General features: G+C 38.7%; 2 long non-coding RNA genes across 3 annotated transcripts; both read right to left on the reverse strand.

Moving 5' to 3' along the window:
* Positions 1-2,741: 2,741 nt before the first annotated feature.
* On the reverse strand, positions 2,742-36,967 carry LOC109638436 (uncharacterized). 2 transcript variants are annotated; one of them, XR_002203333.2, is made up of 3 exons: positions 36,508-36,967; positions 23,034-23,140; positions 2,742-4,700 (listed from the first exon to the last, which is right to left on the reverse strand). It is a non-coding gene; the product is annotated as an uncharacterized lncRNA (long non-coding RNA). The 2 variants fall into 2 exon arrangements; XR_002203335.2 differs by lacking the exon at positions 2,742-4,700 and adding an exon at positions 16,765-17,187.
* Positions 36,968-59,913: 22,946 nt separating this feature from the next.
* On the reverse strand, positions 59,914-68,040 carry LOC109638425 (uncharacterized). The gene is made up of 3 exons (XR_002203332.2): positions 67,937-68,040; positions 65,708-65,860; positions 59,914-60,545 (listed from the first exon to the last, which is right to left on the reverse strand). It is a non-coding gene; the product is annotated as an uncharacterized lncRNA (long non-coding RNA).
* Between the last annotated feature and the right edge of the window lie 4,049 nt (positions 68,041-72,089).

Here is a 72,089-nt window from a genome sequence, read left to right on the forward strand (position 1 = left end):
CTAATTGAGGTGAGTGTTGAAATCAATTCAACCTGATTGAGCCATCTCTACTATTTGACTAAGGTATGTTATGCCACAAAAATCTATTAGATGTTACTGCATCTTAGCATTGTAGGCGTGTCCATTTCCCCTCGAACAAGGAGGTGAAAGGCGTGAAAATCACTGCATTTGATCAACTGTGTTCGGTGACATTTTGAAAGGTAAGCATATTTTTTTTGACATATACTGTCAGAGGCTTCAATGAGCAGAACTATTTTACTTATTGCCGCAAAACAAGTCTAACAAATGTGTAAGAATTTTTTGAAAATGACCTCAACCAAACGGTTGATTTGTCAGTTTATGGTAAAACTAGAAACATTAAGCTGATTTGATTAATGTTGACTATTTGCGATGAAACAAAAACTTTAGATTATTTATTTTTGTCAATATGAAAGATTTAATGTTATTCCATCATACATATGTTGAAATAGTTTCCTAAGTTTGGAGTTTTTCTCACTTTTCAAAGTAGATATGCTAAATATCCAGAACGTATATGTGAAAATGATTACAAACAAAAATTAAAATAACTAGATGGATGCTCAAACATTTTACGGTGCAAAACCAAACACTATTCTGGCTCTTGTACCAGAAAATCCTCAAGACTCTGATGGTGATCTGAGTGAGGATGATGACCAAATAAATAATCCTGATTATCGGCCCACACAAGCAGAGCTGAGTGGTGACAGCTCCTTTGAATCGTTGGATGAAGAAGACACTCCCTCCAGAGCTGCCTCGTGAAAAAAGGAAAAAAGGCAAACAAACCTTAAAAACTGTTTCCATGGAGGAGCCAAAGGACACCCCTGAGCCAAGTCCCCCCTCAGACTCAAACATACTCAAACGAATTATTTGTGCTGTTGCACCACCACACAGTTGAAATATGTTGAGACAAAAAAGACAGAAGTGCAATTTTTTTTCCTGTATATTGCAATATTTTTTCCGTTTTTGAGAATGTTTTGCACTGTAGGTTACAAATAGAAGTTGATCTATTTGAATAATTTTTGCTGTTGCATCTCAGCTTGCATGAGGTCAAGATAAAAAGTTCAAATTGAACGTTTTCTTGTTTTTACAATATTTTCCATTGTTAATGTGACGGCCTCCGTAGTTTTCCACCTTGACCAAAGGGATTTTGTTTCCAGCATCCATCCTGACTTGTTAGTACTGACTAATTCAATGAGTGATTTAGTACAATTGATTTATTCATTATATAAATGAATAGATATTCTATAGCAGTGATTATCAACTGGTGGTCTCAAAAGTAGGTCGCAGGCCTTTGCCCGGGGCAATAAAAAATGTAAAAAATAATAATAATAATCTGTGCTTTTATTTCGAAGAGGATTTTTTATGCAGCTGAGTGCCGTCTATTCACACTCCTTAACAGTAAGTGGCGATAATGCCCTGTAATGCTAATTGTCATTGTCATTATGGGGTGATGGTGGGTCCTGAAGCCAGACCAGTTGAGAACCACTGTTCTATAGCATGACATTTCTGGGAGAGAAGTTGAAATTAAATCAAAAGTAGTATTTTTGAACAAAACATTTTGAAGGCAAACTAACTTGGTCACAAACCTATCCACCTGATGGGTAACCTAATTAAAAGTAAATTATTTATTTCAAGAGTAAATGTTTGTAGAGTCTATATTCATTTGTTCCACCCTGCACATTATATTTTTTTATTAGCAAGGCTCAATCTTTCTAAATTCCGCTTCTTTTCTTCTCGCTTCTCATATCTTATATCAGAGAGATCTTCACAAATGTATTCCATTTGATTTGCTCTCAAAAGGGCTTTTAAAACCATATTTGGGATTTTTGACAGACATGAGAAGAACAATGTAGAAGGTTTCAAATCCCTGAGAGGATAATTAATTTTGAAGAACTCAGTTTTTTTTTCTTTTTCTTTTTTAATCGAGCCAGGTTAGTCATGCGAGTATGAAATCGATATGACGTGTAAATCAAAAATAAATTAGGTTTTCTTTTGTTCTCTGCGAACAATCATTTCAAATTAATTGCAGAGTAGACTCCATGCTTTAAAGTAATGGTCCAGCTCAGATTCAGGGCTGCTTTACATAATGCATACAGTGCAGGCTGGATTTAAAACAATTTACTTCTGGGGTTAACCAGGCTAATGACACATTCATTTTCTGCAAGGGGAAGCTACACAGTGCATAGGAATTAAATGAGCTATTCATTGTCCGTTGGCACCCACAGACCACTCTGAGCTCAGTCTCCGTACAACAAGGGCTGAGATTTCCATGATAATGGGATTGATCCCTCATCTTTGAAACTGTGGGGTGAAGCTCTAATTAATAACTGGTGCAATCTGGTTGATGCTTTTTAAAAATAGAATCACAAATATGGTAACACAGATGCCTCAACTTTAAAAAAAAAAAAAAGTGTACAAGAGCCCTGAAATCTGAGGGCAGACTTTATATTTTATATTCTGATCCTGAAGTGGGAATTCACTCCTCTGTTAACCTCTTGCTGAGGAGGGCACAGTCAGTACTCTGGGTCACTGACAGAGAAGCTCCTCTTGAGATGGGGAGGGTTCAGTGCACTGACAACACAGGGATGTCAGTCATGGGTTTCTGAGGCCATGTTGTAAAGCTTGCATGTCTCGCTGCCGTCTTATTCAGCCAATGGAACCACTTCAAATGTGGACTTATCTTTCTAAGAGACTTAACTCCTTAGTGCAATATTCTCAAAATATGAAAATAAACATTTGACCTTTATTTCTTTAAAAAAAAACATATGACAGAATTAAAAGCTTGCAAATTTTCCGTTTTTCCTCTTTTTCGAGAGAGGATGAATTATCCAGTTCAGTAAATACTCATTTGGCAATTTCTTGTTCGCCTTAAGTGCCATAAAAGAAATATAATTATTAAGACAGAGTTTATTTACAATAAAGCTAAACAGTGACCTTTAAAAGCAGAAATCTAGCAATCACAATTAATCACATGCATGACTGATCAGAGCCAAGGACTTTTAGAAAAAAATAAGATGATATTTTTCCTTTTTAATGCTCATTTTATTTGTGTGAGATTGGTAGAGAATACAGCCTATTTTAGCCTATAATTTAATGTAAAATTGTCAATCATCTTTATTAATAATGTAACACATACCTGAATAAAAGAGAGGAAAATGGCTAATTTAGAAATAAAACTAAACTGCTGCTGGCACATAAGTCGGCAACATCACCAATATCTCAATGAGGATGATGAGGAAATTTATTTACAGAGATAAAGCAAACAGCTGCATTGTTGTTGATGATAATGCAAAGGTGTATAAAAGAATGAAATGGCAAATTGGTTTTTAGGTTTGTTTATACTAGAATTTACTCTATCAAGCACATACTCCCAAGGTCCAACACTCCTCTTAAATGTAATACAGCTGCACCAAAGTGCACACATTCATAGAAGCCAGTCCCCTTAATATGCCTGATTTTGATTTTATTAGAATCCATAAAATATTTTCTGGGAAACCAGTGACAATGTCAAAAAAAAACAAAACAAAAAAATTCCCTTATCCCTGGATCTACCCACTGACATGGATCCACACAATAATTTAAGGGCTTTGGTGGTTCCCTTCCTCCAAGTGTTTGTGTAATCTTGCTGACAAACATACAAACCAACCTATAAAACAAACAGCCGGGGGTGAAAAGATAACCTCTGTTTCTGCCTTTGGCGCTTCAGACACCTAGGATATAGTTTTAGCTGCGTCAAGAGGAACCATGAACTCTTAAATTATATATCTTATCTTATTAATGTAGTAATTATGAGATGCAAGAAGTTTGATGAATACATTTATTGTTTCACTGTTTTGTGAGTGGGAGTAAATGCGATTTTTAAAGAAATATATTTTGCTAAATGTAAAAAAAAGTTTTATAAATACTTATGTGTGTCTTTTATGCTGAGTTTTAAGGAAAACCTGTATCAACATGATTTTTAGCAGAAAGGTTTGCTCTCTAATCTCCCTCAAAGAGCTCTCTGGCTTTTGTTGGGTCTTTGTGGTCTTGTCATTCTGAATCCTGCAAATTAAGCAAAGTGCTAATTTCCACTCTCAGTCTCTCTTTGAAGACTTTCATGGTGTGGCAGTTAGGTGCAAACACAAAAAAGTGACAGAAATAGGTGTAAAGAATGAAAGAAGGGGTCAGAGGTTTACACTCGACTTTTTTCACACATTACACACCCAGCAATGTTGTGATGTTGATTTTAGAAAGTCATTAAAGCTTGTCGGTAGTAGCCCTTTACAATGCCAATATAATAAGGATGTGCGTGTTTGGAATTTAACCATATTGACCCCTTCAGAGACAGGGCGGATAAAACAAAGGGCGCTTGGAATGCAAAGGTAGTGTTCAAAATCCTCCAAACCTGTTGGATTTCATTGGAAAGAAATACTATCTCATTCTAAAACTGCATAATGTAAATTGTTTCCACAGCCTAAGGCGATTCTGCATCGAATATGCCTTTCTGCCACAGTGATGGCAGCTTTATTCAGTGACTTGCTCAAGGACACTCTAGCAGAGCTCTCTTTGCCCACACAAGTGATTCTGTACCTTCGGTTGACGGACAGTCTCTTCACCTAGTCCACCAGCCTCACAGGAGTCCAACCTTGAGCTCCACATTGGTTTTAGTCATTCCTACTAATGAGGACCACAGGCATCAGAGGCTGGAAGATGGACAGATAAAAGAAGTACGTGAGGAAGGAGCTGAGACCAAGACAGATTATATATGCTGCTGATGAAAAATGAAACATGGAGCCTCTGTCTTCCTTTCTTCCAAACTTTTATTCTTTAAAGTTCAAAGGTGTTAGTGTGATGTCTTAATGCCACCAACATATGATCAGAGAAATAATGCAAGGAGCTTTATATGTACACGGCTACATGCCAATGTATTTTTCCCCCTGAAAAGTTTATCTTTCCACTCCCATGCCTCCCTCTGATTCCTGTTGCCACATCCAATTTTGACTGTCAAGGACGACTGCAGAGGCGGCATAATCACTGCGGGCTCCGTGCTATGCAATCTGACACAGGAACTGTCCAAGACGTTTACCCTCACCAGTGTGGCCCACACACAGAAACACATTCAACGCAGCAGAAATGGAAACAGTGCACAGTGTTGATGCTGACAAACTGGTCGTTTCAAGACACAAGTGCATAAGCTCAATTAATTTCAATTATATTTGGATTGTATTGTACCAAATAACAATCTGCATTATCTCAAGTTACTTTACATAGTAAGGTCAAAACTGTACAAAATTATAAAGTAGGGCAACAAGCAAGCATTTAGCAGGAAGAACCAGCAAGAAACCTCAGAACCAGTCTATATATACACGCACACACACGCACACACACACACGCACACATGCATGCACACATGCATGCACACATGCACGCACACAACCAAACACACACACACACACACACACTTGCAATCAGAAATATTCAACTCCCCAAATATTTTAAGGATTATCAATTAAAGTCTTTTCAAAGAGCAAGATTCTGCTTTGGATGACTTCTTTATGAGTTGAGTGATACATAAAATCAACACAGAAAATGCATGATGTAGTATTTGTGTGTAGCAGTATATTTTGACAAGATGGCTATCTCATAATTATTCAACCCCTATACAATATTGTTGTTTTTCAAGCTGTCTGACAGTTAGAAAGTGGAGTTGAAACATAATTAAGCCTTTGGGAACTCTATAATGATCCTTCATTTGCTTCAGCTGTGATGCATATATAAACCCCACCCATGAAGGTATTCAAGGTGAGTTGCAATCATGGAAAAGACAGGAGCTTCCACAAGAGCTGAGAGAGGAGATTATTTCATCACACCTGAAGGGCCTTGGGTATAAGAGGATTTCCCCAAAAAATTAATATTCAAAGAGACATCATTGGGAGCATTATAGGGAGGTTTAAAAAGTATGGAACAGGCAACCTGCCTGGCCGTGGAAGAAAGCCCAACATTTCATCGAGGGCCCTTGGCAACTTAGTCAGAATAACTAATATAAACCCCTGTCTGACCGTGTGCAACTATAAGACGTGCACTGAATAAACAAGGACTTCATGGCCGGACTCCAAGACGCATCCCACTCTTGACCACAAGGAACATCAAAGTTGACTAGAATATGCCAGGAGGAATTTGGGTAAGACTACAACGTTTTCGGAGACAGTTCTATGGACTGATGATACCAAACTGGACGGTTTGGACATATGACCCAGCGGTATGTCTGGCGAGCGAAAGGCCAGGCTTATGACCAGAAGAATACCATCACTAAGGTCAAGCATGGAGGTGGGTCATTGATGATGTGGGGCTGTTTTTCTGTGGCAGGGAACTGGCAATCATGATCGTGTACCTGGCATCATGGATTCCCAGAAATACCAGGCCATTTTAAAGAGGAACGTGATGCCTTCTGTTAAATTAAACCTTGGTGATCATTGGACTTTCCAGCAAGACAATGATCCCAAGCACACCTCCAAGTCAACCAAAGCTTGGTTGAGAAAAAGATCCTGGAACGTCCTGGAGTGGCCTTCTTAGTCACCAGATTTAAATCCGATTGAAAATCTTTGGTGGGATTTAAAGAAGGCAGTTGCATGGAAGCCATCAAACATCACTGAGCTTGAGGCTTTTGCACGTGAAGAATGGACAAAGATTCCGATCGAGAGGTGTAAGAAACTTGTCAGCACTTCATATATATATATATATATACATTTTACAATTCATTGCTCCATCAGTAGCAATCTGGCTTGTCTAAATAATATGTAGTCCCTAGAAAAAATGTTGATTCAAGCGTATCATATCAGTATGAAACCCAGGATAGATTTTATACTGTTTACAGCTACTACACTGTATGCACCTCTGCACACTCAACAGACTGCAGACCATCTAGGCTTTCCCAAGCTACGGGCAAATTAGTCTAGATTTGCCTCAAGGGCAGTGATAATGCACCTAAAGCACACAAAACAAATATTGTATACCAATATCAAGTACTGTTTGTCCATCCAAAGGCTGATATATCTTATTCCTCTGTGCAATAGAGCTCCATTGCTGTCCAAAAGCCATTAAAACACAATCAGTGTGCCACACTGCTGCATTAGATTGAAGGTTTCTTCATTACCATGAAAACAATCAATGTCATTTATTAATTTATTTTTAATTAAACTAATTTGTGAGATGTTTTTTATGTGTAGAGTAGGAACCAATGTGTGGTCAAAGTCTGAATAGGTTGTGTTGTTTTTGTTGGACCTGTTGGACTTGTATTGTATTGCATTGCTTGTAATTACTTCTTCATATAACTCAGATTTAAACTAATTTTTAGTCCTGCGCTTCATTGTGAATACTTTTCATTACTCCTTGCACAATCTCAACTCATTACAATTCCCACTAGCTACTAATTAACTATTTATAATCTGATTTTATGTCAGTGACTCATTACTATGGTGAATAATTGGTACATCTATCCTTTTGCAAATGAAAAATGCATAATTTCAGAGGACAAGTAATGGTTAACATGTTGTTCTCTAATTTCTGTTTTCCTACCTGCTTTTTCAATAAATGAATACACAGTATACCTCTTGTATATTTATTTTGTTTGCCAAGTGATTTACGGCTCACAACATCAAGGATGTATCACTGTCAGCTTTAAAACTAAGAAGAAGCTACTGTGCTGGATCTAGCTCAGGTGCTTCCGCTATATTACTGATGGACATTTAAGTTTGACATAGCTGCTGTGGAGGCACAATGCACACAGGCCTGAAGCAGTAGGAGGCTGGCAGGACGGAGGAACTAAAGGTAAAAAGGAAAATTCGGCAAACACAGCAAATGACATCTAAAAGTAAAGAGGACATACTAACTGCAGTCTATGTTTGTGAAAGTCTTGTGTCCCCCCTTCTAACTTAACTACATATCCTAATGTCCTCTGTCACATATCATCATAATGATTAGAAGTCACCTAACAATAAAATGTAACTATTAATTACAATAAGCTGTATTTTTCACAGGCTAGATATACTTTAACTTATTCAGATGTCCCTGATCTTGGATTCAGTTAATCTTTGTGTTGTCGAGTAGGTATGTAAAGATTTGCTAGTTGTGACATGAGCTCAAAGCAGCCAGCAATATTAGCTTCAGTCCTCAGGAAACCAAGGGGAAGGGCTCCTTCTTATTACAGGGCTATGGCAGAGAAAGCTGTGAAAAGATATCAATTTACCCACTGCAACAACCAAGGTTACTGCAGTCACGAATTAACCATCCTCTCTTCCTCCTGTGGTTAATTCCTGTCTTTGCCTTTTGCTATTTTATGTGGTTTTGTTTTTCTCTTTTTAATTTGTTATTTTCCTTCCCATTACTTTGTTTAATCTCTGAAGCTTTTAAATACCCTAATCTCCACATTGTCTTTTGTTAGATTTTACTTATATTTACATCTCTTGGATATATAGTTGTACTTAACACTATATTAACTATATTAACAATCAATAGCATCAATGTGATTAAAAGACTGAGATTAATGAATTAGAAAATGCTAAGGACATGAACTCTGATCTCCCGCATGGCGATCCTTCCACAAAGCCAATTGCATTACTGAACACTGGACATACATTTTGAAATAAATCCAACTGGGAGGAGACCCCAGGCAAACTCAGGACATGTTGAAAGGATCACATATCCAATTTGGCCTGGACATACCCTGGGGTATCCCTTTGGGCAACTGAAGTATGCAGCTAGAGAGAAGCAAGCCATATTTCTCTTCCTTATAAACTCCTTCAGACCTGGATAAATAGAATAATATATATATATATATGTGTGTGTGTGTGTGTGTGTGTGTTTTGTTGGTCTTAGATAAGAGGTAGGTATAGAACAACCTTTATTAGCTCTAAAGATAAATTAATCTTAAATCGTAAAGGTCTACTATACAATATGGGTTGAATCAATAAGTAGTTACTTCATCAAATGCGCTCCCTTGCTGTTGTAAAATTCCAGTATTCATTTCCTAATGCCAGCGCAAGATAAAAGCTGTCCTTTCCCTCTGTGAAGCCTTGATTGATTCTATGACACTACCTGTATAATGAGAAATGTCTGTGGGAGAATATCAATGCCCAGGCCAGAGGTGGCCAAGGAAACATCAGTGCTCAAGTCTTTTAACTTTGAGCAAAGGACAAGGCTGTCAACATTATTCCTTTCATACCCTGACAGTTGGTGTATGGTAATTTATCAGAGACTGGCTCATTCAAAGTCTAGCATATATTTTTTAAACTCAATTAGACTATTTTCTATTCAGTCAGCACATGTGTACGTTACATCTCCACTGACTCAACTTACAAAATATCTTTGAGATCTGTGTTCCCCTGCTCCTCATTGCACCCTCACATGAGTGTAGAGGAGTTCAAGTAATTGATATGTCTGGCCAAAGTGTTTTTTCTGTAATTCATGATAAGTCAGATGTAGATATTTCTTCAGATTCACCAGAGAATCAGAAGCGTTTCTCTTAATATTCACAGCTAAGATCTATGTTAGAAAACAGTTTTCATTGCATCCTAAGAACTGTAGAGATTAGGGGAATCAATTTTCCAATGACAGATACAAAACAATGTATATTTTTATCAAGCTGTAAAAGTCGAATACTCTGATCAGATAGATCCAGACTGTTAGGGGTACTGTAAGAGTTTCTGAACCATGGATTTTTACATTTTAAAAAATATATCATTAGGAAATCATGAGGTTACATCACATTTTCTCGGGAATGTCTCTGGACTAGCAAAATGTTAATGCTGCTTTGTCAAATGAATTGAGTTATGTAAATTAAGTTGTACCAGTCTAAGAAGTCTTGAGGAGAAGTTGAGGGGGGTGGTTGGACATGAAAGCATATGACTCCACATCAGCGATGAAAATATACAAAAGGTAAAAAAAAAAGTTTTTGTTAAATATATATTTTTAGAATGACTCAGTAATCCTGATTATGACATATTAATTCAATTGGGAAGTTGTGATTTGCCAGGTAAACTAGATGGAGACAATAGAAAGAACTGCAGTTTGAAGTGAGTTCTTCGGCTAAGCTAACACAAAGACACATTGTTCACATGGTCAAGGTGCCCGCCCAGGCTAACTAACTGGTTACATATGACAAGTTGCTGCTTGCTGATTTTGGAGTTGTATAACACGATAAGTCAACATTTCAACCGATGCCCCATAATTTGTGATTAAGAAAGAAAGTAGTTTTACAAGCATCCACCCCTTATCCAGAAATACATTGCATTGTATGTTGCAGCATTGTAAATGAGTGTAACTTGGGAACTAAAGGTGGCAGATGACTACCAGATAGCTGCGAAAGACTAATCATCATGAACTGCTGTATGTCTTTGTAACTGAGGGGGAACATATTTGTGAAATATTAAACATTGTTTCTTTAGTGTTGTAAGTGGTTTTATCCTAAACAACTCCTCATCTTTGGTAGGACCATGCATGGCTTGTAAAGACCGTCCCAACCTCGTATCAATCACACCCTATGCACAAAAAAAGGCACATGTCTCTTCTGCCATCACAGTCCAGAATGCTTTGTCTATTAATGTGTTTCCAATATCTTGGGCCGTATCAGTTACCTGCTCTGCTTTTTTGGTGACAAACTGACACTAATGTATGACTTTACTATGTTTGCCTCCTTCATATTATTTTCCACAAAGGTTTCAGCTTCTGAGCTGTTGTCTCTCCGCTGCTGCTTGTTATCTCATTACCCAGGTGTGTTTAGCTTGCGGTCATAGATGCCGTCATGCTCTTCTCAGTTATTCGTGGCTGTCTCTGACATCGTCCCTCTGTCCTCAAGTCAGTGACCCTGGGACTGATCAGTGGCAGGTTTTACTGATGTACGTCATCAGTCATTGTCGTCACTGCACAACAGAGCACCATAATGCAAAAGGATATCTCATTTGGCAAATGTGAACCATAAATAAATTGAGAACAACTGTCTTTTGCCAGAGTGCTTGATATATTCTGCAACAGAGCCATTCTAATCAGTCAGTGGGTGACAATGTCAGCATCACAGGATGTTCCCTGGTTGAACCTTGGAAGGTGCAGAAGTAACAGCTGGCACCCTGGTTGTGTGTGTTAATTAGCAGCCACACAGGTTTATGGTCAGCCTGAAAAACAAATCCACGGTTATCTGTTGTGGAAATGGCAAAAACAAGGTTTACAGCCCCAAATGTCATTCCCTCTCAGTGAGACTAAATCATCTTCAAAAGATTTTGCAAAAAGAAAGCAGTAAACTACCATGTGAAGACTAAAACTGGTTCACACCTTTCCACTCAAATCATAGCACAGATTGCCCATCAGCTGATCAGAAGAAAAATAGCTCTAAAGGTTATCAAGGGCAACGTGAACAGCCTGAAGTCATTTGGACAGTCATGAAATCCGTTGCAGGATGAATTTTGAAAATGCAAACTCACTGAATTGATGGCACTGTGTAAAATCTGCGATTGCAGAGGATGTCTTTCTCGCCCTGAATTGGACCGTAATGAGCTCAGCACTGCTGGAGGCAACATAAAGAAATGATGCACCATCTTTGATTTTCTGTGATTTGTGATGACATTAGTGGAAGTCACTCTATTCACTTCAGTTCAATACTATTTGTATTAAGTCAAATCACACCACACATTATCTCAACAGCAACAGAGGAGGCACAGGCTAGTTTAGTCCAAATTAAGATACCTGGGCATCGACAAATAATTTTGCACACAACCACTATGATCAGAGAAGAATGAAATGGTAAATAAATAAACTACAGCTACTACAGTATCTGTTTTTATAACAGCCCCTCTGTACTTAAAAACAGCAGCTGTAGTCCTTCATCAGTGCTCATGTTGAATGTGATCAGCCATTGCAGCATGTTTGAAAGGATGTTGGCATTGGTCACAGCCCAGTGCACAATTCATGGAGCTACAGTTGACCACTGTGCAGTGAAACGTCAGATGTGTGCGACCCGAGCAACTGTAAAAAATGAAACTGGTCAAGTTTCGATTGTCTCTAAGTCGTCTCCACACTGCCAGCCATGGAGACGTGCCAAAGACAGCCCCCGGATTATACAAGGCATCAACCCCTACCTTTAATTTACAGTAATGTTGTGTCTATATCAGTCCATAATCCATGAACTACTGCTGGGGGTCAATATTCATTTCGCTCTGGAGATAAACACATGCTAGATTCTGCCCAAAGCATTCTGCCATTGCAGTATAAATACTACAGAACAGAACTAAATATTACAAGATACCATCAAAGGAACCCTGTGGTGCTCAGCTACTTCGCTGTCAAACATAATCTACCTATGTTATCAATGGGCTTAATGTAGTGCTTACCAACTGCACTATGAAAATGTATTCTGTAGGAAAAACTATAACAAATAAAACAAATACCTGGTTGCACTGTGTATGGGCAGGTATTTGATATCAAGGGCCATGATTAAAGGGACCGGAGTAGAAAATATGATCAAGACATTGGCGCTTCGTCTGGGCACTCTCCAAAAATATCTCAGGATTAAAGGCTTGTTGTTTCCATGGGCCCATGGGCATGTGCCAGGGAGGCCGGCATTTAATTACCCATTCACTCTCCCAGTTTGGGAGATACAGCTCCAATTACCATTGGCAACCACTGTTGCCTTCACTTTCCACACCCTCTCTAGCACACAACCACATCTGTCTGTCAGCCCTTAGTATTTTTCAAGCTTGTCATGTTCCTTCTTCTTGATGTCATTCTCAACGCCTTTTGGGGATAAATGTCGGACTGTCTCAGGGGCATCTTTGCACAGCCTGCACCTGGGGTCCTGTCAGGTCTGGCAGACCCCGGCCTGCCTAACACCTGGAGCAGACTTCGTCATCTCCTATTTAAATTTAAAGCCAAAAATCACTGGAAATGACACCTAAACAAACTAGTGTAAACTCCTTCTCCCTGTATCTCCCCAGAATACAGAGTATATGTGAACTGAGGATCCTAAATGATGAATATGTTCTGCTTGGGTAGACCAGATGTTCTTGTTCTTTAGCAGTCATTTAATTCTGTCATAGAGAAGTATGACAAATAATACATTTATTTCACTTTAAGATATAATTGTCATTTGGGAGGCAAGTTTAATGTATTCACATTTAGCACAACTCGAAGTCACTCACTCACTGATGACACTGACATCCTGCAAAACACATACACTACAACAGCAAGACCATATTAGTGCAAATTTTGTGCAAGGAATAAACTCATGTGCAAGACATTTTGCTTTGAATGCAAGGATGGTACAAATGTCCCGTTGACAGCGCCTTCCTGCTGTGGCTGTGAAAGCCCATCACTCCTCGCTCAGCTGCCATGGCAGCATGACACATCTCATCTCCACTCCAATGTTACTGCTGAGAGCAACGTGGAGAGTTTTATAACTTATTTACATGGACAATCTGTCTCTGGCTTTTTCCAGACAGACTCACAATGCACTGATGTCTGACCATAAACAACACCATAGACTTCGCTACTTACTGTGATGCCTTAATATTTGTCTCAGTCTTGAACACTTGGAAAATGATAATAAAGGGAAAACATGCTGTATAATTCATGCACATGCTGGCTGAGTTCTATGCTCAGCTTTTAAAGTGTATGTGTGTATGTCAAAGGTCAAGTGCAGCCACTGGTATTAAAATGCTGCAGTATAACCACTAGACGTGTATAGACATATTATTAAGTCAGTATATTTACAGACTTCAACCGGTGGTGGTGCATCCTGTCGTTGGTTGCCACGAACCATTAAACCGAACAAAGAAGAAGAAGCAGCCTTCAGTTGTCATAAAAACTCAAAAGGTGTTTTCTCATGTGATGCCCAATTTGTCCAGTTTGGAGTACTATAAAAAACATGGCAGCCTACGCAGAGAGGACCCGCTCCTGATGTAAATATGAAGGGCCCATTTTAAGGTAAAGGAAACAACCATTCGTACAATTTAGATGAAACACACTAGTGAAAACATCCCTAGGATTATTTGATATTATATTTCTGCTAAAAGATTCCTTTCACCTAAATCTTGCACACTTAAACTTTAAAACTAATGAATAAAAGACAATAATAATAATAATAATATAAAATGATAATCAAAACTCTAAAGACTCTGCTGTGGTTGAAAAAAACAACAACATGCAATTGTCTCACATAATTCAAATGATTGTAATACAACTCAGATGTGGGACAACATTTTTTCTTCAATTACATTTTAAAAGTTTTCATTCATTACTTTTAATTACATTTTAAAAGGTGAAGTGAGGGATATTTAGAAGAACATCAGCGACATCAGCTTCCAACCTCCATTCCCAGCTACCTCTTTAAATGCTCTGATACTTTTGTAGCCTGGATTAGACCTCAATTAAACACAATCAAGATGATTTAATCCACTAATTCAATTAGAGACAAGGAGCCAAACAGTCAGTAATCCACTCCTCTAAGCCAGTGTCTGGAACTGGGTCCCTGCTCTTTAATGAGTGGTGCAATCAGTGCCGACATGACCAAACAGCAACATAGAGAAGACTGAAAAACTGCCCCAGTAGAGGATAATAGTGTTACATAGGCATTCCTCGCAAAATCAATTCTCATCCAACCTCTGCTCTGTTTCCATCTTTACTTTACAGGTCTAAAAAACAAAGAAGCAGGTCATTCACAAAAAGTCATAATGGGTAGAATCCTGGTAGCTTACGCTAGTCACAAGGGACCAAAATGAACTGGCAACAGACAGAAGAAACACTGAGACTAAATACTGACATATGTAGGCAAATACTGAACAACAACTGGCTGTGACAAAAACATCACTGTAAAAGATCTTATCCCCAACGAGGACCAACTCTCCAACAGGGAACTCAAGCAGTTACCTGGTTAACAGACAGAAATCTAATGCTGAGCAAAAAAGTACAAAACCTATCAATTCATTATTGACCTAAGGCATAAACCACAGTAAAACTCCCGTGCTCATTAATAATGATCCCATAGCAGTCGGCTACAGCAGCTCTGAGGGTCAAACTCACAAACGGCCAGAGAAAGATAAACCCAATGGATATCTTGCATTCAAAATTTATGATGATGTCTGACTGATTAAAGGTCCCTCACTGTAGCGAGTGGAATTTCTGTGTCTGATTTGATAATAAAGCCTTTAAATGAGCCATACTTCTGTAACACTGTGATGTCCCAATCCTCAGCTGTGCCTCTAGTACAGACCACCCAGCCCTCTTGTCCAGGATTTGGTTGCCTATGGGTGTTTTCTTTGAATCGGCTGTATTTTTTTTATTCCATCTCTATTAAGGACTCAGTGTTTAGTTTGGCCAGTAGCTTTTAATAATTTAAACATCATGCTGGTTTCCAACTTTCCCATTTTATCAATCCCATTGCTTTGCGAGTTGCATTTGGACTGAAACCACACAGCTGTTAAAGCTGTATGTGTGGACTCAAAACGTGCTTACTCACACTTAATGGATGATTTGCACTGTCTGCAGTCAGAGCTCAACAGAAAGGATAAGCTGCGTCACAGCTTTGTCTCTGCGTAGCTGCTGCACGGTCAAAGCATTTTTCCCCTGCAATTTCTTCACATACACAGGCGTCACATTACCTCCACTAGACATTCTTTCCATGTACTCACCTTATCATTGCTGCCGGTCTCTTATCTGCACTCCCACTCAATCATGTTCTGTCCAGCAGCGACAGAAACCTAAATTGCTCCTTCACCATCTTTTGGTGATCTACTTGCCATATTCTTTTCTTGCTGCCTGATCACCCACCTCACTCGTTGATGCTCTAGGATTCTGCATAGTGATGTGGAGACTGGGACCCTGCGACACCAGATGATTGTACTAATTGTTTGTACCTCATTTATCTCATTATTGGTAGAATAATTTATGCGTGTACGTCTTTGTGGATGAACTGTCCGTGCCAGGTTCCCCTGTCATTTTCCTCCATTTTATCACACCATGTGCTCTTATTTTGGCCAACAAGACACATTTTCTATGCACATGTATGATCAGATTTCTGCATGTCAACTGGAAAAATTTCAAATCAAAATCTTTGTTAAACTTTTGATTGTTTTTATTTTCTAGTTATTTATCAGCCAAACGATCTCAATAGTTTAACAAACTGTTGACTGCCATTTAAATAAGATGGAGAAATATTTCTTGAAGAGATTCAAGGGTCACTATGTACTTCACACCATGTACCAAGAAAAAACACTGTTATGTTATAATAGAGCTCTCAATGTCGTATAGTGTGAATATTTTGCACTGACCAGCACTGACATGGCTGCTCACTTTCCTGATGGTGCTTCAGTGTTAAACAGTGGCGGGCGTTGCATCAGTATGCCCGACACAGGAACTGCATCATTTAAACACTGACCATAAATGCTGTCTGGCAGGAGAGAGTTGTTAGTGATGAAGACAGACTGGAGAGGAAGAAATGACATCGCTCTCTGAAACCCTCCATTAGCTGTCTCAAGAGGAGAAAGAATGCAGCCAAGTGTTTGTGTGTCTGTGCACACAGATCCTGTCTAATTCTTTTTTAGAAATCGAAATTAAGAATACTTATGTACTTTTTTCTCTCAAATGTATATATCTGGCTTTGTAAATACATACATCTTAGAAATCTTGAAGTAACAGTTCAGGTTCAGGATAAAATTATCGTATTGACGTTCATTTGTGGACACTCGCCTTGGAAACACAACTTCAACATTTTAAAATCCAGAGAAATTGGCAACATAGAATTTATTATAATTCTTCACACAGGTTTGATTTCACTTCATCAGTTGGTTAATCGTGCACTCACAGTGTGAGTAACACTCTGCCCAGCTGTATGTGACACTGAGTAAGACACCGAATATATAATACAATGTTTTGTTTTTATTCCAGACAGGTTTGTGTACAGGTTAGCTGAACACGACTGTGCTTTTATGGGTACCAGGCACACAGTGCAGGAGACGCCGTGCTGGCACACACTCCCTGCCTTCCTCCTCCTTCACCTCATCTGACACCTCTCCACCACCTGCATTCATCACCAACTGTGAATGATGTATGAGTTTATCAGGATCCACATTAGCTGATGCAAAACATCAGCTTCTCTTCCTGGGGTCACATCAAAACATGACGCAAATGATTAAACTCTTCCAGATGAATCTGCCACATGAAAGAATTCAGAAAGGTATAATTTAGAATATAATATAACATATGGTTATACAGGCATTGGATCACTTGCTTTTTTAAAGTGGAATTTGTAGTCTGCTCAAGTCTGACATGGAGGCTAGATGTACAACAGCAGTGACCTGCAGTAATTGAGTCACGGTAAGTAAACACCAGCTGTGAACTTGGTGAGGACATGCCGGACTCAGTCCGCAGAGCCCTGAGGCCAATCCCCTGCTGCTGCACAATGAGCTGCTCACCTGTTTATTTAAAGTTCGGTGAAGCTGAACTCAGTATGCTAAACCCTGAACTGAGAATTAGTCATTGTTGCTGCTGTCATAAATGCACCTTTGTCATGATCAACGATAAATGTACTGTGTTTCCAAATTGCACCAAGTTTGGCCTTTCTTTGGCCTTAAGTTAGAAGTTGATGGGATGGACAGTTTTCTAAATAGCTAATTAAAGATCTCTCACGTTATAGCAACATATAACAAGTGAGTGATGCTGTCAGCTACTCCTTACATTTCTGAATTTGACATTCGACCTTAGTGGGCATCACGTGAGCAAGAATAGCTGCTGTCCCGAGCCTGCTGCTCGCTGTCTTAGAGCATGTGTGTCAAGTATGGCCCCTGTCTTTGCAAAGAGAGAATCTCTATGACTTTATGATCTAGAGTAACACCAAGAGGCTGTGTTTCCACACACCAGTGGAGGTTGAAGTGAGGTCAAAGTTTCCAATCTTTGATATTTTAAAACATTCCAAATGACCTATTCTAGTGTCTCCTAGCATTTTGTTCTTTGTGCATTGTTGTTTATCTGTATACAAGGTCATAGTTTGTTTAAGCAGGTGGAAGATTAGTAGTAAAGGTGGAAATTATTAAGAGGCCAAGTGAGCATCCTTGTGGAATCCCACAAACTCCTGTGTTCTAGTGGATATCAGATTCAATTTGTGATGAATCACATCAAATGCAAAACTGAAGTCTAATGGCCCTGCTCCCATTATACTCTTTCGATCCATTCTTCCAGCCAATCACCAGTAGTCACCCATCATATTCACAAAGCAGTGTATTTAATCGAATTCATTTTGTTCCAAGAGTGAGCACAGTTAACAAACATATTGGTTGCTTGTTAGAACTAAAAAAGGAAGCCCGAGCTTTTTCGGGAGTTGAAATGAACTTCAGTGTGTTAATGAGAGAAACACATATTGAGTTAAATACTGGGCTTTTTAAGATATTTAGAACTTGTCATTTCATTAGCTGTGTAGCCTACATATTAATACAGATGCTTCACAGATCAAGCAGTGACTTTGTCCTATTAGGGGATTATTCTACTTGTGTCATCATCCATCATACAGCCATCAGCCACTGTGTCCATTTACTCGAGGTACATAAACATTTTAACACAAACCATATTTGTATGTGATTCACCTTAATACATGTGATACAAAAATCTTTACCTAACCTTTACCAAAGTGATATTACTGCCTAAATATATGCACTATACAAACTATATGCCTGCCATTCACACCAACCTTCTCCTACTGACTCTGGTATTATTAATAAATAAAGCACTTAACTTGTCAAGATAACAAGTAAAGGTAAAATTATAATCAACTTATGGAGGAGAGAAGTGCTATAACACTAATGCTGCTACTGGTTAACCTCTCTGATGTGGTTTTTACACACAAGGTGAAATGTACTGATGGCACCAAGCTTGGTTAACTATAATAGCATGAAGGGTAAGGGTACCAGTAATCAATGTAAGTCAATGTAATATCCTCTGAGACCACCAAGTTTCATATAAGTTTCAGCTCAATACTTAGGCGTCTGCAAACTTTGTAAAGTTTAGGCACAGCATGCAGCTTTTCTCAGGTTGAACACAATGGAGCATTAACAACTAGGGAGCCAGATATTTCCCTCAGGAGATGTTAGAGACCAAACAGAGAATATTGATCTACATTCATCGGGTGGACACAAACATCACATATAAAGAAATTGTATTACTTAGTACATTCTGGATGTGTTAATTGAGAATTAAATAGTGATGTATCAATACTGTATTGGTTCTACTGTCCCAAAGTGGCCAGAAAAAAATCAGTTAGCGCAGAGTTAAATAACGCATTCACCATCTTTATCTTTTCAGGGGAGTTTCACTGAAAGCAGAGTTCTCTATTTGTAGGTTCACAATGGTCACGAGCACACACATCATTCACATCTGCTGCCCTGTAATACAGTGTGATCTGCTGGTCACTGAACTGCTCCATGAGCATCTTAGAGGTGGGAGAGATCTTCAAAACGTCTTGCTTACTAATAATTCTGAAGACTGGCATGTTTTCTGCATTCTGTGATGGCAATCAGCTAATTGTTGATTTTTAATTAGAAAAATAAAGCCAAGATTGGGAGAATGAACTGCTGTCCTCTGTTGACAAAATGACTTCTATGATCCTCAGCAGCCTCAACTTTTCTGTTTTTTTTTTTTTTACACAATAAATCTCAGGAAGGAAAGTTGAAATAAACTATAAATTTAGAATGAGGAACAAATAAAAAGACAAAGTCTATCAACAATTTTACAAGACCCTCACACATTTTTCTGAACAATCTAACTTCTACAATATAGTGCTGACTTAATGGCAACAGAAAGGGTGGGGGGGGGGGGGAATCAACTAATCAATAATAAATCTCTTCGGCCAGTATAAGAGCCAATACTGAGACACGCACATGGGATTTTTGAAATATACATGTGATGAATACATCCTGTATATTTTAATGCTTAATTCTTACTGAACCATATCTCCCTCTGACGATCAGGAAAATATGTCCTTCAAGGCACAGCTCTGTGACTTCACAAATGTGTTGCACCAAGGCCAAACCTCTCAGCTCTATAGTCAGAGGTAATACAGTAAATTGTTCTTACTCTATCAAGCAAATCTCTCCCCCTAAATGTGTTTTAAGGCATTTCGATTATTTCTGCTTTAGTTTACAGCCTCCCTACCACGGAGAGGAAGCCATTTTTCACTGCTGTTCTAATGGAGGAGTCTCAACTGTACGTTTTGTTTAATCACATTGTCCAAAATCAGACAAATGGAACAAAACACTTCATCAGAGCCGCTTAGTGTTCTAGAAAATTCTGCACACAAACCCGTTTACCCCAAGAAACGAAAAACAAGAACAATCCGTTTTACTCGAGAAAGCCAGTGAATTTTCCTCCTACGAAATAGCAGTCTATATGCTTGTTCTTTATGTATACGAGCAATTATGAATTATAGCTATTATCTCAATTTTTGTTTGTACTCTGTGCATGTGTTTTGCCTGTGTGCAAATTCACAGTATCTACAGATGATTATCGGAGCTGATCAGAAAAAGGTCAAGTTCATTCAAAAATATTGTCTAAAAACTAATTGCAAAGGCATCTCCCCAAATAAAAGAGACAGAGAAACATGTTTAAGTTCATGATACCACATGATAGATTGAAGTCAGGATGAAATCTCAAATCAGAACAGAACATTACATAGATCATGAATGCATTTTTACAGGCATCTCTGCATCCAATAGAAATATAAACATGACCTAAAGCTGACATTGATAAAATATCAGGATGACATCATTACAAAACGGTATTGCCTAATTGGGGTATGTACCTGTAGGATATACTGTACATCACCCCTCCAATGCTTTGTATTGCATCTATGTAGGTGAATAAAATCCCACCTATTGTCTGTAGAGGCTGTGCTCAATGAATTACAATATACACATAAATAAGTCTACCTACGTTGAATGATTTTATTCGTTATTTATCATTATTATGGGATAAGGCTTTTGCAATAGGAAACCTCATTGAGTGTCCATCCTGAAAATAAGAAAGCTTCTATGAACTATTAAGGTACAATGCAAACTTCAAACAATTTCTTTAAAAACTTGTATTATTGCACTTTTTGGAGATTAAGAGAATATCGCAGTCTATCCATGACACAACAGACACGATTTTGATTATTTCGCTTTGCATTAATTAGAATTCATGTTTAGAAATAAATTGTCTAACTGTATAGACTTGTTTTATCATATCTATAAACAATCTATAAAATGGTGTTGCCTTTTATTTCCTGCTGCTGTACTTCTGGCTGTTACATATTTCTTGTTCTGGCTAAATATAGAGTATATAAGTACAACGCTAATGGAAGTCAGTGAATCCAGGGTCACTTATTGACTTTTTGATCTCCTCTTTACTTGAGTTACTTTGAAATGTATAAGTTTTGAGGAGAAAACTCTAAGAGGTGTGATTTTCAAAGTTTCAATCGGTCATTAATGTTTAAAAATAAATGCCTGGGTTTGATATAATACATAATTTGAGAATGACATCACTGTTTTTTAGATTGCCACCAAGTGGTGTATGTACAGTGTATCTAAGAAAGTATAGATAGTGGGAGTGTAACAGTCCTTTTGTTATGATATTGCCCTGTTATCAAGGGTCATTCTACCAAGAAAACTGCGCCAGGAGCCGTGTTTGTATCCATGCATCTCCATGACTGTGCTGCACAGGATGTTGGACCTTTTTATTCTGTCAAGGTGCATGGAGGTCTATATAGCAAAGAGCGCAAAAAGTAAAGGTCAGTCATGGCCTGGGGGCAAATTTGGAGTCATACAGTGAAGCTTCAAGTGGTCTTTGGGCTTGACTCTGAGAAGAATTCCCTTATGGAATCCGACAGAAGATGCACTGCCCATATCAAGTACTTCAGCTGACGTTCAGCCAAGGAATGCCAGCAGACAGCTCACTCCACAGAGCAGCTGCATCAAACGTCCTCTGACTGCTTAGTGAAGAGGGTTAATTCTTAAGTCCTGCGTCTTCAGGGCTTTCACAACAATGGCAACTTATCAGGGGAGTCCTCTTTGTTCGGAGCTAAAATAACTATGTAGCACCCAGTGCACACTCAACAACACATCACAGGCACAAGACTGGAAAGTTGAGAACTGACTGACTGAAACACAACTCTCATGGAAGTTCATTTAATTACACAATAACATCAGAAAAGTACAGCTTATTTTGCTATAAAATAAAAAAAGACTTACTTATATATATATATATATATATATATATATATATTTGTAAATACCATGTTTGAATATGTATACCCAAACGACCTCCGTTCACAGAGATCACATGATAAGCTGTTTCATATTTTGGCTCCAACAAACACAATTGTCCACCTGTGTTGATCTTTAGTAAATTCAAATACCTGAAAATATCATGGTACATTACTGGCATTCATTTTAGCAGCCAACAAAAGGGCACGTCTTGGGCATTTAAACAGTGCAAGTAAAGCTGTTGTTATATCAGGTGGAAATGTTACCTGGGAGGGTTTCTCCAAATTATCTCTGAAGGTCAAGAAAAATACATTCTCCAAGATAAGGCCTCGACTGATTAGAAAATGATTCAGCATCATATTATATCACATGATAATTGATGTCATGAAGGAGTCATATCAACGCCAACATTTAAGAAGCTCAATCACGAGCCTATCAGAAAAGCTCTTCAGACTCCATATAATAAATGTGTTTATTAGAAATCATAAATCATTTCTTCAAATGAAAAGAAGAGACCATGGATGAATCCCTGGTGAATGCCACTTTACTACTACTGGAGTACATAAGCCGTCGTTACCATCAATCGTCTACAATATCTATGTGTATTACTTTTACTTAATGACTGTTATTTACAGTGTTATCACCCTTTAATTTATTACATAAAGAAATATTTTTAATTATTTTCTGTGCTGAAACTAACTACATATATATATATATATTTTATTTATTTTTTTTTTTGAATCGCTTGACAGAAGAACACTGACTCACCTTCTTGCATTTTTTCAGAAAGTGAAGAGTCTTCCTCTGCCAGGCTTCACAGACCAGTCAGGAAGACAAGTGGTCAGGGAGAAACAGCGTTGCACTGTGACACCCATCTGCAAAGTCATTACATTCACAGATTAAAACCTATTACTAATACTGATTGCTAAAGCCCAATGAGGCATAAAATGCAGTTTTTTTGCAATCAAGGGTGAAAGAGTGATCGACTGGAATGTGGAGCCAGAGTGGCGAGGTTGTTTCCATCGGGCTGCACTGAGACAGGCAGCAGTGGCTGGCTCTCCTATCTTATACTTAACCCATTTATGGATGTACACACAGGCCTACATAGTGCAGTATATACAGCATGAATTATGCAGGGGTATCCCATTAACATCAAACCACCTTGTACTGATAAGGAGTAGAATTTAATTAATGCACACGCACATGCACGCACGCACACGTCTACACACACGCTCATTTGTTTTCGGGCCTGAATTCCGAAGTGACGACTGGTCATTAGACAAATGAATGCAATTATGTGTGAATAAGTGGAGGCTAAAGACTCTTCACTGTGGAAAGAGACCATGCTGGTGTCTAATAATGTTATCAGCACAAACACTGAAACAATGTGCATTATGTCAAAAGTTTCATGACTAGAGTCACTAAATATCAGACACATATGCTTATAACTTGAGCTTTAATAAAGAATATGTCCCAAAAGTGAACAGATAACCAAATTTAACATTACGTGTGTTCATTTTTTTCATATTGTAGGTACGTCTGGTTGGATTCTGTAACAGCTCTACTAAAATCCCATGTTCTGAACAAATCCAACTTTGAATCATTCAAACTAAGTATTGTGTGTCGAGGTGCTTTCTGTATTTACCCAAGACAAGCCCCCCCCACCAAAAGAAAAACTGCTTGGACCTAAGCAATGTTAGGTGAATGTAAATTAGCCCTTGTGTTAAGACAGTCCTCTGCCTAATAATAATAATAGCTTGAATTTATATAGTGCCTTTCAAGTGACCCAAGGACACACGTGTCAGTGGGGACAGACAGACAAAAAAAAAGTTATTTGCACAAAACAGGACAGAGCTAAACGTTGACTGAGGCCAAAGGTCTTAGTGAACAGGTGGTGTTTGAGGAGTTTTTTTTGAAGCTGTCCACAGATGCAGCATTGCCTAAGACAGCTATGAATAATTTTGCTGCTGTTGATTTCCACAACATTCTCAGTAATACAGTCAACTATTGTGTTAGCAGCTGACTCAGTCTTAAAATGGTTTAGGATTTATCCGTCCAGCACAGATTATAACATCCCCCTTGGTGACCACTTCTTAACTATCTCTAGCATAACAAATGGGATTCCTCAAGGCTCCATTCTGGTACCACTCTCTGAAAGGCACCACTGACAAATATTGCAGAGCGTGGAAACAATTTCATTAGCCTTGATGGGAAATGAATCCCACTGTTGAACTGCAAAACATCTTGGAATGCTTTAGTGAACGTTTGTCACATAGTTAACTCACGTATATATTAATTTATCACATAAGAAATGTTACTTAAAGGTACAGTGTGTAGAATTTAGTTATATCTAGTGTTGAAGTTGCATGTTGCAGCTGAACACCCCTCACCCTCTCCTTCCAAACATGAAAAAGAACCTGTGGTAGCTTCAGTTGTCATAAAAACTCAAAAGGTGTTTAGTTTGTTCAGTCTAGACTAATGTAAAAAACAGGGCGGCCACCGTAGAGAGGGTCCCCTCAATGTAAATATAAAGTATTTAAATATAAAGGACCTTTTCTGGGGTAAAGAAAACTACAATTCATACAATTTAGATGAAATGAACTAGTGAGAACATCATGAGGATTATTCTACATTAAATTTCTGCCAATAGATCCCTTTCACCTAAATCTCACACACTGGACCTTTAAGTGAAAACATTTCTCTCTCAGGCAGATACTGAGAGACGTGTACGTGTTATTATAGCTGACTTAATAACTGTATGACTCCTGGTCTATCTAAGAAAGCCATAAATAAGCTACAGATAATTAACACCAGCATGTAGACTAACCAAGACGGGGAGGAGAGCACTCCTCACCTTTCCTGTTGCCTCTAAGCATTAGACTGAATTTCAAATCGTTCAATGGACTTGCCCCTGAATACATGTCTGCCATGTTTTTAATGTGCGCTCCCTCTAGATCTCTCAGGTCCTGACACTGGCCTTTTAGTCGTTCCCAGGATGAAGATTTTTTAAATATGAGGGGCAGCTTTTAGTGTCTGTGGTCTTTGCCTCTACAGATTGCTGCTGGAACGTGGACCATCAAAATTTATGACACCTTAAAAAGAAATCTTAACACAAACCTTTTTAGCTGAGCAGTCTCCTAATTATTTATAATGACTTACTTTAAATAGATTTTCTTTTGTATTTTCATTTCATTTTAATCTTCATCATTTCCCCATGTAATTAATTTGTATTGTAGAATAATTACTGTACAGCTAGTGAAGTACCTTGATTTTCAACTTTGCACTCCCATCAGATCTCTTTCCTTTGCTTCATAGAGCTCTATTGCTGTCTATTAAACTTTTAAAATATTACTAAGCCACACTGAAGTAATGGGGAAGACGTTCCTGTGTTACTGTGAAGAAACACACAAGGTTACACTTCATACAGATATCCTTAGGAACTCATGCCCCATTAAAAAACCCCAAACTATCCCTTGATAGTCTTTAACAAACGTGTTAACAGATAATGACAGAGGAACACCATTTTTGAATATCACCTTGTTTAAAGGTGTAGGGTAGAACTACTCTTCCCCTGATGCTTCATCACTGGGTTGGTTAGTAATTTACTGTAACACACAGAACTGTTGGTAATGGAGTTGCACTCTATGTATATCTAGGTTTTCTAATTGTAAATACATTTCCAGCCTTTGTATTTGTCTTATAAATCTGTTGTTTAAATGTTTTAAAGTTGGAAAATCCAAATAATTTGTTCTAAACATGTTGAAAGTTGAGTTTTATAAACAAAATGTCCTTTTCTTTTCAAAATAACACTTTCAGTATCAAACTATTACACGGAGACTTGATGCAACTCAAATTCACAGCAGTAAATATATTGATATCTTTTCCCAGCTGGAGAATAGCTTTACAATTCCAAAACATAAATATCCCATGTTCATTACTGCATTGTCGACAGGGAGGAGAATAGTTCGATCAAATTTATTGAGTTTCACTCGAGTGAGGGGGTATTTATACTCAAATCTATACCTAATTGTAATATCATGGAGGAGCGTTCAATTTATTGCACAGTCATAGTCAATCTTCTTCAGTAACGCAAAATCTAAGACCTGCTCCTGGTTTATGGGGGAAAAAAACATTAGAATTGTCAGAATGTTATGCAAGTGGAACATTTTGACTGAAGTAGCAGAATTAATAAGCTGCTCAAGTTTGTAAACTGTTGTAGGAAATGCTGCACTCCAGACAAAGAAGTACAAATAGGACGAGTCTGCAGCTACTTGGAATCTTACATAGGTGATCCAGCAATTTTATAGGAGTCCTATGCTTAGTGAGGTTTAACCAGAGTATAGCAGCGATGTTACTGAACTTAACTGCTCCTCTAATAAAGCATCCTGGCAGGGTTTCATACAGACCCCTGCTAGTAGCCAGAAGCTGTGTACTTTTGATTTATACATGAAATAATGCAGAGCAGCCAAGCTTTTCAATTTCCATTGGATGAATGGCCAATGTCATTGACTCACCTGCATTAGCTTAGGATAGGATATTGTAGGTTTGTTACTTTAGTAACTGCATCAATAGCATTGGTTTATTTAAGATCTCAACAATGGTATCACAATGGAGTTTACATCGATGAATACGGATGACGTGTTAAGTTTTCATGACAACTACTGATGATGTAATGGCTTCTTGAAGTGCCGTCCCAATTCATGGGGGAAGATTTTAACCACTCCCCCTTGTGACTCTGTTTCAAGGGGCAAGATAACCCTCGAAAGTGTGAGTGATTAGAAAACAGAGGAGCAGAATCACTTGTTGACTAGCGAGTAATGCGCCTCAATGCAGTTACTAAGGGGGGGGCCAGGTGGGGCCCCCTCGATACATACAGTAAAGGCTAATCAGAGTTTGTCCTTTTAATCTTAAGGTGCAGCAGCACACAAGTTTAAACTGAATGAATGTTAAATTCATGTGGAGAGCACTGAACACCGTCATACACTCACATTTTAAAAAAATATGGTACAGTTATAATGACAGTAATAGTCTATAATACCTTTTAGCACTTTCTAAATAAAAAGAGAGACTTCTTACTATTTGTCTGACTGATTTCATTTACTGATATTATTTAGGGGTACATTAAATCCAAAAATGTTTTTGTACCCTTTTTCTGCGGTTAAAGTTTTGTAGTTAAGGTTTTAAGTAAAAGTACTTGTTTGACCTTTTATTATTCGATTAAGCTCTGAGAAATGTTACTTCATGGGGGTGAATATGCTTGTTTAGTGTATAAATAGGTTTTTTAATACAATAACAAGCAACAGGGCCAATATATTGAATCCACCCTCACTGTGCTCAGCTCGTATCACCATCCCAATTCTTCTAACAGTGCACACATGCAGACATTGCAGAGGACAATTCTACAATGTACTCTAAATTGAACTGAATATAGGGATGTGAGTTGTGGCCCATTTCAGGCCCCATCTTCTTCATTATGCACCTTTAAAGTCGAGGTGGGTCCCAATTAGTCAACGTGGCTGTCATGTTTCAAAGGCTTAGCCAAACAATTATGGAAATAGAATTAATTAGCTTAGTCTGCTTAAAATGGAGTTGGACCAAGTCTGTTTATGTGGTTTGAATTAATCTATCTAATGTAGAGTAATGGACATTGTAACAATGATAGACATAAATGCTGTTACATTTCCTGTTGTTCATGCCATCAAGATTATAAACATTAAAAACTGCTCAAGTTTTTGAATAATATCATTTTTGGTCATTCCTTTTTTTTCTACTTTTCAAAATACAGTAAAAGCTGGAAAATATGCAATTTTATAGTGAATTATCATCCTATTTTAGCTTTTGGCAACAAATCCATAGCCATAAAAACTGAGGCCATTAGTCCAAGCAGCTCCATCCATGGATATTTTCAAATCGACCAGCATTTGGATATTGTCCAGTGCTCAGTTCAGCGATTGCTCTGTTTGCTAGACTACAAATCTGTATCACAGAGTCTGCATTACAAACTGGGGATGTAGAGGTTGAAAATCTTGGGCATTTACCAAACTGTGAGGGTCGAACAAATGATGTGATTAACTTGCATTATGGGAAATGTGCAACGCAGAATTGCTGGCTCCTTATCTGTACTAGAAACTAAAAGTGCTTCATTTGATGTCTTTCTTACTTTTATTTATTTTTTTACCACAATTCTTTCAAGTCTCCGAGCTTTACAAAAGTGCAAGAGTAAAACTTTCACATTGTTGTCTGTCTGCCACACAGCCTCATCATCTTTGTGGACCAGTAAGAACAGCTTTTCTTATATTATATATAATATTACACTCAAACAATCAATTTTGCCATTGCATCCAAAAAATAAAAATAACAATGCCACCAAACAGGACGTGTTGGCCATATGACAATATTGTTATAAGGATCATTTGCACACTTCATGCACAGTGTGAGGTATTGCACATCCATTCAGCCTGTGTGCCATTTTAGTCCCTAAATACAAGCCAGTGTCTCCAACAAATCAGGAAACGGGGCAGAGGGGAGTTTCCATCACCGCATCTCAGGTTAGATCAGAGAACACTCCAATTATGGAGAGGCTTTGGGGCACACGTCTGCCATCCCGAGTGAATTAGTGTTCCAGCTGAATCACGCGAGCCGCTGTTGCAGTCAGGGGCGAAGGAGCTCTTTGCTTATGCAGTGTTCTTTCTGAGGGGTTGTCTGTGGCAGATTTGATGAACTTAAATTTCTCAGCGAGTGAGATGAAGTCCCTGCGCTCTGGACTGAAGCGACTGCCGCCCAAAAAAAAGATGTAGATCGCCCTGAATTGCAAGTTTAGAGAATCTATCTTTTAACTTATATTTTTTTCCGAGTTTTACACACAATAGGAAATGTGTGGTGAAAATGACGTGTGACAACAATACTGTAATTAGGCACCAGATGCGAAAAACATCTGCCCTTTTTTTGCCTCCGAGTGGGAAATAGTTCTCGATCAAATTAATTGACTGAAAACACATCCGCTGAAGAGTTTTTTTTTTTACACTGATAAACAAGTCATGTTTTTCTGCCTTATTAGTATTATCTATAATGGTATAGTATGTATAGCAGGCTGCCTTATTATGCAGGGATCATTGCAGAATATTTTGGATGCGATTGTATTTGTTTGTGTAATGAAGCCATCTGCTTTCCATTCTCTCTGTACAATTCCATTAATTAGTGCCACAGTTGATATTAGAAACACAATATTGAGAGATTGCAGGAGGGGAAGTCTGTAGAGATGACAGAGAGGGTGGGGAGGGGGGTGCCGAGGTAGAGCAGGCAGAGAGAAAAAAAAAATAAAAAGAACGAAAGGGGAAAAGAAAGAAAAAGAAAATGAGCATGGCCGGGAGTGATTGCAAATGCAGATGGTTATGAAGCTGAGGCAGATGGCGTGTCAGATTGATTATTGTCACCAGCGCTGCATGATAGATACAAGGCGAACACTGAGCTCTCCCCTCATTTCAGATGACGCAGAGTGATAGAGACTTGTCAGCTTGCAGGGTTAATCTCAACGTCATCCAAGCTGTTCCGAACCATTTAGACCCATCCATGTGTGCCAGCCCATTCATTCCTGACAACCGATTACACCTGTAAATAAATATGGCCTTGTGCTTGTGATTATGTAGCGGGCAGGTGGGATTTTGCCGCTGCGGATGTGTCCGCCATGGTGCCTTAGCGATATCTCCTCACAGCAGAGGGGAGCATTCTCTCCGGCCCCATCATTTCATACGGGTGGCATTTCAGCTGACCCGTCTGAGAACAAAAGCAGCTTATGGCTGCGTCTCAGCCTCCGGCGTGAAATATCAAGAGCCAAATGACATGTGACAATATGTTGGATGTAAGCTGGCCTGTATATGCTCTGATATGAGCCTGCTCTCCACTCTAACGTCTCTGTGTTTCATGTGGAGCACAGTGCACGTGGATCAGACGCTCTCTCTCACATGACGGGACCAGAAATCACAGGGTTGAGTGATACATGTTGGGTTAATAGTTGAGTCCATGTCCAAGTCTATTTTTACTATTATAAATACTTTAAACACTGACATATCTCTCCATTGTGCAAAAATCTGTTTCTGCTTTTCAATGTAATGTAAATATTGTAATTTTTTGTTGAAGTGTTCAGCTACACATGACATCTATTGCCCTGCTATCTATACCTGTTATCATTTAAGGGAGCTGCAGCCAATCCCACCTGATATTGGGTAAGATGCCTGGATGGGGGGGGGGCAGCCCAACAGGGCCAACATACAAAAGAGAAACAACCATTCACACCTACAGTCGATTTAAAGTCTCCATTAAACCCAAAGATAGAGTACAGAGAAAAAATTCACGCAGAGTTCGGGAGAACATACAAACTCTACACAGAAGGGCTCCGGTCAAACTGGGATTCAAACTGGGATTCAAACAGTCTTGCTCTGAAGTGACAGTGCTAACCACCCATCAGTATTAAAATGCACCATATTTCCTCAAATTAAAATTGACAGAAGTTGGTTCTCCAATAATTGCTCTGGGCTCGTTTGACACAAACAAATGAAGGCTGGTAAAGAATGAGAGACAAATTACAGGCCCAGGGTAAAAACAAGGCTGAATAAACTCCTGGTGCCTGTTTTACTGTTTAAATTAAATGCATTCAATAATATAATCAATATTTTCAAAACTTTGTTGATCTGGATTCACTTTTAGTCAGTGTTTGTGTTTATCCACTTTTCTTTGCTGAGCTGTAAGCCTATCCCTCTGATGCCTCTTTCACATTTAAGTTAAAGGGTTTCAGTCCACAAGCTCAAGTACAAGCTCATGACATATTTTCACTGTTTCCATCTGTTTCTGCAGACTCATTTCACTAAACCATGACGGTTCACCACCTCAGGTTGTCACCTAATATCAGGACAATCTGATGTAGAATTTCAAAGTAAAAGCCTTTGGAAATATTATATTTGTACTGTTTTGGTTGTGGCAGCTGAGAAGGAGAATCTCATGGCACTTGACAAAGATGATGACACTGAAAAGTTGGCAGAGGGCAGTGAGTAACTATGCAACCTTCTGGTGGATTAGCATCGTAACTGTTACATCAACAAATAGTTTCATCCTACAAAACTAGAGGTTTGACACTTTCAAATTCACAACCTGAATTATTGACACTGCCTCTCAATATCTGAGGAAATATTGTGAACCTGCAAATATACATATATCTGAATTGTATTGTTTTTCGTTTTTTTTCGTTAAAACATTTGAAAATGCATGAAAGGTATGTTATATTATTTCCAGAGATGTATTTTGGAGGCCAGTCAAGTTGATTTAGAGGACTTTAAGCTGCAAACAGTTTGTTCCAGTGGGATGCGGAGGAGGAAAGAGGTAGACACAAAAGAAAATGTGTGCAAATGCTTTTCTGGGTTATATTCAGTCATGCATCAAATCAACATATTTTCAAAGTGCATTTAGCTAAATGCATTTTGGCCCAAAACATATACAAATTCAAATCCTCTGCACTTGGACTTTGCCATTTCAGATGTTCTTCAACATAACATTTAACCTGGAACACTAACATGGACTTGCTTGCGTCTCGGAGGCAGAAATGGAAGGTGGGGGGTTTTGAATATTAATGAATCATTCTACCCTGTGCAAAATGAATACCGGGTACATTTGGGCGTGATGGTTTCTCTGTCTTTATAAATGTACCCTGACTTCCAGCTCAGAGTGAATGTGCACATATTTGCATCATTTGCTATGGTTCAAATGACTACAAAATCATTACATGTTTACTTTTGTTTAATAATTGGTTGGACAGCTACAGTATATTTGATGCTGAACGAAGTTTAAACAACCTTTTAAAAAAAACTTTCCCACTAAAGTATAAAGCACAGACCTGGAGTGAAAAACTCTGTTCTTTGTCTCTGGTTGATCAGTGAGTCTGCAGCCAGCTCTTACCACCATTCCCCAAACACCACAGAAAACAAACACTACCTTCAGAGTTGCACTTTTTTTTTCATGTAAAAGTTCTTCACGATAAATTTGAGTCCCTTATTAACTGAGGCCGCTGGTTGGGCGGTGCCATGTGTCTGTCCTCCCTCAGCTCCTCAGTCTCTCCAGCAAAGGCTGTAATCAAAGCAGCAACAGACTGCGCTGTGTCCCCAGAGACACTAACTGGCCTTTCTGTCATCAACAGCATGCAGTAGTTGGTTTTTCTTTTATTTAACCCATTACTGTGAGCGTGTTTGTTTCTGTATTTCTGCACAGAGACTGGTTAGTCCCTGTGGCACTGGACTAGAAAGTCTGGGAGCGTGCATGAAGGGAGAGCTGCAGTTTCTATACCATGCCATCATGCTAATTAATACAGCATGGGTTATTGAGGGCTAATATTGTTTGAAATGATCAATACGAGTGTATAAGTGTCCATACTTATACTCACAGTATTGACTTTTGATACTTTACTTTGTAACATTACAAAGATCTAGGGTTGGATTTTAGTCAAAATAATACAAAGTAACTGTACAATGAAACTGCCATTGTCAGGGTGTTGGTGCACAGCACTAACTATTTCCCTTGAGTCCCACACAGGTTAATCCAGTCATGGATCAAGGGATGAATTAAAAAGAAAAGAATACAAATGAGACAAGATATTTGATGCCAGCTTTCGGTGTTTAACAGTTCCAGGTAAGATGGATAGTAGAAATTGGCAAGCATGTTAATTGGAACTGCTTTTATGTTTACTGCAAGAAGAGACACGTCTAATAAAAGGCCAGATTATGACAAATGAGGTTGTTCTATTTACACAGAATATATATATCCAAAAAATAGCTACCATACAACAAACACACCACCCAAGAGTAGGGTAAAAGGGAGATTATACACATCTTTTTCTGCATACAATACCACGGATGGTTAAATGTCATTCTTTCCCAACTTGGCAGCAGCTGAATGTTGACTTTGCCCCCTCATCATTAAAGAAACGTCCCAGTCGAGCTCAGGCACTAAACAGCTCCCTCAACACAAATGGTGTTTTTCATTCTGCTAACTATGCGTCAGATGTTCCAATCCCTTTGTATTGACTGGGATCGTAGGGCAATAAAACCTTATGTATATCCTTTTCCTGTGGTTGGAATTGCATATATTAGTAACAATACATGATTGGAAACAGGGAAACGACCTTTGACAACAGGAATAACAGCTCCGACAATCATTCTTTCATTATTCATAAAAGAAAAAGGTAAAATTTTGATTTAACAACAAAAGAGGTTATTCATAAAGTATATTGTTGTTGTATAAGTAAATATAGACAAATGGTTACACATTACAATTCTGGCTATTCATGCACATATTTGGAATATATTGTCATGTAATATAAAATTAAAAATTTTTCTAGCTGTAATAATGTACTTCTAGAGTAAAGGATGGGTTCTCCATAATACTAGTCTGTCTTAAAACAATAGTCCGGTGCCTAAATAAACTAAATATCTAAAGTGCAACACCTCACACGGCGCCTTCCATCAGATGTGACCCTATAGAAGTTTTATAGCAGCAGGAAAATTGGGCCTTTGTTGTCACGGTAACACTTATATATCCCCCTGAAGTGCTGCAGGAGCAGGTTTACCACTCGTTGTCATGGTTAAGGTGAATGCTCAAGGATAGAAAACACAATGTAGCTTTCACTCTCCAGTGTTTTGCCAAACTACCCATTCATCCATCCCAGACTCATTCCCCTTATGAAGACGAACTCAATGCTCCTCATCACCTGATCCATACTCCTGTCCTTACTGCAAATACAAGATGTGGTAATACAACAAATAGGCGTCAATAGAAATGGGCAACAAATCCACAGTCCTAATTCTGTGTAAAATTGTAGTGCATAGTTTAGCAGATTAAAATACAATGCGTCTAATGTCTGTGCCACAACATAGTGTTTCTCTTAGTGAGCGTTTTTGTGTTTATGGTACAAAATATATGTTTCTGTTACTATATTTAGTCACAGAGAGTGAATATATAAAACGTGTGTAACCTCTGAAGGTATCTGTATGATTGTCTCACTAGGATTGCTTGATTTTGGATTATATTTCTGCACGATAACACATTTGGTTGTGTTTAAAGCACAAGAGACCTGCATGTCCAAAAGAACAGAAAAAAAAAATGTAATATTCATAATCCTTTAACTATAGACTTTTCAGAAAACTTGCACCTTTTATCACAATGAAGTGGGAGATAAGAAAGAGCTTCTGCCTATCTGACAATTCTCTGCATTTTCTGCCTTTTCTTTGATAGTTGGCACTTTGCTCCCTGCTGAAGAACAAGCATCAATCAAAGCCTCCAACACAATGTCAAATATTACCATTTGTTTTACCCTTTTCTCAACAGATTATATCAGCAATGAGAAAAACAACAGAGAACAGATAGGACTTTGAGCACGGCAGCCTGTTCCTATCGAAATAAAAGAGTTCTAATGACTAAATCCACAACTAAATTCTTATCACGCCCTGTTAAACCTTAGGACAATGCTGTTACCAATGTTGTATTCCGCATACTTTCACATAATGATGTTTGTTTTCTTACATTTCAGGATCCAGCTGAAGGTCAAACAGTTTAATATGGCAACAATGTTTCGGCAAGAACAAATACCTGCCCCAAGGCCATGAACGTGAAGCCGAAGTTCACAGCGCTTCCATCATCCATCAATAGCATCTGAATGAATCTTGCTTTCAAGAGACTTTCAGCTGTCATTAGTGTCAGGCTGCAGTAGCTTCCCTGTCAGCTCTCCCTGCAGGGGACGTTTTTGTAGTAGTTTTCTGCTGCATTGTCTGGGGGGGCCACGCTCACAATGGCAACATGGGTCTCCGTAAACAACACTCTTGTCACTCTTGTCAGCGCTTTGCTTTTCATGTCTGCTTCAGCAGGTTGGGAGGCCTGTGTGACACCGTTCCGTCCCTGGAGGAAGGAGGGAGCTCGCAGAGAAGATTTTTGACCCATTTGTAATTTGCTCTGCATCATCTATCCACTGGATGGTGATTCAGTGTGCGCAGAACAAGGATTGAGAGTCACTTCTCCTATGTTTCCCCTGCAATTATGACCGCTGCTGCTGAGCACATAAAACAAGGACAGAGGAGGCCAGCCATGATAATTACAACTTATCGTACATTATATGAATATGAACTTGATAATTATGCCGACCTCGATAAATAGCGCATTGTGTTTACATACATGTTTATTTACATAAGAATGTGACAGACATTAAGTGAGCTGTGCCACTTCTCTCTTTGTCTGAGAGCAAGGCAACCAACACACACGCCCTCACTCACGCAGAGTGACACACAGTGAAACCAAAGGTGAAGTGAAAACATTTTGGGTTTCAGCTGGATGAGGAGAGCACATTAACGTGGACCTAGGTATGGGTGACTCTGAAATCATGCCAGGGGCGACACTCACCCCAAAAAAAAAAAAAAAGGAACATTAACATTTGCACAATCAGTTTTGTATCACACATTTTCACGACACGTCACATTAATGATATCAAGTCATCGTGTCAGTTAACCTTGTCAGAATGGACATCCTGTTTCCAGTGTGTGAGCATCGAGCAGAGAGGCTGAGGTCTCACACTCGCTAATGGAATTAGTGAAACCAGTTACACTCTGAAATAAACCACACTGCATCAATAATACTATGAATATATAGTTTCACAGACATATCAAACACGTTTTCTTGAATTGTTATAATAGAATAATATGAACCAGTAGCTGAAGCAGGGAGGCCTTCACAAGCTTCAGCTTGGAGAAGCTCCTCCCTGCTTCAGCTGCAGTCCACCATGTCACAGCCATTCTGTGATTTAGTATTAACCATACAACTGCTGGGTACAAGCATGTGATTGATGACTTTGCATCAAGCAAGGTCAGGATTTAGCATCCATGCAATTTAGTTGAATATAAGTGTGTCATGGTGTATCGTTTTATTTGTGTGATACACAAGGAGGATTTGTGAAATTTTCTTTAATTTGTGTGTTTCTTGCTATCAGTATGTTGTGATGTATAGGTAATAATTTGATTCTCAATTTTATTTGTATCTTCATCACTGAAATTTATGATTCTTATTACTGTACATAGTTTTGGTTGTAAGTAATTGTATATTTCTGTACTTGTATGGACATTGTTCCAAACTTAATGGAAATGACAGTTTGTTCACAAAGGTATAGTTCACCCAAAAAAGAGAATTAAAAAAGAGAATTAAGTCATTGTCTACTCACCACTATGCCAGTGGAGGGGTGGGTGAAGTGTTTGAGTCCACTAAACTCTTTTGGAGTTTCAGGAGTAAACAGCATTGCAGCCAAATCCAATACAACTGCAGTAACTGGGGATTTCTTCTTTAAATGTTAAAAAACTGAAAATATCTTCATACTGCTCCAGGGTTTCAGCAGCAGGTGGACCCAAAAATGTAGTGAGTTAACATAAAGTGTCCTTTAATCAGAGGCAGGGTTCAACATCCGAAAAATCCACGAACAGAAAAAATACAGATCAAAAACTAAACTCTAGCAACAAGATAAATGCACAAGCGAGGGATAAAGATGAAGGAATGAGGACAGGGTGGTGAGGCGATGTGGACGGCGACCATGAAGACAACAAACTGACAAAGACAAAGGGAAGCACAGAGACTTATACACAGGGGAGGCAGGGGGAATTGGACACAGGTGAAACACATGAGGAACTGGTGCAGACAATCACCGGGGCAGGAAATAGGACAGGAAGTCAAGGCAGAGACACAGGAGGAGCAAAGACTTCAAAATAAAACAGGAAACACAGAATGAATGAATGAAACAACTGAACTCAAACTCAAACAGACTAAATCCCACCAGACTGAAGATATTAGTGGATTTGTTGTTACATTTGGAAATTTAAAACAGTCAGAATAATTTGACAAATCTTTTTGAATGCATTTCCCTCCTCACAACTCCTCAGCAAGGGAGATATATAAGTGGTTCGAATCCTGCATACTTCAGTTAAATGTTTAGGCTACTTACCAGCAGTCGTCTTCTTCTTTGCTATCACTGGTGCATGACTGTGTTTCTCTGTGCTCCAACACCACCTGCGGATCAGTGGAATAGCAAAAGGTAAAGCTATTTCCCTTTATACACAATACAGAGCTGTTGTTGACAAAAAGAAGATAATCGAATCATTTCTGTGATACAGTTGTCTAAAGACAGAAGCCTGGATGTGTTGTGCACAAATAAGATTATAAAAATCACAGCAATACTACAGAATTGTGATTAGTGACAATGGTCTACATAAAACATATTTTATGAACATTGTTTTATTGAAGGATGGGGTTTAGGTCAGGGAAGAACCCATTACATCTTGATGCAGATCTTGATCAGGGGACATTGTGAGGTCGGAGTTTTTCAACATTTTCATTGATTTCTCAGAGAATAATTCTAAATCTTGATGAAAATGATGCATGTTATGAAGCTGATATTTATGAGTGTGTCAAATTTGGTTCGGATTCAAATATAAAATCTGGATCTAGTGACTTTAATTGTGCTTTCAGAAGGGGACTGTTGGACTTTGGTGATGACATTGTTCCAATATGAAAGTTAGCTTTATCTGAGTGGGTATATACAGCACGCAGAGGGTAGGTATCACCTCTGATACGTTTCATTATGTACATTGTTTTTTAATCCTTTGTTTTTGAATTGAAAAAATATTATAAATGTGACACTTCATGATAGAAATACCTAAACAAATATGAAAATAATGTTCAATGATCATATGGGCACTTGATTTGAGGCAGATTTTAAAATTCGTGACACTATACAGTTTGGGAAGGGCAAGTTAAAATGAGCATCGGTGCGCACTTGCTTTTGTTTCTTTATGCAAAGCTTTCCAAGCACATGCAACTGCAGGCGATTAGACAGAACATCTGTTCCCTTGCATCTATGAATCCTAACATCTGGGTTCATGTTCTGTAGGTGATTCACATCATGTCATTCCGAATAACCGATACCACAGTGCACTCGGAAGAGGGCTGACACCTGCACTGTCAGGCCTCTCTGTGCTCTCATGCCATGCATGGCCAAACAGATGTACGGAGTCCTGGTATTCTCAGACTTTACTAAGATAATGTCTAATCAGCCAAAAGATGAGAAGACACATGTTGATGTATAATGGGTGCAGAGCTGGGTGAGGCAACAGGTTGTCTTGGTCACATGCAGCCCTGATACCATCTGCTCTTTGAGTTCTCTGTAGTTATTTCCTGAGGTTTTCTCTACAAATTGTGTTTACTTTGCATCACAGCTAACGATTTTCTACACCACAATGCTGTACTGTTGGTGTGTTTTTGCACCTCTCAGGCAGCCATTAGTTTCCATTCATTTCTGTAAAATATGTGGGTCAATTCGCAAACTCTTGAAACTTCCCGGGGTTGTGTAATCCATCACAATGAGGTAATGAAATATGAAAATCAATGGAGAAATCAATGAGCAAACTCTTGAAACTTGGCTTACACAACTCAAGTAAGTGTTATTAGTTTGGCAATTGATTTTTTTCAGTAGACAGGAAAAGGAGCAGTAGCACAAATACATTCAGTGCTCAAAAACGGTATAGCCGGCATAATGCAGGCTGCATTCAAGGATGGTTGTGGGACAACACATGAGTATAGTCTTTTAAAAAAGTGAAATATATACTTTTAAGAGTAAAGTACACGTCTACTCCTAACATATACTGACAGGCTGCTAGTGAGCTGAACATTGTGGTTAGATTTTCTCACCGCCTGGTAAAAAGGAGCTGCAGTTATCTCAGCTACTTGTAATAAAAGCATGTGTCCGCATCCCAGCGTTGTTTTACAGCCAAAGTTTCTCAGATGAGTAATGATGAATAATATTTTCCTGACCTTTAAAATGGCAACTATAAGTCAGAGAATAAAACCAGTCCTCGATCTATAACTTGCCTCCTTATGTATTGGAGAGATCACAATGTCTTTCCCTTTTTGATCGCACTAGTATAATATTTGCTTTCTGCTAATTCAATTAACACAATACCCAATACATTTTGTGAGTATATATATATTTTTTAACCCATATTTTATCAGTGAGACACATAGAGGATTCACAGAGCTGGGCTCAGTTGGTGTTTATCAGCTGTGTAAATGGCTATTTGATACCTGCTGACTAAAATGCTGCCCATATCAGTGAAGTATCTAGAAAACAAAGCAAGGCCCAGAATACTTAATTTTCCCAATTTAGCTCCTGGGAGGTGTTAAGTAACTGACAAGAGACCTGAGCTCCCCTCGAGGCAACCAAATCCAGTTGAAGGGGGATCATTAACATTTCTATTGCAAACAATCAAAATTGAAATTCATAAAGTCTAATTAAATTCTAATGCATTGCCCTTTTGAATGAATAGGTGCATCTCTGCCGTGGTCATTGCGCTCGACTTAATCTGCTGTCAGTGTTGCTCGATTCACCAGGATGTGGTGCAGGTGTGCTGCTTTCATGTGCTGTTTTGTGCACTTATGCATAATTACTGTGTTTGGATCCAGTGTCAGATCAGCGATTTTTCAAGGAGCAGCTGCTGTACACCGCTCCGCCAGTGTGTTCCATTCAGCAGCCTCTCTCAAATTAAATCTGAAACAAATAACTTGTGAAACAATAAAAAGTCTCTCACTTAGTAATCAGATTGTTATGATAATATCTGATACAAGGGTTGGGTACCAAAATCCTACACGGCCAGTACCTACTAGACTGAATCACAATGCATATTTTGGTGCCTCCTTTTTTGTGCCTGAGCTACTTATGTACTGAAATAGTGAGTACAGGAAACAAAATGTTTTATGTCACCCGTTTTGCTTCTTGTGGTTTTTTTGTGACACCGCCCACAATTTATAACAGTGTGAACTGCTCATGAATATAAATCACTGTATTTCACATAATTAAGCCTGTTGTTGATAAGCAGTCACATTCACAGTTTTAGTTTTGTACAGTACAGCCATATACACTGTGGGGACATCATGTCTTCTTGCATGTATTTGTAGAATACTTCTGTGTAATCAATCCCTTGTAGTATCTATTCAGTCATGTGTGAGTTTAAACCAGCAGCTAAAGTGTTAAATAATACTGCTTTGCCAAAGCCAGTGCCATGAGGGCAACTTCATATTTCATCTTCATTATAGCACCTCGATAACATACCTCAAAATTTGAATATACTCTGGCACACTGTGAATGTTTTCTTATTTTTTTCTTATACAACTTAAAGGTCCATTGTCTGTCTGTATATGTTGTTTCCATTGTTGTTGTTTGTTTGCACTATTTGTTGTATGTTCAATGTTGTGTGTTAATTATTACTTGCACATATGGAGTATGGGGAAACACAATTTCAATCCCTGTTGCATTGTTTGGTTGACAATAAAGTTCACTAAGACTAAGATATTTAAATACATAAGCAGTCAGATAGAGGTTTGACCAAGCAATGATCACACAGGTGGCTGAAACCATAGACTGAACACAAAGGTAGATGACATGACAGCTCCCCAAAAGTGATGCCAAATCATCTGGCTTGCCCCCTGGTGGATGGCTGCAGCATATGTTATAACCCCCACAACCTCCATGTTAGTGGATGGGAGATGGACATAACCAAAAAGTCAAACTACATGTCAAACAAATTTTTCCACTGATGTTTTCTGTCATTTCAGCACAATTATGTGTGTCTCAGTGTTACAATAAGTAATGTTTAACACATTTCCTCGCAGTGGAACCGATAAAGGATTTCCTTATCTCTTGATCATTTTGGTTTAAATTAACCATCTAATGCTAAATTTATGAGTCGCCATGTTTGAAGGCTGAAACTGACTAAGGTTTGGTGAAGCTGCGACACCTTAATAATGTGGCTCCGCTCCACTATCACTCTGACTGGAAGTGGCCAAGTTGACCATCTTTATACACAGTTTATGGCTGAAAAAACAAAATATGAAGCTATATCTGAAGTTTCTCTGAAAATATTGCTCATATGGCTTAGATGTCTGTTTAAAAATGATCCTGTAGCAAAACTTGAGGTGGGGTTTGGAGAAACCATTCATGTAGAACACATGAGTTTAGTATGTTCGGTTGTGAGGGATTGCACTCACATGTTGTCATAGAGCCAAGATTTGTTGACTGTGGCCCTAACTCATCTTGCACTCTCACCATGGAGACTGGAATGACAGAGACCACCTCGCCACAAGCTTTTAGAAGATTGAGATGGTAAATCTACCCTGCATCACACAATCAGATACATGATAAGTGACCAGGTGCCGCCTGTGTCACTTGGCCTGTTATATACAGCTGAAAGCAGGAAGCAATAAAAGCACTTCACCTACCAGTAAAAAATGTTCTCAGCAGAGGGGCTTCTCCTGCAGGTGCTATGGATATTTGCAGCGCTTTGGACCTTTTTTTTAACATGACTCTCTGTGAATGATTTTCCTTGCAGGTCCAGATTTCCATTCTCATGGTCACTTTCAGTCATTATATCTATATATACCACACAAAGTGTTCACATGCTAGAATCCAGGCATTAAACCTATTTAATACTAGATTATTCTCTTGTAGATACTTAAGAGATCACTGGTGTAATGGTTGCATTTAGGCATCATCAATCAGTTAATGTGGGGTGTTACAGAAGTCCAAGCAGAGCTGATACATAAGTGGAACCTTTTTTCCCTGCTTTTTTTTTTTTTTGAAGTGTCAGCTGTATAAATGATTCAGTCAGTATCTGATGCAAACTTTGAGTAATAATTTCACTGCAGTATTACAGCCTGTAGTCCACAGTGATGTCAGGTTCACTCAAGTTCATGCCAGCTTTATTCCGTACAGGGGGACTGGAAAGGAACGGGGATGTTTACATGGATTGGGGTTTGATGGACAGATCCTGTGGGCTACTGCCTCGGCTCATTTTGCCCCAGATGACCTGCAGTACCACTGAAACTGTGAGGCCAATACTAAATCAGTCATGTATGTCCTTTATGGACACGGTTGAGATTATAGTTGCTGTGTTGTGATAGCTGAGGCTCAGCAGTCCTGTAAACTTGACACTATAACCCTCCTCAAGGACCTAACCATGACTTAGATTGACATAATTGAAGTGATTTACTTAGCATCATTTATTTAGTATTGTTGTAGTTTTTTTGAGGGTTGGAGTGGGTCAAGCTCTTAAGTGCATTAATAAAATTATACCACCAATACAAGGTCCACCCAGTGTTACAATAAGCACACACATGAGCATATATCTATTGTTTGTACTGCTTAGGGACGCCATGGTGAGGACAATTCTCCACCAGGTAATAAACTTGTGACAAGTGGTGTAACTGATTACGGCGGACATTTTACAAGACAAGATGTGTCAGTGCCAGAGTAGACTGACACACAAACTCACAAACACATAAAGGTCTACAGATTACAATGGACATTTTACAGGACAAGATCTGTCGGCTCAGATCTGTAAGGCGCCCACTCCCCTGGTGCACTGGAAGGTGTTTGTGTGTCACCACCAGATTCTGCCACACTTATTACACCAAGTTTGCAGATCGTCTCATTAGTGTTATCAGGTTCCCTTTTCGTATGAAGGTCAAATTTTTTATCTTTTAGTTTTTTTTACTTTAGCACCAAATCCTCCACCTTGTCAACAAACTTCTCGTCACACAATGAGACTGTTGACTCTGTGATGTGACTCTGCTGATGCAGAGAGCAGGCACGGTGATAACTAGTCTTTTACAAAGTGAATACTTTGATTTGATCAATGTCAGTGCTGATACACAAAATAAGAAATGCCAACAAATTGGTCTCTAAAAACATTCACTGGACAATGAGTGGAATGGAATATTCTCTGTATGCATCAGTGTGTGCCTGTGTAACACTGGTTACACTGACTACAGTGGCAGGACTACCCGTATTTGTACTTCACATGCATGTGAAAACAAATGTCGCTCCAGGCAAAATAAAAACTACAAAGTATCTATCTTCATCTGCGTTTGTAGATGCCGCTGAAAGCTTGTTAGTGCTCCCTCAGTAAAGATGTTTTCTGTTCCAAGACGAAACATAACTTCAACACTCTAGACCAGTTACATTGGGCACTGCCATCCCATTTCTAGTGTCATTAACCCTATGATTCGTATATATTATGTATGTTTTGCTATTTATTGTAATTGTTGTATTATAATTATTCTGTAATTATAATTATTATAATTATTATTATATTTATAATTATTGTATTGTATTGTACGAAGGATAAACTAGTTTAGACATCAGTATGTCCATGTGGGTGAATGTCGATAGTGTTTTGTTATTTGCGGTGGGATAAAAATAAAGCAATGGCTAAAGAAAAGCAAACAGGTGCAGACAATGACAGGAATGAAAGAGAGATCCACATTGGAAAATGAGGTGTTTTTGTCATGAGGAGCAGTGGTCCCAGGTGCTCCTGACCTGTTTGTATACTGCAATCATCTCCTGCAATCAGCCACGGAACCCAGCTCCACATGGAAGAACACAGAGGAGTAGTGACAATGGCTGTATCAACCTTAACTGGTGTTTTCTGGTGACCTGGGAAACATCACTGAGCTTGTTAGTATAATTAATATTGTTGATTTTTGTATATCTGCCCCTGATGTGCTTTCATTATTTACTGCCCACATCAGTTAACACAGTCTACACATGTATTTGATATTGCATCCAGGAGAGGATGCTGAAATTATGGTTTTAAACAAGAAAAGGCAACACATTTCAGAAAGAGGCAACATTTTTTTGAAAGTGCCCTTCGTCAGATGGCTGAGATACCAGCGAGAAGAGGCAGGAAAACAACATAATCACAGAATAGACCCTGATAGAAGGTTGACGTTTTCTTTTAAGATAACTGAGTCAGAGAAACTGAGAAAGAAAAAGGGGTCGACTTTATCCACTAACTAAAACCAGAACCAGTCAACAGCAGCTGTCTGTGAACACCTGATCAAACCTGTTCACAGCACCAGACTGGGGAGAGGAGACAAGTCGGTGTCAAGGACTGGACCGAGGGACAGAGATTAAGGAGGACACTGACATCTGATGCCAGAAGAGACAGCAGTTACCATGTCGATGCACCAACTCCATCTGCTCAAAAAGTCTGATGTTAAAACCAAACAAATCTCAGTGAACACAACACAAAGTGGAAAAAAAGCCTGTTTATTGTCTTAATATACCCTCCGCCTGTGAACGTGACACTCACATTTATCTGAGCTTTTACAACCTATTAGCATGTCGTGAGTTCACCTCATGATGAATATTAGAGTAGTCATAAGGGATAATGAGTTCCCAGATGGATGGAGACCTATCAATGCTTGTCACATCTAATCTCACATCCATGTAAAGCAAGCGGTTAGCCATCCCAGAAACCCAGGGGTGTCCATGGTAACAGAGCGTGATGCCCCTTTTACCTCGAAGAGGAAAATGGCTTCACATCCACACAATGTCAATAAATTATGCACAACCTCTAGTTTTCAGACAGCATGTGATGTTGTCACAGTCTGACAAAACACTGACAATCACCTTAACAATCTCCTCTGTTGTTTTATGTGGATATGTATAACGCAGCTAGGTCAGGGCGAGTTCATCTCTAGACATCATGTCAGGAGATGGGCTGTAATAACAACAGGAATATTGGTGCAGTGTGTAGCAGATGATAGCATCCTCCCGTACTGAATAATGTGGCATGACCAAATACACAGTGTTAGCGCTTTTTCCTCACGTCTCACTTCCTGAAACCCAACGCCGTGATTATTTCACCTCATTGTTTTTAGGCTCTCCTGCTCTGTGGGATCCTAAAGACAAAGCAGCTACATTTTGTCGCTCAGTTGATGACTCTCACAGTCTGTAAAATAGCCTCATTCGTGTTTCTGTGGCAATTTCATGGCCTGTTGATCCTCTTTTGGGTCAATTTCACCACAGTGATTGTACACATTCTCTAATCTGCTAATGTCCATTGTCGGAGTTTAAATACAGTTAGGAAGCAAATATATAGACAATTCTCATTCTAATTATTCTACATTAATTTATCATCCTGGACCACACACAGTCACACGCAGGATTTTTTTTTTGTTGCCTCCAGATGGCCAGATGGCTCCACTGGTATTAGAAAAAAAAAAGTGCATAAATATGAACAAAGGCTAGCTGTCAGCCTCTTAATGAGGTTAGTGAGTAATGGGCTGCAACACAGTTGTTTGTCACTCTTTGACATGTAGCATGTGGACAACTTCATCTAATCCAACTGTATCTATTAGATCCTGCAGCTCCAAACTGCTGGTGATCCATGGGAAATATAATGGTTTCCGAGCGGCCTATTGATTTATTGAATGGTCTAATGCTATGGCTTCACAGAAAATGTGGAGCTATAGCACAAGACTAATGTCAATGAGGTCGCTGCAGCCTCTGTGACTTGGAAATAAGGAAAAGTAGATCAATACACAGGATCTTAGGATGCAGAGTTTTTGTCTGCAGTATTTTATTAATCTAACAATTCCAGGAACTACTGGACCAATCATGATAATACGAATAATACGAATAATACGAAGATTCATAGTCCCCATAGCAAGATTTCTAATAATTTTGGTGACCCCTTCACCTTTTGTTAATTTTGTTCATCATATAATACATTACCAATCCTCTAGTTCACACTTAAGCTAAGATCTTAGCTTTGTGCTGAAGTCATTCTAGCTGTCCCTACACACATTCTACCAATAGGAGGATCTTTCTTAAGGTCATGGGACTTCTGGCATAGTTAGAGTAAAATCATATACAGTTAAGACTGTGTGATGGCCATGCTTTAAAGTAACAATGACAATCTCCTGAGTCAAAGTCTTTTGACCCATCTACCTCAACCTCTTCCTTCTCCCAAAGCAGACTGTTGCTTCTCATACTATGACATTTAACCCTCTCTCGTCAACTATGTGCATTCACACATCTTTTCAGTTTGGAATATTCTTCTTGATCCAGAGTACCTATTCTTTCACACATACATACAGTTAATCCAACATGCACTTGGGAGGATTTTTACCATCACAAGAAAATGCTACGTCACATTAACCTTATACTAACCTCTGATCAATAGCTACTGATTAATTCCAGGGTCAGTTTCAAATTTTACTAATACAATTCAAAGCTCCCCTCTGAGAATCACAACATCCATTTGTCTCAGTTATCTTGGGAGCTGTGTTGTTGGGGACATTAGACCTTTGTAGGGTCTCTCAAGGCAAATTGCTCCCAGTGTTGCCTGGGTTGTTAATTATGATTATGCAGCTAACAGTATCTAGCCCTAACCCTAACCCTGAAAGGGGCACTACCCAAGGACTCCATAGTTCTTCCGGGGAACTTTAACACTCATGTTGCCCCTAGAGGGGAGTGATTTGAAGGTACTGCCTGATCTGAGCCGGTGGCGATTTATTGTTGACTTCTGTGCTATAAGCATGGTTTGACCAGAACCCTTTTGGCATAAGGTTACTGATCGACTTTGTGGTTGTATCATCTGATCTACCGCCATATGTCTTGGACCCTTTCAACTGATCACCATCAACTTCACAGTTAGTTGAACAGGGAATAGATGGCCCAGGCCCTCACCTGTGAGGTCAACTTCCTTGGTTGGGGACAAGGAATCCAAGTGGGCCATGTTCAGAGCTTATATTGGTGTTTCATAGGGTCATGGTAATTCCAGTGAAAGCAACTAGAGTTACGACTTTGTAACGGTGACAGAAGTCCGGAAGCCCCCATAACCTCGTGTGCTTATTGAGAAAAGATGCATTAGCCAATAACATATTGATTTATAGTGGGTGGGACCATTAATCATTGGTCTTGGCCACCCCAAAGGCTTAAGGCCATTGCTATCTCACTGGGTGGTTTAAGCTACCTTTAGTTAGTCGGTCAGACAACACGGATGGCTAAGTGATAGGATGTTGGATAGTAAGGTTGGGAGAAAAATAGCTCAGCATTTCAACTGACAAGTTTATTGATATAATAGAAATTCCTCTGATGAAAATAATATTTTGATTTTACAAGAAGATATACACCTTTGATACAAGACAGTTTGCGGCAGATTAATTGTTTAATGAATTGGGGGAAGAGGAAGAAGTTGTCTGAAGGTCTGCAGTGGACTTCATATGATAATATTCACAACTTACAGTGATTAAATGAAAAATGTTTTTTTGATTTCTTGATTTGTTGACCCTCAAGCACTAAAGAGAGATAATTGAGGAATCAACAGACGAAGAATCAGTCTTCAGAGGCAGCGAATCACTGTCTTGTTAGTTTATGATGCAGGTAAATCTAAATGTGTTACAATTTTGTATGCATGTTTTCAGTAAATTAAAAAGAACAGTTAAATTGTGGAGAATGGCTGCTGGTCTCCAGCTGAAGGTCCAGCTGTATATATATCGTGGACCAGATGTTTGGCACAATCAATATCTTGAATGATAAGAGAAGGAAGAACAAATGTTGATCATCTGGGCCCAGAGCAGATTAAAGGCTATAATTCCTGGATAAAAGCAAAAAAAAGAGAAAGACGTTTGCTGTTTCATCAATGACTCAATCAATCTTCAATTAAACAGCACTTCATGATCGATTGATTAATGTGAGGTAATGGGGAAGGCTTACTGCTGCATGTAAAATGACAAATGTCGGGCTCGGGAGGGGCACTGCGGCTATCATGGACTAATCATAATGGACTAATCCATTAACAAGCATTCAGCAGCAGGGGTTCATTAACTGAGGTAGACGTGTACAGGCTCAACTTTTATCTCTCTTCAGAAAGACATATTACTGTGTTGTGCTGCAGGACCGTGCCAGCAGAAAATCTGGGCGTTTCTTCATGCGCTCAACGATGTGTGTTTATGTACATGTGCATGTAGTATACTCAAATGGCGACTTTTGAAAGAATTACCAGATGGCAGTGTTCTTAGGGGGGGGATTGCCAAGGTTAATGATAATGAAGAATTAACAGGATTGATGTGTAATTAGACTGATGGATGGAGTCACTGAGAGCGCATATTTGTGAGTGTATGTATGTGCACACACACACGCACGCACGCACACACGCATGCAGAGAGGCACAAGCCAGCGCCATCATGGAACTAAATTCCCTCAGGTCTGTTATACTCAGCTCATCTTCAGACATGCAACGTGGGTTTAATGTGATGGAGGACACAGTTTAAATGCCACACCGTCATCAGGTGAAATAGGTTCTCACATGAGCTCTCCGTGTCACACATGAATCATGTGTCTCACCTCTGTGTTAGGACCTTGTGTAGATCACTTACACTTTTCTATTGGATCACTGACTCTGAGAAACGCGCATTTCATATCCTCGAGATCCATATCCACAGGGTTTAAATTTACCATCGATTTTGGAAAAAAAGAAAAAAAATCCAAATGGCATACTATTTGAGCTCGACAGGCTCGCTGGTATAAAACAGTAGTGTGAAGCCCCGGTGAAGACATTTGTTTCTTTTCTCATCTTTTCCACACAGCCACCTCCAACCGAGATACTTTCCTTCTCTGTCTTTATCCCCCTCTAATCTCCTCTCTGCCTTCACCCCTAAATGAAGCAATCTGTACTTGGATAAGGGTCTACCCTGGATACTGTAATTGGCTCCCCTCTGACTGAACCTGAAATGTCCTATTGGAAAGAATGAGCCACGTACTACATTCAGCCATGCATTCATGCTTTGGCCTTTGTTCTCCATCAGCAATAATTAAGAAATGTTTTGTGGAATATGTTGGTTACTTTTTTATTTGTGTTACAACCCATCTGCTGTTCATGTTTGATATCATATTATCACCATACTCAGTTCCTACTCCCATCTACTTGCAGCATTTTTTTCTTCAACACAGTTTCATAGCTAAGCTTCTCTCTATGTAATTTATTTTCGGTATAATCAACATTAATAAAACCATGTTCAGTGCTTATGCCAGAATTTTTAATTTCTATGACATTTGCTTTCAAGCTTCTGTAAAATAGACATGTCTCAAGGCCACATACAAAATAATTTCAATATTAATGAGAGCAAACACTAAAAATGTCTTTCGGAAGATTTGTTTAATTCATAACATACAGTGGGATTCACTGAATTATAATAACATATTTATTGAATTGATCTTAGAATACTACTGTAGTTTGAAATAGCTGTTTTATTAAACAATAAGCAGATTTTATACATTTGATCATTCTTTGGTTCCAGAATGACAGTAAAGAAATAAGGAAAATCAGCATCATCCAGAAATCATCCTGGCACTACTGCCTTAAGAACGTAACACCAGCAACAAGAGCAACACGAATACAGTTTCAGTCTGTAGGTAAAAGGCAGGCCAAGTTATCTACCCCAAAAAAAAGTATATTAAGCAAATAAAGAATTCAGAAAAACTATTATTTAGCAAGCTATAAAACGTAACTTAATAACATGAAATAAGCTGCATGCTTGGTCAACCTAAACTTAACCAAAAAATTCAATCCCACTGAATTATGTTCTCAAATTATACAAAATGACATTAACCAGAGTTTGTAAAGTTCTCCCTCTGGGGATGAACGTGTATATGAAATGCAACACAATTCATCTAATAGTTGTGATATTTAAATAAAGATTTGAAACAACTTCAATTCGAGGGATCAGGAAAAACTATTAAATACATGTGCACAGGTCATAGGTCAAATCAAGCAATCTTGAATTGACTTGTACATTTATGCTTCTTTATACTTCTTCACCTCATCTGACAGCTACAACAAAGATTATGGGAACATATGAGGAGGTCATAATGAGTCTTCTCAGTTAAATAAGGTGCGTGCATGCATGCGTGTGTGTGTGTGTGTGTGTGTGTGTGTGTGTGTGTGTGTGTGTGTGTGTGTGTGTGAGAGCGAGACAGACTTGTCCCCTATTGAGTTTCCTTCTAGTCGGAACTTAAAGGGTTGTAAATAATAATGCTCTTGCATTATAACTGTATACCTTTTTACTCTATGTATTATCCATAACAATAGGAACATTAATAACTCTATCAAATCCAAAAACCATAGAGCCGTGTCTTGAGGCTAATGTTTCATTTACATGTAAATCTAAAGCTGCTCCACAGAAAATGAATAATTCCATTAATTAAACAGAGCCAAATGTTTCCATATTGTACCTGAATGCTTTTTGTTGTACAGTCACCCTTTCAAATGTTCCTGAACACCCTCAGGACACTAAACCCAGTTACAGAGCCTTGAGCTCTTACAGTCGCATTTACAAGAAAATTAAGTCTCACACTGAGCTGTTATGAAGATGACACATCTGCTGTATGCATGGAGGAATTTAGGAATTGATTTTCTGCCTTGAGTCCTTCACGTTTCAAGTTGAAATCTCACTCCATTGTTTACATGGAAAACAGGAGGTTTGGTCTCGAATTCATTTCCATAGCTTGGTCATGCCTACCATGCCTATGTGAAGTTGATGAGTGGTTGCTGAGAAAATGGAAAATACAGCTAATCTCCACCATATATTTTAAACCATAAACTTAACTTGATGATACCGTGGTAGCCCTGCTTTCTTTTGAATTGGGACACAAAGCTTTAATGATGCTGAAAACATGATCAAATGTGTCACTCCAGTGTGTCAGGTAAGAAACAGGCAAGTTCACGAGTGCACTGTTACAGAGACAGAGGTGTTGTCCCAGTTCAGAAGCCACATCTTTTGGAGGATTGCGCCTACACCCTCATAGACCATGGAGGAAACAGTGCGGTCTATGGAGAATCTCCTGCATTGCAAGTTACTTTGAGCCGCTGCACTCTCTGCAGGTTGGCCACCGGCATGCCTAGCTTTTTAGCCTGGGCCCTGTCACACAATGAGTCCTGAAAAAACAGTGGCCTGAGAATGACCCTCCAATTGGATCCTTCGTCACTCAGCCATGTTTGAAGGAACCTTTGAAATGGGACAAGGGGCGCTGCTATGACGCAATCTGTCTCCAAACGTAGCCTCTGCAGGTTGCGGGCCTTGAACTGAGACACACTGTTCAGACAGATACAGGAGGATATTGCAGACTGAAGCACAACTCTTTTTTTTTTCCCATTTTGTTTACTCTTGACCTGAGACTGTGATGGAGTGATTTGGACACGATGATCCACTGGATAATTTCAGTGCTTTCATCCCACAACAGAAGGAGGTGAAGTACCTGGTTAACCCTCTGGTTATTTCCACAATGCATTCACAAGATGTTTACTTGATGTTGTATCAATATTTCTGCAATAATACAGCACAGGAATATGGTGCAAATGTTGTTGGAATCTGCAAAATATCTACTTTATGACTATTTTATTATAGTACACATGATACTTTATTTTCATAGAATTTAATTTATTTGTGTGTGACTGTGTGTGTATATCCTCAGTTATGTTAATATATATTTATATATTTGTATACGTTAGCATCCACAATGCAGAACACAGCTATTTATGTAAAAATGAATAGTATTAAAATCCCTTTTTGTGGTGCATTTAAATGTAAAATTTAAGAAAATGTGCTGAGACCCCAGAGGGTTAGGAGGAACTGCAGTTTGTATTATTTTTATAGCTCAGGCTGTTTTTCAAAAAGTCGTTTCATTACTAAAAGATTAGCAAACAACAACTATTACCTAAACAGCACTGGATTTTTTTAGGCCAATACTGAGACCTACATTTAGGAGTTAAAAAAATCTTTGGAGAAAAGTCTATCTGCTGATCTCAGTACTCTGTCTCATTGGCAGACACTCAGGGAGCATTGAAGCGGCTGCCGCTCAATAAACATGCTCCCCACACTGGTATAGAGACCTGGTGTAATATTTAACAAACTCAAATCCACATTTATTTGACCAGAATGTGGGGAATTGAAATTGCTTTTTACAAAAACTGAAATTTCAGTTTACCTTAAAAAATACCAATCAAGGTTTGAGTTAGTTTTGAAATATCGTTATAGTATGTTAATACTAAACGTCTTTATACTTTTTATTAAAAAACAGAGCATATCTACCCATATTAACACATATTGAAGGGTTCAACGTAACATATCCACTACTATCTTTAAGTTGTTAACAGACCACATCACCTCCCACTGGCCACACAAACTAATTTTTGCAAAGAAGATTCAGGGCTACGGATCCCAAGTTGTCAGCTGGCTGTTATGAGAGTTACTCATACATCAACCCCTTTTTTTTTTTTTTGGGAAGATCAGTATCATTTTCTAGTAAATCAGCCTGTGGTTTAACAGCTGTTCCATCGACTGCCTCCAGAAAGTTCCATGTGATCCTCTGAAATCCCCTGTGAAAGGAGGCTTTGCTGAAGAAATAAAAAAAGCTAGCCCATCACTGATTACATACAGTGTGGCTGCTGTTGGATTCAGTTCTTTGAGGTAGTCGAGCATTTTGTTGAGATAAATCCAAATTGTGGGTCATGATGCACTGATGAGTGAAGAGCGGATGATTATTTTTATTTTTTCTGCACAGTTAGGGAAGTCCCTGTGGTGCACATTTGTCACAGAGTCAGTTAGGACTCAGTCACACACATTACAGACCCAGCTTTCACCATTCTGAGTTCATTTATGAGGCCTCTCTGTGCACCCACTCATTTGTTTATACATCATGACATAATTGACATGGAAATAGCACAACAATTCAAACAAATATTAAAATTAACAGTTGTTCATTCTTAAGCATTAAAAAGCAAGTAGTACCAAGTAAATGAACTTTACAACTCATTAAAACCCAAGAGAAATTCCTGCATCATGCCAACCCAGACCTCAGCACTGAAGTATTACCATACAAGTGATTATTTTAGATATTTCTTTTCCCTACTGCAAGGTCCACATTTAATCTAGGTTACACAGTTGGGTCCTGAAGGCCTCTATTTTAACAACCTTCTATGCAAATAGTGTGATCACATGACACAAGTGCATTTGGTATGTGTCCAAATCCGCTGTTGCTCTTTTCATTGTGGGAGGTAGGGTTGTATAGCTCCAGGTGCACGGTTCAAATGGGTTGTCCTTAAGTCATGGGTGTGTTTGGGATGTAACATGCAATAAACCTGTTAGAGTGCTTTCTCCTTTTCCTTTAAAAAGCCAGGTGAGCTTGCACCTTGGCTTACTGCTATTATAACGGCAGAATATCCAGTAAAAGAGAACATATCTTAGCAGACACTTTTTTTTCCACTTTTTTCATTAGCGGTGTGCACCTGCTCAGTGGTGCATATCACTGTGTTGATAATGTGCCCTTATCATCAGTGAAATAGTACACCACTGACCTCAGACCAGATCTTTTTGGTCAAAAGCACAATCACTTCACACTGCCTCGAGTTAATGCCATATAATATAGTTAATACTACATTTTCTGTAATCATAATCATCTGAATTGCATTTCACACAGGCATCATCTTTTCCATCACATCGAACACAGTGGTGACTGCTGCGATAATGATATTTTGTCATTGCTATCGGAAAATACTTGGGGTAAGCATTAAATATACATAAAATACATCATGGAAATACACTTTTTTCCTAATTATTTTTTATTCTTTAAGGAAATGGCAGTCAATATGTGTATTTCATTGTTCTGCAGGCATTTGCTCTTCTGTTGTTGTGGTATCAATGATACAAATCCTGAAGAAAGTAGCTGAATTTACATTTTGTGCAGTGTAATGAAATGACAGTGACCCCAAGGGATAAGTATTTTGTTATGAAAAATAACACATTATAAATTTAATTAAAATATGCACTGTGTGTATTCAAATGTATTACATTAATTCAAAATTAGGATGTTAAGTGAGCAAAGTGTGGCCCAGAGACGATGAAAACAAGGACAAGGGATATCATATTAATAATATTTAAATGTAATTGAAATAATGAGTTAGGTATCATGTAAACTTCCCATAATCCTCCTGGTTTCAAGCAAGGATAATGGAATTTTTTATTTTTATTTAGGTGTCTATTCCTGCGACACAAAATTACAAAGCCTGAAAAGTAAAATAAATAGTAATAATTAAAAAAATAAAAATAAAAAATCTGCAAAATTAAAAATACCTTTCCGTGTTTAGTCCACATTGGACTGAAACGAGAGTCATCCTCTATTGAATGGAAAACTGCAAAGTCCTAGTATCCAAGATTCCGCCTTGAAGTCTTACACTGGAGGTTTTCCAGGCACGTCCAACTGGTGGGAGACCCCGGGACATCTGAAGAGATTACATATCTAATCTGGTCTGGGAATAACTGGGATCCCCCTAGGAGGAGCTTGGAATCGTCAAGGGGCATTTGGACCACAATGCTTAACTTAATGCTACAGCGACCTGACTCCAGATAAGTGAAGGGTGGCAAAATCTAGCATTAATCTTACGTTTAGAGTAGATATCTCACACACACACACACACAGTGTATAATGACTTAATATAGGCCATGGCTCTCATTTTGTATCGTGCTTTAAACTGTAAGACTTTCTAGTTCTTTCTTCACATGTGGCTATTGGTGCTTTCACTGTTGGTGTCAGATTATCATTGATATTTGTTATAAATATTACAAAACTGATCATCCAGCAAGCCACAGAACTGAGAGCTGCCTTGCGGCTGTTTAGAAACATCCTGATTAGTTAAATAGAAAAGGACAGGAAATTTACATTTGAAAATGAGATGCCAAACATTGCAACTAAGGACATTTTACAGATCATTCACTCTAAATCTGAGCAGGGTGCAGTAATACAGAAATACATCTGTCAGTTTTGGTAATTTAATACTATTTTAATCAAATGGATCCTTACAGCTCCATGGGACACAGAGTAGTGGGTGTGGAAAATGTGCTCTGTGCTCCGTAATGGAAAATAACAATCCTCAGTGTCGAGGGACAGTCAAGCACTGAACTGTGCAACATTCTGAAAAGATTTGGGGTGTGTTTCATATAACAGGGAATTCTTTTTTTCTGATATCTTCAAATAGGTGAAAGTCAAAGGTGAAATTTCTTGTCTGGCCACGGTCTTGTTATTCTATTCATTGACTTCAAGTGGATTTTTATGAAGAAATGGTGTTCTGATTCTTGTTGGGATGGAGGGGGCTATACATTCCCAGAATGCCTTGCAAATCACCGGCAAGATAGCTGCAAAAGTGACTTGAAAGGCCCACAAATGTAGCATTTAAAAATAACAATATTATATATATATATATATATATATATATAGTTAAATGTTGCTTCAGTGTATTATGGTCATTTCTTTCACAACAACCTTAAAAATAAAAGCTATCGTTTCACCTGCCGATGTCTCATTAGCTATCATCACTCCACCATCTCTCTCCACATTGCTTGTCTATGAGCCTGTTGTGTGTGTGTGTGTGTGTGTGTGTGTGTGTGGTTGTGTTTCGGGGTTAAAATGCATGTAAAAAAAAATTGATGAAAAAAGAATTTCCCCTTGAGGGATTAATAAAAGTATCTCTTCTTATCATGCTAACGTTACATTGTTACACGCTGATTTATGCACGATAACATTTGGACCTAATTTCATGTTGCAGCTCCCCCCTCTTTGAAGATACACAATGCACTTATTTTATCTAGTATATAGCAGCCATGTTACTGAACTTTACTGCTCCTCTAATAAAGCTTTCTGGCAGGGTTGCATACAGACCACTGCTCGCAGCCTGAATTTGATTCCACTGCATTAGCGTAGATGTTATTAGGAAATTGGAAACTGCAATCAATAGCATTGGTTTATTTAAGCTCTCATCAATGTCATTATAATGATATCCCCAGAAAAAACAAATTTTCACCTCTATTAACATCGACGACTATTGATGACGTATCGGGTTCCTGCGACGACTACTGATGACGTGATTTAAGTGCTCTCCCAATTTGTCAGGTACATCAAGGGGCAAGATAACCCTTGAAAACAAGGGGTAGGGGGGAGGTGGGGTGACAACCTCTAGTGCCCTGCCACACTGATAGCATGGCTTAAACAACAGACATTTTGGAGTTTGTCATATTTGGCATAAAAAAGGTGTTAACTATGAAGATGTTACATTATATCTCAACAGAATTCAAAAGACGCGAGTGAAACTTTAAAATAATTATCCAGGCTCAAGGTGACAGTCTACAGCATAATGACAACAAAGACTAGCATCCTGTGTGCGAGAGAGGGACAGTACGAACATGGCTGAATTAAAGAAAGTATGAAACAATGTTAACGATATTTAGTTCAGAGATTATTAATTATTACTGTCATAATAGACCATGCAGCTGATACACTGTAAGACAAAGTCTGTTCACTTCCTGATAAGCCAATGTACTGAAATTGGCCACAATTCACTTATAGGGCAGTCATGACATAGTCCTTAATGATTCAAAGTGAATGGGGCTTAACAGCTAAATTAGTTATTTAAACCTGCTATAGTAATCATTTTGTATTTCATAATTTTTTTTTTTTTAAAGGAAGGGCGATTTTGCCCATATGACATTACCGCTCCGATTGGCCAGTTAAGTATTGAACACCATTCTCAATGATGTCTGAGGAAAGTGAATGAAGTGGAATAAAAATGTGTTCTTCCCTGACAAATACCGCGTCCTTCCACCAAGTTTCATGGTAATCCATCTGGGAAATATTTCCATAATTTGGCGAACTACAAATGCCGGTGAAAACATAACCTCCTTGGCTGAAGTAACCACGTACAACACAGATGCAGTCGTAACGCAGGCACATTCATATTTAGCAAATGTAGCAGCTGCTTACTAGTCAAGGTGGCATTGATAGCTAGAGCTGTGTCCCAATTTAAGGGCCTCGTCCTTCAGAGGCTGCATTTGAAAACTGATTGTGTCCCAGCAGCACAACTGGGCTGTCTCATTTCAAAGGCTCATTCCAATGTGGCCGACAAACACGTCCTTCCATTCACAAGCGACAACGGATCAAATAGATCGATTCTTCTCTAAGCCAGCCTATCGCAGAATTCATTGCAAATCAGTGACAAAGTTAATGAGCTATAGGGTGGCTGCACTGCAATAAGTGCATTGGGACACAGCTTACATTCCACGCTCACAGAAACAGGTTCTGGTAAAAGCAACATGGCGAGTATTTTAAAGAGTCTAGTGATGGGTGACGTCACAAATACTTTGAGAGGTATTTTTGTAGTGAATCTGAACGTATTTCCAGAACGCTGTAACTTTACACAAAAATACTATTGCACTAGGTTGACTGTCTAACTGTAAAAATTGCACTGTTGTACCGCACCATTAGTCTTGCACCTTTTGTGCAACTTACACTGTTTCACTTTATGTATTTTTTCTTTCTCTGTGTTTATATAAAAACAATTACATTTAGATTTTATTTCTTGATTCTTGTTCTGATTTCTACAAGTCGGATAAATGCTGCTGTAACAAATGTTCACTGTTTTAATGTTGGTGATGATAAAGGATTCTGATTCTGGTATTTCTTTTTTAGCCATTCTATTGAAAACAGAAAAAATGGATAGATTGTTTTGACCTCATCATACAACCATGATGTGAGAGAAGATATCCCTGTACTGCAAAATTCTCAGATCATGTTTTTCCTCAAGGAGAAAAAAAACAACAACTTGTAATTCAGCTTTGAGCGTATATTTGCATATAATAACACAGGCTACATAATACAATTTTAAATGAATCAGCAACATAACTGTAATGTGAAATATCAACAGAAAAGCTCAACATCATGAGACACATGGCCCTCAGTTTTAGAAACAGAGTTTGTACAAGCAATCGTTTTACAGGGAAGTGTAATAGACCTTGCAGTACAAACACAGTAGAACAGACTGTTCACTTTTGAGATTCATATAATATTACTGTCTTGGGGCTAGCTTATCAACTGAGCCTGCAAAGGTCTTCAAAAGACAGAAATGTCAATGCCAGGTGAGCCACCATCATTTTCAAAGGGTTATGAGTCGGCCAACAACTGAGCAGGATAATAATTCCAACTATAAGATCTCTGTGATCAATGGGATATGGTTTTATGTTTCTCTTCTAGGTGGTTAAGCTATGTCAGAAGTCTATCAATGTGCTGCAGTAAAATGTTTGGCACATTCAAACAAGACAATTGAATTTGAATTGAGACAATCTTTTCAAAAAACTGTGAGATTGATCATCTTCAGACAGAGTGTGTTATGTTTTTACAGCTTTCTGAAGATTTAATGGTTGTGGTTTTAGGTCTGTATGGCATTCTCAGGCCGGATGGGATACATTGTCCCTCCAGCGAGTTCCGGGACTAACTTGGGGTCTCTTCCCTGTTGGGTGTGCCTGATAATCCTCGAAAGGAAGACGCCCAGGGGGCATCCTAACTAGATGCCGGAGTCACCTCAACTGTCCCCTTTAGACATTAAAGGGCAGTGGTTCAACCCCAAGCCCCTTCCAGCTTCCTGAGCTCTAAGGCTGAGCCCAGACACCCGATGGGAGAAAACTAATTTCCTCGGCTCGTATTCACAACCTTATTCTTTCAGTCATTACCCAGAGCTTGTGACCATAGGTGAGGGTTGGAACGTAGACAGACTGGTATGACAAAAGCTTTGCCTTGCCACTCAGCTTCTCTTCTCCACCACAAAGGTCCATTACAAAGCCCAAGTTACAAACAGCAAGAAATATTCAAAATATGAGTGAGAAACATGGATGGAGAGAGACTGCTTATGTATCAGAGTCAGAATTCTGTGCTGAACCACAGAGGAGCATCAAAGTATCAAAATGTAATTTCAGAAAATAATTTGACACTTTGCTGCTGTTGTTGTCCCCATCGCTTCCTAAATACCAGTGATACACCCACTGTGTTAACCAGCAACACAATGTTACCATCTTTCTAAATCGACTGCGTGCACTGCATCATCTGTATTGCCACTGTCTCTGTTTGTCTATTCTTAGAGTGCACAGGCAAGGAGACATAGAACCTCTAGCATGCTTGAAACATAATGATGGTGACTAATGACAGCAGGTGGAAGGGTGTAACTGGAATGCAACCTATATCTTTAGAGAGTGATAAATGGCTTTGTCATGCAAGAGCAGCATATTTCAACAGTGCCTAAAGGGAGTGAGTGTGCACAGCCTCGCTCAGAAAAACAAGGATCAAGTGTTTTAAACTTCTTATCGTCTATAGTCTATAAACTCAACTCTTTGCTAATGCTAAGTAAAAATGACTGCTGTGATCTGGAAGTTGCGGTTGTACTTATACAAATTTAAAAAATAATTAAACACCTTCTTCCATACCATAGACTGTATATTAGGATTAATTATGCATCTCTTCTTCATTCCACTATCCAAAAAATGAAGTCAATATATATATATATATATATATATATATATATATATATATATATATATATATATATATATATATATATATATATATATGGGATATGGGCTATGAATGCTGCCATCTTGCACATTTGGAGTCTGTGAATGTAGCGATCGGGGGACAGATCAGCAGCTGTGAGATCCTGGCTGACCTTACTGTGAGCCCATCTTACATGTTAACGATGATGTTTCACCTCAGTTATATAACATTACATAACTAATAAAAAAACAAACTCACTAGCACAACCATTTACAATGACAAAAAACATCTTTGAGTCCATGTCCTATCCACTAACATGGAGGAGACATAATTTACGACCTATACTGCAGCCAGACAGTATATGAGCTTTGGCTTCACTTTGGGGAGCTGTCTTATTCCCCATCTTTATATAGTCGAAGTCCTATACCTTATTTCTTTACATCCAATGCACACACATTTGTAGGCAATTGTAAATATAACAGTATAATATACAATTTGACACATTACATCTCCTTCATTTGATCGGTTCAAAATGTGTAAACATTTCACAATTGTACACAGGTTTATGTGTCGATGAATTACTGCCTGGAAACAGTTAGCAAGCAAACATTAGAGATTCCAAAAAGTTAAGCGCTGGCAAAAAAAAAAGCAAACAAGCACATTTATCAAAATGTGGAACTATTCTTGTGAGGACTTTCATATCTTCAACAGATACAGTTTTAATCAGTGCAGCTGCTTGGCAGCTTGGACTTAGTTGTGCTTTGAATATGTATCTGACACACTTTACGTCTTTATGGCTCAGGTCTATTTTAATACAGCTGCATGCATTCTACCTTGATTTCGTAATGGGATATAACAAAAAAATCCTGCTCAGCATAACTGTGGCAGAATGCATCAGGTGTAGACACTGATGAAGGACTGCAGCTGCTGCTGCTGATGTGCTGTTTTCGTCTGTTTCATCTATGTAGACGTCTTATCTGGGCTGCGCTCTTGAAAAAATAAGATTCCTGAAAAAAAAAACACAGAAAGTAAAAGCTTAAAAGCTCTGAGATCCCCCTGTTTGCATCACAGCTGAGCTGCATGCTGACAAAGAACTAACAGGGTACTTTTTTTTTAGCTTGGTTCTATATTTCCTGACAGAAATTCTACTCCAACTTTATCAAGTTTTTTTCTGTTTTTTTATTGAATGCTGCATTTCTTCTTACCACAATGAAAAAAATGTGTCTGAGTTGAGTTTGATGATTTAAACCTGGTAGTAGTCAATCTGCCGCCAGCTTTTCAAAATAATCTCATTAAAGTGAAATATGTTCACACCTTCATCTGTGGAAAGAGGCAACTGCTGACTTTAACCCAATGTCTGTACTTCCACCGTCAGTGCACAATGTGTTAAATTACCTCGCACTAATTATAGTGGTGCTTGAGAATGCAACATGTACATCAGCAGCCAGTACCACATCATTTAATATTTCCATTTCGAGCTTGTGTCATGAATCCTTCCAAAATAATCGCTCAGCCAACCTTGAACCTTGCAAAAACATATTATTTGTGCCTGAAGACATCGGTGTATCAAGGAGCAGTGTCTGTCAAGTGCTTGGTCATATGAGGAGAGTCAGCAGCTCAGGAATGACCTCCATGGTTTTTTGTAAGGCCGCCATCGATGTGATCCAGGGAATCATTTTAAAAAGAAAAGTTTTTGCATGGGGCATGACACTCCTGCCGTCTTTCCACCGAGCCATATTTCAGGATTTGTATAGCCAGGAGTACACAACAACTGAAACTGAATCACTTGACGGTTTCACAGAGTTGAAATTTATTGTCTCATCTTCTGTTTACAAGCCCGGTCCCACACGCACCTATAAAACCACACTGCAGCTACTACGGGTCAAAGTCAGCAATTTTGTAAGTAAAATAGAGGTCGAGAATCTGTCAGGTTTTCTGCCAACCTACAGCTTTCCTGTCTCTGCTCCCAAGTCATAAAGCAAAAAGTTTACTCTGCTCAGCTGGTAAGGCTGACCACTGATATTATATGGTGTACAGTGCAGTATATCACAATGTCTGAGATGTGTAGAAGCACCACGGTGCAATGTGGCAGATATTACAGCGTGTCTGCCACTTGTAATTTACATGACACATGCCCTCAATTCATGCACTCCTGAAGGTTAGGCCATGCATTCATTTAGGCAGATCAATATCCTTTTATTTAGTATAGTGCTCTTAAATGCCGACTGTTGCCTTGTGAGGAAAATATCAATGAGTCTCCTCCAATAATGTTTCTCAGCGCTCCAGTTTGATCCTTGAATATGTCTGTCAGGAGGAAACATTTCACTACACGAGCGTGACAAATAGATGTGTCAAAACAGAATGCATCACCAAGGCGGGCTTTTAATATAATTATTAACTTTGACTTGCCCTCATTTTTCAAACTGCCGGTATTGGGGGGACAGAGTCAGTGGCATTTTTCTTTAACTTTGTCCGGTAACTCTTATGGGCTGTCACATGTTTGTTTTTTTTATATTATTTGAGTAAAAAGGCATTTTTTAGGCTTAGAAAGTACAGTTCAACCTTTCAGAATTTTAAAATGGCCCTCACATTATCTGCTGTGGTCAAGCAGCCCTAGTTTCTCAGACGTATTCTATGTCCGTGTGTTTTTACGACTGATGACTCCTTGTTCAGCATGTAGAAGTCAAATCTGTTGAAATGATTCTTCAAAGATCAACTGAGTATATATTCAGTTGGCTCTGTTTTTGATTTTCAAATAAACTGGTATGATTTATAATTTTACTGAGAGAAAAATATGGGATTCCTTGGTCAAGACTGAAGAGCAAATGTGACAGGTCAGAATGCAAACCCTCTGGAAGAGATTCAACACTTGTATACGTCACTGCCTGTTTTTAAATAATCTCTGGAAACTCTCATTTACTAAATAACTTTTGTTTTAAGCTATTACTTATGTTGCTATTATCCCTTTATTCTACCACTACTTTTAAAAAATGTTGTATTTTCCATTTGTTGTCTTATATTTTAGAGTTTGTAGAACATAATTTGCCAATTTTAAATTTTATTGTATTATTTTGCTGGTTGCCTTATAAGTTCTTTATTCTTGTTTTTTTACTTGTCTTTTTTGTGAAGCAAATACTGTTTTAAAAGGTGCCACATGAATCAAGTAATTGTTATCATAATCATTGTTCTTTTAGTTGAGCAGTATGATAAACCCCTCCCCCCTAACAGTAATTGCCCAATCATAGTTTTGCAGTCCTCTACAGAGCAAACCACACATCAACATGGATGTATTAAAGGACCAGTGCTACTGCTCGGCCCTGCAACCAACCAATATAACAAACGTCCTCTGTGACTCAGAGACGACTGCTGTAAAACTATTGACAGTGCACCACCAGCTATTGAGATATGAAATGATTACTCTTTGTAACCATGGTGTTAGAAAACCGTTCCAAATTAGTTCTAAAAAAAAATCTGGTAATTTTTAATAACTCTTATTTTCTGAAAATGTTGTTCCCCTGTAACCTCATTAATCATAACTCCTGGAAATATCCTTACACTAAAATATATTGTATTTGCTGATGTATTTTGGGATTATTGTAGTAACACACATTTTTCTACCATTTGCTTTAGCTACTTGAAGCTCCAGTAGAGATTCCTTCCATTTCCCAGAGTTACTTCTTAAACTCTTGTGAGTCCTTCCTGACTAGTAAGATGCATATGGAGTGGAGAGGAAACGCGCAGAGTGACAGTAATAGTAAGGGAGGCAGAGTTTCCAGTGAAATAATACTGAGAGAGGAAAAAACCCTCAGCATGTCTTCCAGCTGCAGAGCAGTGAAATCCGTTGGGGCTTCTGTCATAGCAGAAATTGGTATGTCTGCCTCCTTCTCCAACGGATATTTCTCCTCTGTGACGGCTCCAGACAGAAGCTTTACGTCTTTGATTCCGAGGCGGACACCAAACCCTGATGTTAAATTCATGTTTCACATAGATGAAAAAAAATGTCTCTCAGCATAGGATTGTATCTATATTGGAAATACATGAAAAAGTGGTGGAAGCTTAAAAAGTGGACATATGTAGACTAGAATAATCACCTGCTTACAAAACCATTTGGAAACGTAGCTGACTTTCATAAGCAAGGACATGCAAAACCCCAGGTGACACTTTGCTAAGCAAAAGCCCATTTTCCCTCTTGAGTAAACCCCTCCCCTCTGGAGGAAAATGTGAAAGGCTGCATATAAGGAGTAGCCAATAACATAAATAAGATAGCCAGAGCCTTAATTAAAACTGTTTAAATGCTTCTGAGCAAGTAGCTTGTCATGTTTCTATTACAAAGTCAGATATTTCCTTATATTATGGGATCCATAAGGCTTCTCTATGCAGCTGTTAAATATATTGGGAGCTGTATGAAAAAGGTTACAAGAACAAGGACCTCCACAGAGAGACAGACAATAAGGAGGAAGCTGGCGAACCTGGACAGGACCCACCTACATCACTATTGTCCTTGTCTCTCAACAATGACGTAATGGAGGAATAATGCACCCAACTGTTTTTCTTGCTTCACAACATCTGGAGCGATTTGTCATCTGCTCAAATTCACTTTTCAAAGACTTTGTATGGCTCCACGACGCCCCTGAGACGGAAGGCCAACCGTGCACTATAGTCTTCTTTATTGCTTGAAATCTCTTGTTTCACCTGCCTTGATGGACTTACTTTCTTTGCAATTAAACTAATTCACCTGGGTAAATAAAGCAAACACATTGCCAAACTCCATAATACACCTGCAAAATAATGAAACCTTCTCGTGTAGCATAAAGTTTGAATGTGTAGAACAACTTAAAGGAAAGCAATGGCAGCACATTTACCATCACGATGTAAACATGCCAACATGCTGACAGTCCGAGAATTAATGAGAATCTGGTCTGAGACGTTTGGATATACTAAATAATTTATGCCATCATGCACACATGGCTCCACTGGTGCCTGTGTGTGGGTGGCTGTGTCAGGGCCTGTGTCTCTTCCCTTCGGTTTAGCAGCCCTGGCTGTCTGCACTGACATGCTGCATAGCACGTCCACTGGTTATGCTAGGAAAGGATGGGGGCTGATTGTAACACAAATACTTCAACACGCCCACAAATGGTGTTGGACTATAGATACACATATATCCAGGTTGCTAGGTGGCAATTATGGCATGTAATGAAAAGATGAGTATGGTTGGAGTGGGACAGTGTAGGAGTCTGTCAGCTCTCTAAACGGACAGGTTGTGTTGACGTGTTGCGGTTGATTGGAGACCGAAGGTTAAGGAGCGATAACTGCTGCATTGCTGAGATCGCCTTCAATGTCTGGGGAGCACTATTTGTTCACAGAGAAAATGTAAGTTCCTGTGCTCCTCCAGAGGATTATGGTAGAGGATTGGGGCATGCGGTAAGAACCAGGATATTCATATTGCTCTTATGAAAACCTGTAATCTCAATTTGTCGTTGTTTTTGTAAAGTTTTATCTAATCCAGGTTCCATGGAATTCTTACACTGCACAGATGCTATAGGAAGGAATGGCTCGGTGTCCAGATCCCAGGATACCTAGAGCAGGATTTCTAAAGCTGGTGTGGTTCATTCAAAACAATCCATCATATTTTTTTTGCCCTTGAAGACAGTTATTGTGGCAAATTAAGCGATTGTACAATCATTAATTGCTGCTGTGACCATGTGAGAAATTTGGCAGATTTTGTATCAACCAAGACATAACAGGACAAAGTGGAATGGAAACAGAAAGAACTCATTCAGGGAGTTCATACCTAAGACCATACCTGTGTCCCCCATGTTGAAGAAAGTGAAAAAGCGAAAAATCGAAATCCTATATCGACCCGTTTATCCAGATTTGCCGCAAATTTAATGGATCCTTCCTTTGGTCATGTCTAAGTATTAATCCCGCTGATATAGTATTTTATGTAATAGTCAAAGTTAAGATTTTTATTTTACAATTCCAGCACATGGGTCTAAAGTGCATGACCCAAGTGCATGAAAATTATAGAGGACACAAATTAGTAAATTAGAATGAAATTCAATTTCCTGTGAACAGAGGAATAGATTTTTGGTTCTTAGACCCCAGCGGGAAGTTGAATACCATGGAAGCCTTCCTATGAATTTGGAGCTTTAGCAGGAAGGAGCCTTACCTCCAGAGCCCAAACTTTGGTGATGGGGATTAGAAATGGAGCACGAACATTGGACGTCTGATGGACGGTTAAAGGTAGATGACCCAGCATCCAGAGTTGAGGTGGTGCAGGGGTTGAGGTGGCCACTCGTTGATCGCTGTACTGACCTGACAGCTGAATGACAGGAAGGGGAGAGAACACTTTAAACTTTGACAGCATACAGGTGGCTCAAGGTGAGTGTGTCAAGCCGTGATTGAATGGAAAGAGGTAATTGGCGGTAGTTATCTCCACCAGCCAATTACCTCTTTTCACTGTTCATGTGATTTAAGAGGAATGCGCAAAAAGACCTACTACCGAGCTTCAGTCAGTGCATGTCCAAATCCACTTTTGCCAGTTTACCACAGGAAAAAAGTTGCTGCACCATGAATATAGTATCAGAGGGCTGTACTGTGTCTAAATACTGCACCGCAGACTTCAGAGCAGCTGTCCGTCAGTCACACAACTGCTTTTCACTGCCGGTGCACCAACAATGTGCCAAACCACACCTCATTTTAACACCAACCTGCCTATGGGTGCTCAAATTGGTTAATCTACTATTTATACGTGAGCACTGAGAACAAATATGAACTACATTGATCTGATATTTGCGCTCACCGCTTCAGCTGTAAGATGGGGCCAGTAAGGTGCATCCGTTGATTCCCAACATCAACTAATGCGTTGAGTAACGCACAAGAAAATATTCCACCTTCGAAAATACATTTTTGGAAAATATTAACTCGTAAAAGATGAAGAGGCAGCAAAAAAAAAGAAGATGGTTCTTCATTTCCGCTTGATGGTTGATTTATTTGCAATGCATTCGTAGAGAAACATTAGAAAGTCAGTGAGGTAGAATTTTACTTCACTGATTGTGCCGCAGAAATGAGGCTCGGTGTTCAAAGCCTCGTCTATGAAATGGTGCTGACCTCAGCCTGCGCTACAGTTCTCCTCAGAGTGGATGTTTTCAAGGTTGCCTTGTTTGCTCGACACCAGTAGTTAAATGAAAACATTCAAAACACAAAGTCTTTATGACCTGTTATATTGCTTAGGGCCATGCTAATTACGACCCAACACAGCCACTGTATTATACAACTTAGCCGATGTTTGGCTGCTGTGTATGAAACCACTCAAAAGAAATCATTCATTTTACAGTCAGAGCATTCAACTTATAACCTTTAACCATAGGAGCTGTGGGCACACAAGCTGTGGAATTTGATCAAGCACATGCTTGGAACGGGAAGTGCATGTGTTTATGGAGAGAAATTGGACAAGACAAATATATATATGGCATGATCTACAAATTAAAAATAAGAAATTACACATGAGCACAGTGATTTATATTCTAATTTACATGCAAATGTCAAGAATTGTGAACGCATGAAATCATTTTATAAAAGCACCACAAACTTAAGAAATATTCAATGTACAGATTTTTTTTTTTTACTTCACAGATTTGATCATCAGAATAAATGTCTGAGAGCCTTTGTGACATTATTTGTCTGTTTATTTCAACATTGTTAAATGTTGGATCATATCGCCTGAGACAGGCTCCATTCACACATTAATATTCACATGTGGGGTTTTGAGACAAAGGTATGATGCATTTAAATACTTGTGGAAACTGGGACATCTGAGCTTTTGGTGAATTCATGTGAAATTTCAAAAACATTCTCATGAATACACAATACATTGAATGTGTTGATTATTACTCATACATTTACCAACAATAGAAGAACATGTATTGATTAAATAAGCTATGGGGAGGTGTTGTTCTTCAATTGGAAAAACAGTCAGTCCAGGTGAAAAGGTTTAATAAATTGCTAAAATAAACGACTGCTCTAAGCGATTAGTTTTCTCCTTCAGATCAATATTTGGATTGTAACCAGTTAAACTCAGTGTTACAATGAAATGTTTGTTCAGCAGAACGACAATTCTATTTCAAATTTTTTCCATCACACCAACGTTATTATCACACATGGGGATCTGTGTGGCTTCAGCATTGAAAAAATGTAATGGGAAAAAAAATGGAATCAAAATGTTTGATATTAGATAAAGCATCTATGATTTTGTGAATATGGGCATCTTTTATTTTGAACTAATGGTAGTGCTCCTGTTTCCTCCTCCTTTTTCTTCTGTATCACTGCATCACTGTTACCATAGTCAAAAAACACTTGATATAATATACCCAAAACCATGTATGAACATAATATATACCTTGCTGTGGATTTACACCTGCACTGACATGGATGGTGCATTTCCTTTCAACAGCTTGTTGATGTGTCCCTCCACTGAGCTGTGCTGCTTGTAGTGATGCTGGTGAGATACATTTAACAGGAATTCAAATAACAAGTTAGTGTGTATTGAAATGCAAACTGCAGAACTGTACCACACATCATAATGTATTCATATCTGTACTTTATTTCTTACTAGATTTTCCTTGCTAGTGAAAAATATGCATAACATTTTTGAAATGTGGCTGAAACTACAGGGTGACATTATCTGCAGTTTCCACACAACAACAAACCTGGATGGATTATTGATTTTTGTTGTAGTAAGTTGTGCTGGAATGGTAAATTATTATTAGTGTTATTATTATGATAAATCATACATAGAGCAGTCAATAATTTGTTATTAAATTTAAAGAAAGCAATAAATGTGAATTAATACCAAAGGAAGTCTCCTTTTTTGGCTGTGGCATTAGCGAGGGAGTGAGAATCTATGTTTTCTAATCACAAAGGATTATCACACCAGCCAGCTTTCAATAATCATTACACGGGATTTGACACTGTGCTTTAGCTGATGACTTTATTGACTGAAATTGTGTCCCTGTTTTCTGCTGCGGTGCTGTGTTCTTTAGGCGAGAACTGATACAGAGGAAAAACAAGCATTCCCAGTACATAAGAAGTACATGTACAATGTAAAACCATGGCATTCAGCCTGCTGAAAATAAAGTAAGCACCCAGGTGTTCACTGGAAGGCAGGTTTAAAGCCATTCACACCAACATACATAATACAATTATAACTTATTTCTGATTCGGTTTTATTGTTATTAAATGAAAAATGATTTTTTTAACAGAAACTCTTTCTCATTACGACATCATGTCTTTATCAGTTGTTATAACAAGAAAGTCCAGCTCTTACATGAAATAGCATGATATGAACAAGAGCTCTAAAGACTGCTTGTGTGCCAACCAGAGATTATTGTGTCTGTATCTGGTGTCAGATTAAACTCTCTCAGACTCTCAGCGTGTCAGATACCAGACCAGAGACGTTATCTGCAGAATAATGGACATCCTCTGCCCTCCCGTCAGACCTCTTGACAGAATGAGCAAAGAGCCAAATGACTTGACATTTCGAACAAGGGTCCACATCCAGTTTCTGCAGTTTTCTCTCATCTGAATCAAGGCCAAGAAAACCAGCCTCTGTCTATCAGGAGAGCTAAAGCTAACATTCCTGACCATGGGCCTCTCTGGAGACATGGACTTTATGTTTCGATGTATGTAGCTTCATTAAAGAGCGACTTAAAGGGAACTCCACCAAACTCTGTTCATGGGAGAACTACTGCAGATAATAAACAGCCTTTGTGTCTCCAGGGAAAACTGTACAGTCTGTGATGGTGCAGGTTTGGGCATTGTAAGTTTGTTTCTCCCTGATGCCTAAATGGTGGCCGAACCGAAACAAAATTAATTTAAAAAAACCCACACACAAAACAACAGCGATGAGAACTGCTGTTTCATTGCTAAGGACAATTAGAAGTTGAAATTTAACTGTTAACAGTTTAAAGTATACTTCATTACAATATATAAATATGTGCAAAACGTTTAATACAAAATTAAACAGTAAATAAAACCTAACCCAAGTTCAATAATTTAGCACTAAATACCCATAATGCTGCTGATATGTTGGGCATGAGGCCACGCGGGCCTCTGCTTTTAGATGCATCCCGTGTGTCGCTAGTTGCTTTATAAAGTCGGCCGTGTTCGTCCCTTTACACAGCATTGTTTTCAAAGCTGCCGCAGACTGAATCCTTTCACATTAAATGCATCCACACTTTAGACTGTTTAGATTTAGGCATGATGTCATGTCCACTGGAGTTTGAGGTAGCTACTAGCTAAATGCACACTGATGTCACATGCTGGAAGAGCCATGTCGAGCTTTGGATGCCACCAGAGTTAAGTGTAATTGTAACTAGATACATGCATTGACAAATATGTTGCCGGTACGCAGGGGAACTATTTCAGTGGAGAGCTCAGGCAGGGAAATGTGGCAATGTAGTCCAAAAAATTAGAGATATTACAAGCTCAAGAGTTATGAAAAATCAGAGGAGGACTCCGACACAGGGCTGAAGAATTGCGGAAACACACACACACACACACACATACACACTTACACAAATCTTAGATCTTAAGTTCTTAACAAGACTTTGATTATACAAGGAATAATACAAAAATCCACATTTAGTGAGCTTGGGTGTTTACGTCACGCTCAGTATACATCCCCTGACCCTGTGTTCGCTGTGCTGTGATCCTGTTTGTGAACTAAATGCAATATAAATAAATACATGCGATAAATGATGTTTTTGAACAACTGTTGGGTAATAAGCCATGCATTCCTGCTGATCTTGTAGCTCATCACAGTGGGTGTTTAGAAGCATGTGGGATATCTCTGGCTGCACCTTGAGCTGAGGGGCAAAAAAAGATCATCCCACATTCAAATCCTGCAGGTAACGCAGCAGCGTCAATAAAATAAGATTAAAGCACAAGTTTGTACCCACAGACATGTACATACAGGGAAAAAAAACACCATGTAGAGGAAGCCCACGCATGTAATGTACATACATGCTAAAGTCTGCACACACACACACACACACTGCAGCATTTCAAAGGCACCAAACAAACATGTAGCCTTGGGGTGTTTTTCAGTTTCTCAGCGAGAGCCCTGTATCCATGCAACTGGCTTCTTTTTCTTTGAAGAGTATATTTTCTAAACTCTCTTTCTTTCAGGAACACGCAAACCAGCAGATATAGACAAAACCATATCGCTAAATTAAGAAAAACACACTGATAGTTGCGATCGCAGCTTCCGAAATGACTAAATTCAGCATGTGTACACCACATGCTTCCATGGAGAAGAATATAAGGGCTCACAAAACCACACCATACAGCATTACATCCCAGGCAGTATATCGGGATTAACTGGCCAATGTAAGCTTCATGCTGGGCTGTAGGCGTGACAGATATTTATTTATTTTTTTTTTTTTGCTGTCTTTACATTTGTAAATGAAATAAAAGGTTGTGCATGTTTTTTTAAAGCCATAATCCCCCATTCATAGAGATCACACGACAGCAAAAGTGCCCCCTCACATCATCATATATGCCTGAGTGCATTGTACGAAGGGAAGAAATTGAAGTCATCTAAATGTCAATAAATCTCAAGTTATGAATAATATTAACTGTAAGTAGAAAAATATCAATAAAGAAGACATCCCATGGTGACTGCGAAGACAAATTATTGTCACTAATGACAACCTTAGTATAATCTATGCATTAAAGCTGATCCATCCATCAAATTGAAATATCAGGTTCAGTTTATTAGTCTTCATTAGTATGACTCATGCCTAAGCCAAGGTTGTTCATATAGTAAAATCAAAATTAAAACACAGTTTACCTCATGGAAAGGTCTGAGGTTATTCTGTTATACATTATCATCATCAACTCCAATGGGGAGACGAAAAACAAGAATGTGTTAGTTTATCTTATTATCTCTTGACTTCTCAAAAGCTCAAAACCCATTGGCTCCTACTAAAGATAATGATTATTGTAACACAGCTCAAAAGAAAACATAGCTGGACACTGGAGTTTGTTATACAATGTATTAATGCTATTACAAAAATACTGTATTATTGCTTACTTATTGATTATTGGAACTTAAGATTTGAGAAGCTTTTGCAAATGATAGAAACAACCTGACGTCTTTATCAATCTTTTGTGAAAGCTGGTGTCAGTGTTTACATTTTCTATTTGAGTGCAACGTTTGCTTAAGTTGAGAGAAAAACAATGGGAGTGAATTGCAGGAACAGCAATTAGATCAAGTAAAAGCTTTCCGATCGCCCCCTGGTGGCTTGCTGCAGCATGGGTCATATACCCCACCTCCTCCATGTTAGTAGTTGGGACGTGGACCAAACTAAAAGAAACTCATAGTACACATCAAACATCTGTTTTTTTGGTTCTGATCACACCAATCTTCTCGTGCTCAATTTCAAAAGATCTCGAGTTCTGTTTGTCCTACCACGTCCACGGTTGTGTTTGAAAAAAATACACAAATTAATTACATTAGATACACGCCAATGGTGTTCAAAAACTGCAGA

This window comes from Paralichthys olivaceus, chromosome 17 (assembly GCF_024713975.1).
Source record: "Paralichthys olivaceus isolate ysfri-2021 chromosome 17, ASM2471397v2, whole genome shotgun sequence".
Lineage (NCBI taxonomy): Eukaryota > Metazoa > Chordata > Actinopteri > Pleuronectiformes > Paralichthyidae > Paralichthys > Paralichthys olivaceus.